General features: G+C 43.4%; 1 long non-coding RNA gene and 10 other non-coding genes across 11 annotated transcripts; 8 read left to right on the top strand and 3 right to left on the bottom strand.

Annotated features, from left to right (window-relative positions):
• Positions 1 to 5048: 5048 nt before the first annotated feature.
• Positions 5049 to 16893, top strand: LOC117753263. The gene is made up of 4 exons (XR_004612221.1): positions 5049 to 5059; positions 6780 to 6790; positions 12938 to 12940; positions 16734 to 16893. It is a non-coding gene; the product is annotated as an uncharacterized LOC117753263 (long non-coding RNA).
• A 7698-nt stretch (positions 16894 to 24591) lies between these two features.
• trnas-cga lies at positions 24592 to 24673 on the bottom strand. The gene has a single exon. It is a non-coding gene; the product is annotated as a tRNA-Ser (tRNA).
• Positions 24674 to 25102: 429 nt separating this feature from the next.
• trnai-uau lies at positions 25103 to 25196 on the top strand. The gene is made up of 2 exons: positions 25103 to 25140; positions 25161 to 25196. It is a non-coding gene; the product is annotated as a tRNA-Ile (tRNA).
• Positions 25197 to 25597: 401 nt separating this feature from the next.
• Positions 25598 to 25679, bottom strand: trnas-cga. Its single transcript has one exon. It is a non-coding gene; the product is annotated as a tRNA-Ser (tRNA).
• A 282-nt stretch (positions 25680 to 25961) lies between these two features.
• Positions 25962 to 26055, top strand: trnai-uau. Its single transcript has 2 exons — positions 25962 to 25999; positions 26020 to 26055. It is a non-coding gene; the product is annotated as a tRNA-Ile (tRNA).
• Positions 26056 to 26469: 414 nt separating this feature from the next.
• On the top strand, positions 26470 to 26563 carry trnal-uaa. The gene is made up of 2 exons: positions 26470 to 26507; positions 26528 to 26563. It is a non-coding gene; the product is annotated as a tRNA-Leu (tRNA).
• A 1068-nt stretch (positions 26564 to 27631) lies between these two features.
• On the bottom strand, positions 27632 to 27713 carry trnas-cga. Its single transcript has one exon. It is a non-coding gene; the product is annotated as a tRNA-Ser (tRNA).
• Positions 27714 to 28142: 429 nt separating this feature from the next.
• trnai-uau lies at positions 28143 to 28236 on the top strand. The gene is made up of 2 exons: positions 28143 to 28180; positions 28201 to 28236. It is a non-coding gene; the product is annotated as a tRNA-Ile (tRNA).
• A 330-nt stretch (positions 28237 to 28566) lies between these two features.
• Positions 28567 to 28660, top strand: trnai-uau. The gene is made up of 2 exons: positions 28567 to 28604; positions 28625 to 28660. It is a non-coding gene; the product is annotated as a tRNA-Ile (tRNA).
• Positions 28661 to 30331: 1671 nt separating this feature from the next.
• trnai-uau lies at positions 30332 to 30425 on the top strand. Its single transcript has 2 exons — positions 30332 to 30369; positions 30390 to 30425. It is a non-coding gene; the product is annotated as a tRNA-Ile (tRNA).
• Positions 30426 to 30774: 349 nt separating this feature from the next.
• Positions 30775 to 30868, top strand: trnai-uau. The gene is made up of 2 exons: positions 30775 to 30812; positions 30833 to 30868. It is a non-coding gene; the product is annotated as a tRNA-Ile (tRNA).
• The last annotated feature ends 26372 nt before the right edge of the window (positions 30869 to 57240 follow it).

Here is a 57240-nt window from a genome sequence, read left to right as displayed (position 1 = left end):
AGTTGATTTAGGTATGCATGCTTTAAGCTTAACTATCCAATAGGATGCAAACACCTACATGTAACATAGAGAGTGACAGCAATTCTAGCCTTTTTTGGACGTGTTGTTGGAATGGTGAGGAAGATAAATTGGGATGCTGTGTGAGACATCTTCAGACTTGGGGGTGACAATTGCTCATGTTACTCTGTTGGTATATTGGTCCACCTTCTGGCGTTCTTGATCAAGTCTACATTAAACTATTCTGCGTAAGGCATCAGCTGCTGCCTGAGTTACCATGTGATGAAAAGGAAAAACATTAAATATGGTTTAAAGCATAAATGTTGTCTTATAATGAATGCGTTGCTACTGCAAAAAATGTTTTTCAGGAAATGAATCATGATATTGTTGAGGATGACATTATCCAAATGACAGTATTTCCAATGTGGGCAGTAAACGCTCAAGTTACAGGAGTTGTAACAGTGGTAAATCAAGCACCACATCCTCGGCACGAATAAAACCTGAGTCAGATAGAGCAGCACTGGAAGCTGAACTAGCTGCATCCACTGCTAGGCTGGAATTATTACAGGCCTCTGATATGAAATGTTCTTCTTAAGCACCCTCAAAGGGCATGAATTCATACTTTGAAAAGGAAAAATGGAAAAAACTTACTGGCATTATATTATACAAACCTGGATCATGGAAACCAACACAACAAATCGACATAACAAAACGCTTGATAAAGCACTATCAAAGGATGTGCGACCAAAGGAAACTGAGCAACAATTAAAAACCGCTTTGAAACATCATTGCTTCTCCAATGAACAACAGCAAGAAAACAACACGCTGAGAAAAGTTCACCAGAGGAAAACCACGAGAGCTGGTGTGTAGCTGCCAGCATATGGCTCGGGAGTATGGCTATGAAGTGGCAAAGGGTCTACTGTAGGAACATTTTGGAAATCAATACAAAATCGCAACTGCTTATATACAGTGCATCCAGAAAGTATTCACGGCGCTTCACTTTTTCCACATTTTGTTATGTTACAGCCTTATTCCAAAATGGATTAAATTCATTTTTTTCCTCAGAATTCTACACACAATACCCCATAATGATAATGTGAAAAAAGTATTTTTGAAATGTTTGCAAATTTATTAAAAATAAAACCCGAAAAAATCACATGTACATAAGTATTCACAGCCTTTGCCATGACACTCAAAATTGAGCTCAGGTGCATCCTGTATCCACTGATCATCCTTGAGATGTTTCTACAACTTGATTGGACTCCACCTGTGGTAAATGCAGTGGATTGGACATGATTTGGAAAGGCACACACTGTCTATATAAGGTCCCACAGTTGACAATGCATGTCAGAGCACAAACCAAGCCATGAAGTCCAAGGAATTGTCTGTAGACCTCCGAGACAGGATTGTATCGAGGCACAGATCTGGGGAAGGGTACAGAAAAATTTCTGCAGCATTGAAGGTCCCAATGAGCACAGTGGCCTCCATCATCCATAAATGGAAGAAGTTTGGAACCACCAGGACTCTTCCTAGAGCTGGCCGCCCAGCCAAACTGAGCGATCGGGGGAGAAGGGCCTTAGTCAGGGAGTTGACCAAGAACCCGATGGTCACTCTGACAGAGCTCCAGCGTTGCACTGTGAAGAGAGGAGAACCTTCCAGAAGGACAACCATCAACAAAATTCTCTGGTCTGATGAAACAAAGATTGAACTCTTTGGCCTGAATGCCAAGCGTCACTTCTGGAGGAAACCAGGCACTGCTCATCACCTGGCCAATACCATCCCTACAGTGAAGCATGGTGGTGGCAGCATCATGCTGTGGGGATGTTTTTCAGCGGCAGGAACTGGGAGACTAGTCAGGATCGAGGGAAAGATGAATGCAGCAATGTACAGAGACATCCTTGATGAAAACCTGCTCCAGAGCGCTCTGGATGTTATGAACATTACTCTTTCTGCTCTAGAAACAGTTAGTTTAGTTATGTTTAAAATATTCTTCAGTTCTCATCCTGTTCTGAATTTATTCTTTTTAAATGAATATGTTTTTTATATAACTATTCCTAGCTTGTTTTCAGGTTTAGGAGATCGTTTCATTAAACTGTAGATAACTAAATATTATCAAAAAAGATGAGGTGTTCTAATCATGATTACTCTTTTTTTAAACAATTCCTTTGTCCATGTTTAGATTGATACCAGCACCATACAGCTGATGACAGATGAAGAATTTAAGACTTATTTGCCATCATATGGTGATCGCCTAGCAGTGTTAGGATTTTGTAAGAGGAAAGAGAACAGCCACAACTACACTCGAAAATCCAAGCTTTTTGAGCGACTGAAACAAAAATTGGCCAAAAGAAAACCTTGTGATGAAGGAGGCAGGAGCACAAACCAAGGGGAGCCCTCACAACCATCTCAGAAAATAAATGCTCTCAAGACAATGAGAAAAATAGAAATAGGATGGATGCATTCTGATAATGAAACAGAAAAAAATGATCAACAGTCCACACAGTCACAGCACAGGTTTGGCTCTATCTTTGGAGAGACAAGAGAGCTCTCAGAATCAGTCCTCCACTTCTTCTCTCAGTGTTTCTACAGCGCCGCCATCTGCTACATTTGAAACACTCAACCCTGAAGTGATATTTCTTGGAAACACTACAAGTGATGACAATATTTACTTTGTATTATATTCCACACAGGATGGGAGTGAGGATGTTTTTGAGAGCAGCAACGTCGTTTTTGTAGGAGACTTTTCTGAAAATGAGCAACAGAATTTGGATGACACACCTGTTTCACCACAAAACACGCCATCCAGTGAAAGAGTGAAGAGAGTATTGGTTGTTCATAGAGGGCAGCTACTGCCAGAGCTCATGGCACATTTCTGTGATGATGGACATCAAGATGTTGACATCAAAATCCAACTTTTCCTGCCAGATGGAACACATGAGATGGGGTATGATGATGGAGGAGTTGTGAGAGATTGTCTCTCAGAATTCTTGAGTGAATTGTATGACCAATGCGCAACAGGAAATGCTCTTAAAGTGCCTTTTCTAAGGCATGGTTTTGGACAGCAGCAGTGGGAGAGTGTAGGTCGAATAATTGCTTTTGGATGGGCGAGGGAGAAATATCTTCGCACCTGTCATATTAGAGCAAGCCGCCTTTGGATATGTGAAGAGCGATGTAGTGGAGAATTTCCTCAAATACATGCGTGAGTCTGAGCATACAGTGTTTGTTTAACAGTGTTGACCAAGAATAATTAACTTAGATCCTAGATAACCACAGCTGCAGAAGGATCCCAACAGCCAGCAATGTCAATGAAATCCTCCAGGAGCTTGCCCAAAAAAGGCTTGTCCAAGGGCCTGCCTACGTCATTGAACTATTGGCAAAAATATTCAGCACTGCCGGGTACAGCCTTCAGGACCTTACAACTGTATCCTGCAACCAACTGTGAGAAAAGTTGTTACGTCTCTCACCTTCCCAGAGACAATGAATGTCCACCAGAAGGACATTCAGAAGTACCTAACCACATATTTAAAGAATGCTGATGTGCAGCATCTGTGTTTGTTCCTGCACAGGGTCAGATCTATTCCTGGGGAAAGAAAATTATTATTGATTTTACTCAGATTCAAGGTTTTCAGAGAAGACCTGTGGCCCATACTTGTGGCTGTGTCCTGGAGCAGTCAGTCCATTATGACAGCTACCCTGACTTTTTGAAGGATATGAACAAGGTGTTGGAGTCTAATGTGTGGGTAATGGACATAATCTAATCTAGTCCAGGGAGATGGTGTGTGTTTATGGTATTCACACAATTTCAATGTAAAATCTTGTTATTTCCTTGTATAATGTCAGTGACCACGCATCCTCATGTAAAACCTAGAATAAGACTGAAATAGTTCAAAAGTTAGCTCTAAACTGTCCTGTTTGTTACCTAGATCATTTGTTAAGGATAACACCATACGACATAACAGCATCATGCCAGTGGAGATCAAGAAGGGCAAAGATTTACATTTAAACAAATTTTGTTGTCACTTTTAGGTATCAAGGTCTATGCTTTTAGCTTTTTTGTTTTTGAGCTAAGAAATTGTTATGTAAAGTTGATACTACAAAAGTAACATTTTGGCTGGCATTAGTTAATGTCTCTTAAGTTTAAGGTTTAATGTCTTAATCCCATTGTGAAGAACAGCAGACTGACAATTGTAACATATTTTTGAACCAATACATGTGTAAGGGTTTTGTATTCTGATTATTAAGAGTGTTTTCTGTTTTATTATTACCTCGTGTTTCTTGACTTCCTTGTGTTTATGTTTGTCTGAGTTGTTTCGGTGTCCCTGTGTTCTGTTTCCTGTTTTTGTAGTCTCTGTTCCTAGTGTGTTTTCTTTCTTCACTTCCTGTCTGTAATTGTCTGCACCAGTCCTCATGTGTTCCACCTGTGTCCAATTGCCCCTGCCTTCCCTGTGTGTGTATATAAGTCTCTGTGCTTCCCCTTGTCCTTGTCGGTTCGTTGTCTAAATACCCGTCGTTATGTCCTGTTTTTTGTATCCCGTGTCTCCTGAGCTCCCTTCCTCTGCATCTCTGCGTGTAAGCCTCCAGTGTTTTCCCCTGTGTGCTTTTAGTTGTTTTTTCTGTTAAAGACTTTTTCGATTAAAAATACACGTTTTGTTAAACTCTGCATCCTGGGTCCATCTGCCTCACCACACTTTCTGACAACATGCCTAAAGTAAGTCGTGTAAACATCTTATATCAAAAGTGGAAGAATTAACAATTCTACAATTGCTCAGTGTTCTCTTGCTCTGGGGAAATGTCCATAATGTGTAATGAAAAGAGCACTATGATACAAATCCCTTGCTTATCTGTTTAACTCTCAGGGTTAGTCACTCAAAACAACCATTTTGTCTAAGAATTCCTTGGCTAAATCTTCAGACATATCCAGTTACACACCTACAGCATGGTCATCATCATTTTCTCATACAGTACGTTATATACAGTACGTATGTTACGTACACAATTTAGATACCGAATAATATTTTTTGTTGACAGATAAAGGGAAGATAGGAATATGTGTAAGAAATTAGTTGGGAGCTGTAAATTCACTGGTACCATGTTGTCATGTTCTTTTATTGTCCAAGTTTTGACAAATGTTGTACTGTACTGTTACTATATGGTGCATACTTTTACAGGTGCATCTATATGTAGCTATATATAGGTGTGTGTGTGTGTGCGTGTGCGTGCATGCTTGGCTCCCTGTCTCTGTCAGTTGGAAAGAATTAGAACACCCGTGCACGAGCACACACCTATGTAGCTGAACACATACAAACCCCAAATGACACACAGGTAGGAGATGCAAACCCAACAGAGCAAAAATAATAAATGGGAATGATTTTATGAAATTCATAAGCTGTCTACCTTAATCTGTTACATTTACATACACGGCATGCAGAAGGCAATCCGTCACCCCGTGCAAGATAACGACATTGCGCAGCTATATGCGCATTTCACAGAGTACAAAAGTAATAAAATGCTTCACATTGTTGTCACCTATTTAAGACCAGGGTGCTACTAACACTAACATGTAGATTTATAATAGCTGCCGACCAACATGGGCAGCGAATAACCAGCCAAAAAATTTACTATAGGTCTATGTTTTCTTTAATAATGAATAATAGGATAACAGGATGTCTATATCAGCTTGCCAAGCGCGCTATCAATCATGAACAGTGCTGTCTACGCAATCGGCAACATGGACAGGTCAGGTAATCCAACTTTGGAAAAGCCTGCGGTGTACATCATTCAGCACCATTGACAGCGGCCTGCGCACGCAGACACCTGAAGTGCGTTTAGAATGGAATTGCTGGTGTGATTTTATTCCTTTTGTTTCATTTAGCAGGAGTGCTGAAACCGCCGATAGGCACATCTAGTCACATTTAGAAATGAAGTACATTTAGTTAATAACAAGATACATCATCCACCTTCGTTGACTTTTCTTAAAAATGTGTTCTTTACATGTCAGGGTTGCAAGAATTTCAAAATCACATTTGAAACAGTAGTTGAAATGTTTTTTTTCCTCCGTGTGTGTCATTCATGTGTTATTGTGTCTCGCTCATCTTCCGACCAACGATTCAGTTTTCCTTCACCACACCAGGTGACGCAAGGATTCACCTATAGGCTACATCTTCACACATAGCATAGTCTATTTTACAAAATGGCTTCATCAGCAGAATAATAATTATAAAAGTAATGACTAGAATGGAACTCAAACAGATGTAACATTTGGGCATGAACATGCTCAAAATGAAAAATATAAAAGTTTTCATAATCTGCACGTGCTCTTTGCCTACTTAAACATTTCCGAAAAAACTATGAATGGAGCCGCGTGCATGTCCGCGGTCCCCGTGCACTACAGTGTCCGTAGTGCTGTCAATGGTGCTGATGCATGCTACAGTATTATGCCTGGGCATCACTGCCTATACCTCTCTACCTGTGCATTGGCTACCTCGCTGAACTGCAGTTGCTCGCATGCGCGTTTGGTGTCCACACACACAGCGCTCCTGCTGCCAGCCCTGTCTTTAAACATGGAGTTGTATTTGATGATGGCCATCAATAAAAGCATTAACAAATGAAGGGATTCCATCCACAGAAACGCTAAAGGGCTTTTAATTTGAAATGGATACAAATGGATGAGTTACAAAAATTATCTAGATATTTTTTTCGTTTCATTTCTGTGATATATTCTACAGATAGACATTGAAACTGTAGCAAAAATAGTGAGTGAAAATGATGGTAGTTAGGTTAAGCTTGTGAAATTGTGTGCTGATGATCAAGCTGCACAGTCACAAAAAAGAGATCTCTATCTCCAGTTTCCCTGCTTAATCCTATTAGACAAAAAATCATAAAATGTTTTCCAGGTTGTGTTATGTATTTATACTAGTCCAGGGAGCTTGAGAAGTAAGAAGCGGTGATAAGGCTATATAGACATGGGGTAGTAAAAACATCAGCCTATTACTTAAATCAATTTTTCATGTGCCTGTATTTCAGATGGCATGTACAATAAACAATTCAGGACATATTGTTGGCGAGCTTGGAGGAGTGCCCCCACTGGAGGACCTGGCTGACTCTGGCACAAAGAGCGTGTTAGGTGGGCCGTTACCTGGGTCAGGGTGTGAGCGCTGGGCCTCCGGTACCAGGGTCTCCACCTCCAATGTGGCGGCTCCAACCACACAGGAGGGAGGAAGGATGGTCTCAGGCTCGACGTTAGGCTTTTCAGGAGCAGTTTGGCAAGAGAGAGCATCCAGCTTAGGGTTGCGGGTTCCAGGACGGTAAGTGAGTGTGTAGTTGAAGTGGCCTAAAAACAGGGCCCAGCGGGCCTGGCGAGAGTTCAGCTGCTTGGTAAAGCGAAGATAGGAGAGGTTTTTGTGGTCCGTTCACACGATGAATGGCTGTTCGGCTCCCTTCAACCAATGTCGCCACTCCTCCAGAGCCAACACTACCGCCAGGAGTTCCCGATTGCGCAAATCATAATTTCTTTCTCCTGGGGAGAGACGACGGGAGAAAAAGACACGGGTGCAGTTTGTGATCCTTGGGGAGCGCTGGGAAAGGACCGCTCCCACCCCAGTATCTCAGGCGTCCATTTCGACAAACTGTAGCTTAGGGTCAGGATGTATTAGCACAGGAGCATTAGTTAAGAGTTGTTTTCACATGTTAAATGCAGTCTCTACCTCAGGAGTCCAAATAAATGGGAAAGCAAGAGAGGTGAGAGGAGTCGACACTCGACTATAGTTCCGGATGAAACGCCTGTAGAAATTAGCGAAACCCAGAAAACGCTGTAACTGCTTGCGGGTAGTGGGGCTGGGCCACTCTGCTACTGCCTGGACCTTGGCTGGGTCTGTCTTCACCTGCCCCTGCTCAATAATAAGAAGCTCACAGATTTAACATGGAAATCACATTTTTCTGCTTTAACATAAAGCTTAGTCTCCCAGAGACGGCGGAGTACTGACCGGACATGCTGAACGTGGTCCTCCTTATTCCGAGAGAATATCAAAATGTCATCCATGTACACAAAGATGAAGCATCACGGAGAACGTGATTGACGAGGGCTTGAAAAACAGCGGGGGCGTTGGTGAGTCCTAGAAAGTACCCTTATTTGTACTACAAATAAGGGTACTTTAAATAAATATTTGTACTACAAATAAGGGTACTTTGTGTCAAAATTTGAAAGCTGAAAGGTGCTTGGACAAAAAGTGTTACAGTTGTCCCCGGTCTCCCTTACATCTGTAATCAATAGGTTTTTAGGATACTGTACCTGTATGATATTTTGTAAGCAAAACTGGATCAGTGATCAAAATGGTCAAAATGGTCCATCCAAAACTGGGCACATTCACTTCTCAAGGTGCACCACCTATGTTCAATACTTTGATTGCCAGTACTTGGACCTAAAGTGACACACTCAGTACCATTCTCATCCTCATTGGTGTGCAGAAACGTTTGCATTATTGCAAGGTGGGTATTCTCTGTACCGTGATCTAACCGGATTTTTACGGACATCCATTGTTTTCGGTCACAGCATCTACGAAGTAACTTGCGATAATACGAGGGTCATTGTTTGTTTTGTATGCTTCTAGCCATATCATTTTTCTTGAGAAGCCATCTATGCAACCACTGATACATATGCCATAAGGCTTTAATATTTCATAGCCGTCTATATGCCATACATAGTTTGGCCTACGGCTGACATACATATGCCATCTCAAACTGTTGCAGGCATGCAGATCTACCCCACTACTGTCCATCAGTCGCATCAATTGACGCACAGTTTCTCTGTCTGTAATTATCCGGACCATCCTACATTTCTGGTGCATCCATATTTAGCCATGCTGTTTGCCAGACGTTTGTAGCTGTTGGTGAATGAAGGATGCTACCTCAGCTTCATCTGACTTATTCCGTTTCCGCCAAAGTTGGTTCTTGGTTGTTGCCTTCTTTCTAGGGTCGGGAGGCTTAGTTTAATATCATGTGGTTCCTCCAAAACCACAAAAATGTCACGATTTGTGAATCCACGTCTAAAGTAGTCTTCAAGATAAAACAGAGGTTCTAATACTTGGCCCTAAACACCTTAGAGATACATTATCTAATGATATAGCTGCGCTAGACGAAATTGCCCTTGCTTCCAATGAAACAGTCAGGAACTTGGGAGTGATGTTCAATCCTGATTTATCCTTTAATTCACACTTAAAACAAATTTCTAGGACCGCCTTTTTCCACTTGCGTAATATCTCCAAAATCAGACATGTCCTTTCTCAAAAGGATGCAGAAAAACTAGTCCATGCCTTTGTTACATCCAGACTTGATTATTGTAATTCCTTATTATCGGGCTCCAGCAGTAAGTCGTTAAAGACTCTGCAGCTTGTCCAAAATGCCGCAGCACGTGTCCTGACAAGAACCAAGAAAAGAGACCACATTTCTCCTGTATTAGCTTCGCTACACTGGCTTCCGGTTAAATCTAGAATAGAATTTAAAATTCTCCTCCTCACCTTCAAGGCCCTTAATAATATGGCACCATTATACCTTAAAGAGCTGTTCGTACCTTATCAACCCACTAGAGCACTGCGCTCCCAGAATTCAGGCTTACTTGTCGTCCCTAAAGTCTCTAAAAGTAGAGTAGGAGCCAGAGCTTTCAGCTATCAAGCTCCTCTCCTGTGGAATCATCTCCCACTTTCAGTTCGGGAGGCAGACACCATCTGTACGTTTAAGAGTAGGCTTAAAACCTTCCTTTTTGATAAAGCTTATAGTTAGAGCCGGTCCAGGCTTGTCCTAGACCTGCTCTTAGTTAGGCTGCTATACAGGACTGTCTCAGAAAATTAGAATATTGTGATGAAGTTCTTTATTTTCTGTAATGTAATTAAAAAAACAAAAATGTCATGCATTCTGGATTCATTACAAATCAACTGAAATATTGCAAGCCTTTTATTCTTTTAATATTGCTGATTATGGCTTACAGCTTAAGAAAACTCAAAAATCCTATCTCAAAAAATTAGAATATTTCCTCAGACCAAGTAAAAAAAAGATTTATAACAGCAAAACAAAATCAAACATTTGAAAATGTCCATTAATGCACTCAGTACTTGGTTGGGAATCCTTTTGCACGGATTACTGCATCAATGCGGCGTGGCATGGAGGCAATCAGCCTGTGGCATTGCTTAGGGTTTATGGATGCCCAGGATGCTTCAATAGCGGCCTTTAGCTCATTTGCATTGTTGGGTCTGGTGTCTTTCAGCTTCTTCTTCATAATACCCCACAAATTCTCTATGGGGTTCAGGTCAGGGGAATTGGCAGGCCAATCGAGGACAGTAATGCCATGGTCAGTACACCAGTTACTGGTGGTTTTGGCACTGTGGGCAGGTGCCAGATCATGCTGGAAAATGAAATCCTCATCTCCATAGAGCTTTTCAGCAGACGGAAGCATGTAGTGCTCTAAAATCTCTTGGTACACAGCTGCATTTACTCTGGACTTGATGAAACACAGTGGACCAACACCAGCAGCTGACATGGCTCCCCAAACCATCACTGACTGTGGGAACTTCACACTGGATTTCAAGCAACTTGGATTTTGCTCCTCTCCAGCCTTTCTCCAGACTCTGGCGCCTTGACTTCCAAATGAAATACAACACTTGCTTTCGTCTGAAAAGAGGACTTTGGACCACTCTGCAACTGTCCAGTGCTTCTTTTCCATAGCCCAAGTCAGACGCTTCTTCCGTTGTCTTGAGTTCAGAAGTGGCTTGACCATGGGAATACGGCTATTGTAGCCCATTTCCCGGACACGTCTGTGAACAGTGGCTTTTGATACCTGGACTCCAGCTTCAGTCCACTGTCTTTGAAGCTCCCCCAAATTCTGGAAGCGACCCTTCTTCACAATGCTGTTAAGGCTGCGGTCATCTCTCTTGGTTGTGCAGCGTTTCCTGCCACATTTCCCCCTTCCAACAGACTTTTTGTGGATGTGCTTTGAAACTGCACTCTGTGAACAGCTTGCTCTTTGAGAAATTTCTTTTTGTGTCTTACCCTCCTGATGGAGGGTGTCAATGATGGTCCTCTGGACAGCAGTCAGATCAGCAGTCTTCCCCATACTTGTGATTTAGTTTACTGAACCAAGCTGAGTGTTTTTCAAGGCTCAGGAAACCCTTGCAGGTGTTTCGAGTTAATTAGACGATTCAAGTGATTAGTTGAATACCCTACTAGTATACTTTTTCATGATATTCTAATATTTAGAGATAGGATATTTGAGTTTTCTTAAGCTGTAAGCCATAATCAGCAATATTAAAAGAATAAAAGGCTTGCAATATTTCAGTTGATTTGTAATGAATCCAGAATGCATGACATTTTTGTTTTTTTAATTGCATTACAGAAAATAAAGAACTTTATCACAATATTCTAATTTTCTGAGACAGTCCTGTATGTGCCCTGAAGGTGAACGTGGTGTTTTCAAAGCTCTATGTATTTTGTGGCCCCTGCTGGAGGCGGGACAGTTGCCATACACAATGCATGGGAATGAAAATCCACATGATAAATGCCTGCAAGTGTCCGGAGCCATATTTCAGCCTAAATAGCAATAAAATGTTGGAAACTTACTCGGTACACTCACACGAGCCCAGGGATACACATTCTAGCACGTCAGACCTGTATCTACTCTGTATGGCTAACTCCTGAAAGGAGCAACGTACGAATCCACAGTGTTCGGCGTGTGTCAAACAAGCACTGGTATCATTTTGGGGCTGAAATTCAAAAAGGAACCTTATAAAAAGGCTTTATTGATGTTTGGCTCATTCTGATTGACCGGGGCACTTCTAGGCACTCTGCATAATGATAAATACCTACCACTGTCCCGTCACACCTCAGTCACATGCTCAGAGCCCTATATAAGCGCAGGGGGGGAGGGAGGTGCTCAGTAGGAGAAAGGAGTTTTACAGAACACATACAGACAAGAGAGAAGGACCTTTTCACTGAAAGTAAGTAATTTCCATTTATTTTGCCTTTTAATGACTTTAAAACTCCACATGTTGAACACAGGTCTTTAAGGACGCAGTTACCTGACACACAGTAATTTGTTTTTTTTGTAAACTTTTTTAAAATTTACTTTTCAACAACAAAACAACATGCATTCTCTGACCCAGTTGCTTTTCTTGTCCGTTTTTGCAAGGTATTTAAATATATAATGATGTATAAACTAAGAAATAAATAATTGTCATAAAAACTAAGAAATACATAAATAATTGTTATAAAAACTAAGAAATAAATAAATAATTGTTATAAAAACTAATAAATAAATAAATAATTGTTATAAAAACTAAGAAAAAAATAAATAATTGTTATAAAAACTAAGAAATAAATATATAATGTTATAAAAACATTTCTTTTCCTTTCTCTCTTTTCAGATCACCATGCCTCTGTGCCCAATCTGCCAGAGCACCTATGAGCAGCTTCGCAAGCACCTTGTGAGTGCGCATGCTGTCAACAATGTGGCCGAAAGCCGAATCCTGCTAAACCTGGCTTCGGGCCGGGTTAATATCAGGCATTGCCCTTGCCCGGTCAGTGGTTGCTCATATGCACAGTCCCGGCTGGACAAACACATACTTGACACCCACACTGAGATGAGCATTAGCGAGAGGGCCAGCAGTGTGCAGGTGGCCAAGCGACGGCAGTGCCTCAAGCTCCTGCGTGGGCTCCAGGACACGAATCCCACACCAGAGGTCAGCAGAGCTGTCGACCTTCTCGCGGTGGTCGGGGAGGAGGACATCACAGTTGCAACAGAGCCCACCCCCAGTCCTCTCACTGATTGCGGCGTCCATGGGTGCCAAATCGAAAAGCGGGCATTCGCCAAGGAGGTGGAAAAACTCCATGCCCAGAGAGACGAGCTGCTGCATGATGTTAAGGTGCTCCGAACCCGAATGCAAATGATTGAGAGGAGTCTGTCACGGAAAACGAGTCTCGACAGACCAGTTGACGTGACACCCAAGTCGCCAGAGGTGAGGCTCCTGGTCCTGAGCACCCTATGATAACCCTCCCGGAAAGCATGGGTAAGGATATACTCTGTGTCTGTGGGCTGGTAAAAATATTATTGTAATGTATTATAACATGACTGATTGATTGTGTCATGTACCGCGCCGGGACCCTCCGGCGCGGTACAGGGACTGGAGTAGCGCCTGCCGGGACCCCCGACGCCGGAACAGTTTGTAACCATTTCTATAATCTATATGTACTGTACATTATCTAGAACTACATCCAGATTAAATTTGATCACTAGCCACCTTGACCATATCTCATCAAATCAATATTCACATTAATTTTGGACCTAAAAGTAATAGCCTGCATCATACCCAGCCCTACTGTCTGTACCCAAGTGTGGGTCATAGCATCTTTCACTCGTCATTGATTTGAGCACTGAATGAAAGATTTCACTAACGCGTAACAACTCTTTTCCTTTCCTTTCCCCCCTCTTTAGTCTTGATGACGTTTTCCAGGCAATGGCTGATGCAGTAACCACAGATGGCAAAACTTTTGACATCACAGTGTCACGCCAAAACATGTTGGAGAGGGGCCTAATGCAATGGCAGTGCCCAAAAAAAACATCCCCAACTAACCAACTGAAAGTTACCTTTTTAAGTGAAGCTGGTATAGATACAGGAGCTCTCCGCAAAGAATTTCTGACAGGTATGTGTAGGATACAAAAAATTAAAATATGCCATCAGAATAATTTGAAAGGTTCTAGAGTCTCACATAAGTTGTACTTTAAATATTGTATTTATGCAAGATATGTAATTGTGCATTTTATCAGGAAATGTAATGTAATGCATAATTCTAATCTTGTTTAAGGAATGGTGGAGGGCATCGAAAAGTGATTCTTTGTGTTGTAGATTTCCACATACAGTGGATACATATCAACATTATCATTCATTTGGAGTCATGTTTCTGTCCACTTGTTGCATCACAATCCAAACTTCCATCTCTTTTAGCTCTGTTTTTGGTCTCCACCTACTCCTGAGGGAAATATCTGTATCTTTTCCTGCTAAATGTTCCACTATGTTCACCAGTTAGTCTACAGCTAACTGGCTGTTTGCTGTTTGGTGCTGAGCAGGTACTGTACAATGGGTTTTTAGAGCTTTTTAGAGCAAAACAGCTGCCTGCTGCAGCCAAACATGACGCTATGAGAGCACTGAGAGTGAATAAAAACAGTAAACCAAAACAATGAGCTCCAATATCTGTAAAGCTCAGGGGAATTAAAGAGTTGGGTGTTATCTTATCTCTGCGTACATCACAGCGAGCAACAACAAAAAATAGTAAATCGTTTTTTTAACAATTCATTGTGATTAACCATTTACATCAATTTTAAATTGGCACCTGTGCCCTTGTCGTTTTTTTAGGACTGTTGGAGAAATAATGGCTTCCAGCTTGGCCCAAGGAGGACCAGCTCCGAATTTCATGATGCTTTGGTGCTACAAGTTCCTGTGCACTGGGTCCATGGACATTGAAAACTTGGACAAAAACCATCTGGGAGATGATCAATATACTGATCTCTTATCAAGAGTAAGAACAAAAGACACGCCTCAAGAGTCATGCCACATTAGTTTTATGGGAGGAGGGGGGGAGGGGGTTGTTGGGTTATGAAAGCTGCCTCCAATACGTCACCTGCCTCCAGATCAGCCAATAGCAACATTCCATTGAAATAGCCGGGTTTCAACCAGTAGAGGGCAGTGGCTATGCATATTTATAAACAAACTATGTAGAATTCAAATACTTTGCACTAAAATGTCAAGATTTGGACCTGAATCTATCAACAACACTACTAAATAACCATATACACTGGTTTTCAGCTGAAAAAGTTGTTTGGGGGTTTAATTACTCTTTAAATATACCAAGCGAAATTACAGTTACAGAGTCTTCGTAACATAAGCCTTTGTTGACATAAACTAAAGACTATTTAGCAGTCTAGATCTGACAAAACATGGAGACAACCAAAATACGATCACACTTTATTGATCACCTGGAAGAAAATTTAGGAATTGAACAGATCAAGGCACCAATTATCTCTGTCACTCATACAATCCTGTTATCAGGAGCAGGCCATACAATAGTCAACATACCTATAGCTCGAATTGTGTCATTCTTGAAAAATCTGCAATATAGCTTGATGTGTATGTTGACAACACAAAAGCTGTCAGCTGTTGGTTTTAATTTCAGGTGGAGGAAGCCACTGAGACAACAATTCAAGGTCTCACAGAGGAGATCTTGAACTGTGGGTACACAGGATCAATCACTTTGGAGAAAAAGGATGAAATAATCCGGTATGTTAGAGGTGCTGGTGCTTAATTGTACTGTTTCAGAATCAAAAATGTGTACCTGTGTGTGTGTGTGTGTGTGTGTGTGTGTATTTGCATGAAAGTTTCTAGATTTCAAAAACCATAAAAGCTATAACACTACACTTTGGCATCATCACCTGACAACATGGTCAAGCTATAACAATCACTTTTTCATTACTTGATTTAACCATCGTCCTATTGAGACAAAGTCATTATGTCACTGTATTACGTATAAACGTATGCCTGACCAGACTTTCTGTCAATTTGTTATTCCCTTTAGCTGCTATTGTGCCACAACTGGGTTCCCATGTTTTGGGAGTAAAATGGCCTTTGTTAATGAAATACGATACCCCAACTGCTGATTAAAAACATTTGGTGGCTATACATGGATGTACACATATGATGATGACTAATGCTGCAAAATTTGGTTTCATTGTATTCCCAAATAACATTACATTCTCCATGAAATCCTTAAGTTTAAGTATTCTGTGATTAACCATGTTTATGTTTGTTTTAAATGTTTGTTCATATGATTTATTACAAAAACAGTGCCGTTTCCAATTCTGCTGCTGATAAGGGATGGCTTGAAGTAGTATGGCTTGTGTGATATCATGGCCAAATACCCAGATATCTGTGAGCCTTTGTTTGTACCAGGTCTAGAAGGATAAGGACAGAGAAGAGAGAAGCTGCTCTAGCAGTGTGAAGTAGCTCAGAGACAGCAAGGAGTGCAGTCTCAGTTGAGTGGCCTGCCTTGAATGGGATGGGGTCAAGGGGGCAGGTGGTTGGGCGGGCGGAGGTTACCAAGGTAAGAACTTGATAGGGAGACAGGGGGGTGAAATAGGAAAGCAAAGGGGATGAAGATGAAGTTGATTGAAATGTAGTTACAGAAGGTGGATTAGAAAATGATGAGCGTATGTCATCTATCTTTTTAGTAAAGTAGTTGACAAAGTGGCTTGGTAGAAGGGTGGAAGGAGGAGGGGGACTGGGGGGGTCAAGGAGGTTGGAAAAGATGGCTCTTCTAGTGGACGGGACAGGAAACAAATCGGAGAGTGCGTGTGTATTACCATCATCCGTACGCTGAGGGGAATTCAACACTTCCAGTGTGGGAGTAACCTTACCTCCGTCTATATCAGGGGTCAGCAACCTAAGGCACGCGTGCCGCGCCATAATCATTGGCACACAGGCGATTTGTTATTAAAGAAATATTCCAAGGTTTTGCCGTCACGCAGCCTGTATTATTTAGCTTGATTGATGTTAACACCTCCCAGCCACTAGCACTGCATGAAAAGAAGAATTTGGGTCAATTAGTGTCGCTGCAAATTTTGGGGGAATTTCAGGTTAACGGCTGCTCACAGGAATCTGCAGGCAGCACAGAAAACTGCCAGGAACTGCCGGGAATTGACGCAGGGTTCCAGTTTCTGGCAGTTTTACAAGCCTGAGAATGTTGGCAGGTGACCCCCCTTCTCCTAAGCCTAGGGGAGGCTTTCACATGTAAATGACAATGCTGTGAGCTTTACAAATGCAAATCAGGATAGTTTCACTCAGTGGTGCAGAGGTAACACCTTTTTCTAAAAGGTACTAACTAAGGTACCAACTAAAATATCTGGCATAAGTACACCAGGCTTAAAATAAATATAAAATCTGAAATTGTAGCTTATATAGATTTCCCTTATGTAAGTAAGTGGGCTATAATGAATTACATTGTATACCATGAAAATTTTTTGAAACAGTGCAATTTATTTCAACATTTGCCTGTCAAGCTCATCCAAGATAATATGTTGTAATGGAGAGAGTGGCACCACTGTACAGTTTTCTAAGAGAAGTCTTTCTGCTGACACCAAAACACTGTGCTTCACATAAAGCATATCAGCTGTGTCATCGCTTGTCAAAGTTCCAACCATTTGGCAAACTCAGCACCATATTCACATGTCCATGGCATGCTAAGCTGTTGACTCTGCTGAAATTGCCTCATAATTTGAACTTCAATTGTCCTATTGTTGTTATTAAACTTTCTCAGTATTCCATTAAAACACTCAACACTTTTATCCAAAGCGACTTACAATAAGTGCATTCAACTATGAGGGTACAAACACAGAACAGCAAGAATCATGTAAGTACATTAACTTAACACCAGAAAAAATAAACTGGTCCTCAGTCACATACTCATCCCATATAAATGTAAAGTACAATTTAAAAAGTGTTATAACCGCTGCTTCAAAAGTGAAAAGGTCATTTGTGAAGTTTTACTCTGAAAACGTCACACTCAGCTTCATGCCACGTCACTCGTTAACGTCAACGCGGTAGAGGGCTGGTCCAATCACCGCCTCGTGAATGAAGCGTCTGTCTCCCGCAGACAAGAAACTACCGGCTCGTGTTTTGCGTGGTCCGACGAGTGACTCTGTTTTCGGTGTAAAAAACTTACTGAAGTCGACACGACACTGTTTCCCTGGAGGAGAGGATGAGTGCGTTGGAAAGTAAAGCACCCAGGATGTGCATGAAAAATCTGGTCGCTCTACCTCAACCAGAAGTAAAAAAACACCTCTAACTTTTGTCTCAGCTGCTGACTGCACAGAGGCCTGTACTGAATGGACACTGAAAAGGGCCACTGTCTGGGCCCCTTAGCAGCGAGAGGTCTGAAATTTTGGATGAGCTCTCCCCTGCTGCCCTTGGTGGCTCAGCCCGGTTTTCAAAGTTCTGCCAGTTACAGGTCCAAAGATGATGCCAGAGGCCAGTTGATCCTGAAATCCACACAGGTGCAGTTCGGGCCCCGAACCATGCAGGGGCCCCAGATTCGCAGCAGAGCTTAAGCCCGGCACCCAGGATGTGCATGAAAAATCTGGTGGCTCTACCTCAACCAGAAGTAAAAAAACACCTCTAACTTTTGTCTCAGCTGCTGACTGCACAGAGGGCCTGTACTGAATGGACACTGAAAAGGGCCACTGTCTGGGCCCCTTAGCAGCGAGAGGTCTGAAATTTTGGATGAGCTCTCCCCTGCGGCCCTTGGTGGCTCAGCCCGGTTTTCAAAGTTCTGCCAGTTACAGGTCCAAAGATGATGCCAGAGGCCAGTTGATCCTGAAATCCACACAGCTGCAGTTCGGGCCCCGAACCATGCAGGGGCCCCAGATTCGCAGCAGAGCTTAAGCCCGGCACCCAGGATGTGCATGAAAAATCTGGTGGCTCTACCTCAACCAGAAGTAAAAAAACACCTCTAACTTTTGTGTCAGCTGCTGACTGCACAGGCAGCCTGTACTGAATGGACACTGAAAAGGGCCACTGTCTGGGCCCCTTAGCAGCGAGAGGTCTGAAATTTTGGATGAGCTCTCCCCTGCTGCCCTTGGTGGCTCAGCCCGGTTTTCAAAGTTCTGCCAGTTACAGTTCCAAAGATGATGCCAGAGTCCAGTTGATCCTGAAATCCACACAGGTGCAGTTTGGGCCCCGAACCACCCAGGGACCCCAGATTCGCAGCAGAGCTTAAGCCCTGCACCCAGGATGTGCATGAAAAATCTGGTGGCTCTACCTCAACCAGAAGTAAAAAAACACCTCTAACTTTTATCTCAGCTGCTGACTGCACAGAGGGCCTGTACTGAATGGACACTGAAAAGGGCCACTGTCTGGGCCCCTTAGCAGCGAGAGGTCTGAAATTTTGGATGAGCTCTCCCCTGCGGCCCTTGGTGGCTCAGCCCGGTTTTCAAAGTTCTGCCAGTTACAGTTCCAAAGATGATGCCAGAGTCCAGTTGATCCTGAAATCCACACAGGTGCAGTTTGGGCCCCGAACCACCCAGGGACCCCAGATTCGCAGCAGAGCTTAAGCCCGGCACCCAGGATGTGCATAAAAAATCTGGTGGCTCTACCTCAACCAGAAGTAAAAAAACACCTCTAACTTTTGTGTCAGCTGCTGACTGCACAGGCAGCCTGTACTGAATGGACACTGAAAAGGGCCACTGTCTGGGCCCCTTAGCAGCGAGAGGTCTGAAATTTTGGATGAGCTCTCCCCTGCGGCCCTTGGTTGCTCAGCCCGGTTTTCAAAGTTCTGCCAGTTACAGGTCCAAAGATGATGCCAGAGGCCAGTTGATCCTGAAATCCACACAGGTGCAGTTCGGGCCCCGAACCATGCAGGGGCCCCAGATTCGCAGCAGAGCTTAAGCCCGGCACCCAGGATGTGCATGAAAAATCTGGTGGCTCTACCTCAACCAGAAGTAAAAAAACACCTCTAACTTTTGTCTCAGCTGCTGACTGCACAGAGCAGCCTGTACTGAATGGACACTGAAAAGGGCCACTGTCTGGGCCCCTTAGCAGCGAGAGGTCTGAAATTTTGGATGAGCTCTCCCCTGCGGCCCTTGGTGGCTCAGCCCGGTTTTCAAAGTTCTGCCAGTTACAGGTCCAAAGATGATGCCAGAGGCCAGTTGATCCTGAAATCCACACAGGTGCAGTTCGGGCCCCGAACCATGCAGGGGCCCCAGATTCGCAGCAGAGCTTAAGCCCGGCACCCAGGATGTGCATGAAAAAATCTGGTGGCTCTACCTCAACCAGAAGTAAAAAAACACCTCTAACTTTTGTCTCAGCTGCTGACTGCACAGAGCAGCCTGTACTGAATGGACACTGAAAAGGGCCACTGTCTGGGCCCCTTAGCAGCGAGAGGTCTGAAATTTTGGATGAGCTCTCCCCTGCGGCCCTTGGTGGCTCAGCCCGGTTTTCAAAGTTCTGCCAGTTACAGGTCCAAAGATGATGCCAGAGGCCAGTTGATCCTGAAATCCACACAGGTGCAGTTCGGGCCCCGAACCACCCAGGGACCCCAGATTCGCAGCAGAGCTTAAGCCCTGCACCCAGGATGTGCATAAAAAATCTGGTGGCTCTACCTCAACCAGAAGTAAAAAAACACCTCTAACTTTTGTCTCAGCTGCTGACTGCACAGAGGGCCTGTACTGAATGGACACTGAAAAGGGCCACTGTCTGGGCCCCTTAGCAGCGAGAGGTCTGAAATTTTGGATGAGCTCTCCCCTGCTGCCCTTGGTGGCTCAGCCCGGTTTTCAAAGTTCTGCCAGTTACAGGTCCAAAGATGATGCCAGAGTCCAGTTGATCCTGAAATCCACACAGGTGCAGTTTGGGCCCCGAACCACCCAGGGACCCCAGATTCGCAGCAGAGCTTAAGCCCTGCACCCAGGATGTGCATGAAAAATCTGGTGGCTCTACCTCAACCAGAAGTAAAAAAACACCTCTAACTTTTATCTCAGCTGCTGACTGCACAGAGGGCCTGTACTGAATGGACACTGAAAAGGGCCACTGTCTGGGCCCCTTAGCAGCGAGAGGTCTGAAATTTTGGATGAGCTCTCCCCTGCGGCCCTTGGTTGCTCAGCCTGGTTTTCAAAGTTCTGCCAGTTACAGTTCCAAAGATGATGCCAGAGTCCAGTTGATCCTGAAATCCACACAGGTGCAGTTCGGGCCCCGAACCATGCAGGGGCCCCAGATTCGCAGCAGAGCTTAAGCCCGGCACCCAGGATGTGCATAAAAATCTGGTGGCTCTACCTCAACCAGAAGTAAAAAAACACCTCTAACTTTTGTGTCAGCTGCTGACTGCACAGGCAGCCTGTACTGAATGGACACTGAAAAGGGCCACTGTCTGGGCCCCTTAGCAGCGAGAGGTCTGAAATTTTGGATGAGCTCTCCCCTGCTGCCCTTGGTGGCTCAGCCCGGTTTTCAAAGTTCTGCCAGTTACAGTTCCAAAGATGATGCCAGAGTCCAGTTGATCCTGAAATCCACACAGGTGCAGTTCGGGCCCCGAACCATGCAGGGGCCCCAGATTCGCAGCAGAGCTTAAGCCCGGCACCCAGGATGTGCATAAAAATCTGGTGGCTCTACCTCAACCAGAAGTAAAAAAACACCTCTAACTTTTGTGTCAGCTGCTGACTGCACAGGCAGCCTGTACTGAATGGACACTGAAAAGGGCCACTGTCTGGGCCCCTTAGCAGCGAGAGGTCTGAAATTTTGGATGAGCTCTCCCCTGCTGCCCTTGGTGGCTCAGCCCGGTTTTCAAAGTTCTGCCAGTTACAGTTCCAAAGATGATGCCAGAGGCCAGTTGATCCTGAAATCCACACAGGTGCAGTTCGGGCCCCGAACCACGCAGGGGCCCCAGATTCGCAGCAGAGCTTAAGCCCGGCACCCAGGATGTGCATGAAAAATCTGGTGGCTCTACCTCAACCAGAAGTAAAAAAACACCTCTAACTTTTGTCTCAGCTGCTGACTGCACAGACGGCCTGTACTGAATGGACACTGAAAAGGGCCACTGTCTGGGCCCCTTAGCAGCGAGAGGTCTGAAATTTTGGATGAGCTCTCCCCTGCGGCCCTTGGTTGCTCAGCCCGGTTTTCAAAGTTCTGCCAGTTACAGTTCCAAAGATGATGCCAGAGTCCAGTTGATCCTGAAATCCACACAGGTGCAGTTTCGGGCCCCGAACCATGCAGGGGCCCCAGATTCGCAGCAGAGCTTAAGCCCGGCACCCAGGATGTGCATGAAAAATCTGGTGGCTCTACCTCAACCAGAAGTAAAAAAACACCTCTAACTTTTGTGTCAGCTGCTGACTGCACAGGCAGCCTGTACTGAATGGACACTGAAAAGGGCCACTGTCTGGGCCCCTTAGCAGCGAGAGGTCTGAAATTTTGGATGAGCTCTCCCCTGCTGCCCTTGGTTGCTCAGCCCGGTTTTCAAAGTTCTGCCAGTTACAGTTCCAAAGATGATGCCAGAGTCCAGTTGATCCTGAAATCCACACAGGTGCAGTTTGGGCCCCGAACCACCCAGGGACCCCAGATTCGCAGCAGAGCTTAAGCCCTGCACCCAGGATGTGCATGAAAAATCTGGTGGCTCTACCTCAACCAGAAGTAAAAAAACACCTCTAACTTTTGTCTCAGCTGCTGACTGCACAGGCAGCCTGTACTGAATGGACACTGAAAAGGGCCACTGTCTGGGCCCCTTAGCAGCGAGAGGTCTGAAATTTTGGATGAGCTCTCCCCTGCGGCCCTTGGTGGCTCAGCCCTGGTTTTCAAAGTTCTGCCAGTTACAGTTCCAAAGATGATGCCAGAGGCCAGTTGATCCTGAAATCCACACAGCTGCAGTTCGGGCCCCGAACCATGCAGGGGCCCCAGATTCGCAGCAGAGCTTAAGCCCTGGCACCCAGGATGTGCATAAAAAATCTGGTGGCTCTACCTCAACCAGAAGTAAAAAAACACCTCTAACTTTTGTGTCAGCTGCTGACTGCACAGGCAGCCTGTACTGAATGGACACTGAAAAGGGCCACTGTCTGGGCCCCTTAGCAGCGAGAGGTCTGAAATTTTGGATGAGCTCTCCCCTGCTGCCCTTGGTGGCTCAGCCCGGTTTTCAAAGTTCTGCCAGTTACAGTTCCAAAGATGATGCCAGAGTCCAGTTGATCCTGAAATCCACACAGGTGCAGTTTGGGCCCCGAACCACCCAGGGACCCCAGATTCGCAGCAGAGCTTAAGCCCTGCACCCAGGATGTGCATGAAAAATCTGGTGGCTCTACCTCAACCAGAAGTAAAAAAACACCTCTAACTTTTATCTCAGCTGCTGACTGCACAGAGGGCCTGTACTGAATGGACACTGAAAAGGGCCACTGTCTGGGCCCCTTAGCAGCGAGAGGTCTGAAATTTTGGATGAGCTCTCCCCTGCGGCCCTTGGTTGCTCAGCCCGGTTTTCAAAGTTCTGCCAGTTACAGTTCCAAAGATGATGCCAGAGTCCAGTTGATCCTGAAATCCACACAGGTGCAGTTCGGGCCCCGAACCACGCAGGGGCCCCAGATTCGCAGCAGAGCTTAAGCCCGGCACTCAGGATGTGCATGAAAAATCTGGTCGCTCTACCTCAACCAGAAGTAAAAAAACACCTTTAACTTTTGTCTCAGCTGCTGACTGCACAGAGGGCCTGTACTGAATGGACACTGAAAAGGGCCACTGTCTGGGCCCCTTAGCACCGAGAGGTCTGAAATTTTGGATGAGCTCTCCCCTGCGGCCCTTGGTGGCTCAGCCCGGTTTTCAAAGTTCTGCCAGTTACAGGTCCAAAGATGATGCCAGAGGCCAGTTGATCCTGAAATCCACAAAAAAAATGAAAAAAAATCATACTTTGGAATGACCTCCAAAATAGGTTAAAAACGTCAAATAGTCGCTAGAAAGCACCTAAAAACTCAGTTTTGTATTTCGTCCAAAATATGAGAAAAAAAAATGAAAAAAAGTCATACTTTGGAATGACGTCCAAAATAGGTTAAAAACGTAAAATAGTCGCTAGAAAGCACCTAAAAACACAGTTTTGTATTTCGTCCAAAATATGAGAAAAAAAAATCAAAAAAAGCCATACTTTGGAATGACATCCAAAATAGGTTAAAAACGTCAAAAAGTCGCTAGAAAGCACCTAAAAACACAGTTTTGTATTTCGTCCAAAATATGAGAAAAAAAAATGAAAAAAAGTCATACTTTGGAATGACGTCCAAAATAGGTTAAAAACGTCAAATAGTCGCTAGAAAGCACATAAAAACACAGTTTTGTATTTCGTCCAAAATATGAGAAAAAAAAATGAAAAAAAGTCATACTTTGGAATGACGTCCAAAATAGGTCAAAAACGTCAAAAAGTCGCTAGAAAGCACCTAAAAACACAGTTTTGAATTTTGTAAAAAAATGAAAAAAGTCATACTTTGGAATGACCTCCAAAATAGGTTAAAAACGTCAAATAGTCGCTAGAAAGCACCTAAAAACACAGTTTTGTATTTCGTCCAAAATATGAGAAAAAAAAATGAAAAAAAGTCATACTTTGGAATGACCTCCAAAATAGGTTAAAAACGTCAAAAAGTCGCTAGAAAGCACCTAAAAACACAGTTTTGTATTTCGTCCAAAATATGAGAAAAAAAAATGAAAAAAAGTCATACTTTGGAATGACGTCCAAAATAGGTTAAAAACGTCAAATAGTCGCTAGAAAGCACCTAAAAACACAGTTTTGTATTTCGTCCAAAATATGAGAAAAAAAAATGAAAAAAAGTCATACTTTGGAATGACCTCCAAAATAGGTTAAAAACGTCAAAAAGTCGCTAGAAAGCACCTAAAAACACAGTTTTGTATTTCGTCCAAAATATGAGAAAAAAAAATGAAAAAAAGTCATAGTGGTGGTAAAGTCTTACTGCTGCAGGAACGAACGACCAGTGATCCCTCTGTGATGGTGTCCTGCAGTGGGGGGGGACTACTTGCCACTAAAGAGTCATTAAGGTCTAAAGAAGAGCGTCACAAACAGGATTCGAACCTGTGCGGGGAAACCCCATTGGATTTCGAGTCCAACGCCTTAACCTCTCGGCCACCGTGACATATCTACATATAATTAATATACAGATTTACTGCAGACAGTTATGATGGGTAGAGAAAGTATATAAACTGACTCTGCAGGTGACTGTATATTATCAGTACAACACACTGCCTGACTGTGTCACTGGAGCCTGTAAACCACTCACTACACCAGAATATTGCAAGAAAGGTACAATTTTCCAGTTGTCTATTTGGTTAATCTCCACCTTGTGGAGTTCTCGAGGGATTATAATTCAGAAAACTATTTTAAATGGGATTACACTGACACAGACACAAGGAGGTCTGAGCATTGACTGTGGATCACTTTTTTCATGGCTATTTAGTATAAAGAATATATATCGTTAAAATCCCAAATAAAGAACCATAACAAAACGAGTTAGTTCATTAGTTTGGTGTCGTTGGTCTTTATTTCATTTTCCCCACTTCAACAGGCTCCAGTGGCGCAATCGGTCAGCGCGCGGTACTTATAAGACAGTAATCTGCAGAGCTATGCCGAGGTTGTGAGTTCGACCCTCACCTGGAGCAGCACTGTCCATGGTTGAATGTTGGTGGATTTGGCTGCAAAGCTGTTTACCCCTGAGACTCCAAAAGTGTTTTGTGGACTCAAACACTTCACCCACCCTCCATCGGCATAGAGGTGAGCAGATAATGAGTGAATTAAAATTTCGCGGTCAGCCCGCAGTACTTATAAGACAGTGACCTGCAGAGCGATGCTGAGGTTGTGAGTTCGACCCTCATCTGGAGCAGAATGGTTTTACATGGAGAAGTGACTGATGACGAGACACAACTTGTGAAGACTTCAGTTTCACTCAGTAACTACCTTGAGTGTGTGTGTGTGTAGTTCCAGATGCCCGGGCTGAGGGACAAGAGGGACACAGAGGACAGATATTCATTGGGACAAAGAGTCATTAAGGTCTAAAGAACTGCGTCACGAACAGGATTCGAACCTGTGCGGGGAAACCCCATTGGATTTCGAGTCCAACGCCTTAACCTCTCGGCCACCGTGACATATCTATGTTTAATTAATATACAGATTTAGTGCAGACAGTTATGATGGGGTAAGAAAGTATATGAACTGATTGCAGTGGTACATTGTATTCACTTGGGATAACCAGTTTTACAGTGACAGGCACAAGGAGGTCTGAACAGTGACTGTGGATCACTTTTTTAATAGCTATTTCGTATAAAGAACATATATTGTTAAAATCCATAATAAAGAACCAAAACAAAACGAGTCAGTTCATTAGTTTGGTGTCGTTGGAATTTATTTCATTTTCCCCACTTGAACAGGCTCCAGTGGCGCAATCGGTCAGCGCGCGGTACTTATAAGACAGTAATCTGCAGAGCTATGCCGAGGTTGTGAGTTCGACCCTCACCTGGAGCAGCACAGTCTGTGGTTGTGGAAGAGTGACTGTTCACAAGAAGCAAATCTGTCAACTATGCCCATAGCAACAAAGACTATGGCACCTGCCTTGGTCAAATGTTGGTGGATTTGGCTGCAATGCTGTTTACCTGAGACTCCAAAAGTGTTTTGTGGACTCACACTTCACCCACCCTCCATCGGCATAGAGGTGAGTAGATAATGAGTGAATTTACATTTTTCTGTGAACTATCCCTTTGACGCTTTGGAGACAAAGTATATCTATGAATGTATTTCTGTGAACAGTTTAGTGTAGAATCTTCACAACAGGCCTCTTGAAGGTTTTACATGTCAATCTCTAGACCAAGATTACATCTTTCATAGCAGACAGGTGTAACTGGATGGAAAAAAATAGAATTCATGTTTTTGACTTTCAAGGCTCCAGTGGCGCAATCGGTCAGCGCGCAGAACTTAAAAGACAGTGACCTGCAGAGCGATGCTGAGGTTGTGAGTTCGACCCTCACCTGGAGCAGAATGGTTTTACCTTGGTGGTTGGTGTTGGGAGAAGTGACTGATCACGAGACACAATTTGTGAAGACGCCAGTAACTACCTTGACCGTGTGTGTGTGTGTGTGTGTGTGTAGGATCCTGCACTGCCTGGTGACCGTGCTATGAACCAGTGCTGAGGGACATAGAGAAAATGGCTGGCTGGCTGAGAATCTCCGTCATCTACATGCTCAGTGGCATCACTGGAAACTTGGCATCAGCTTCCTGCCTTACAGAGCGGAGGTACATGTCACCATCAAAACAAAACTGTACGAGCTACTGCAACTTGTGTAGATTTAAATGGTAAACCACATTAAAATTTGCTGGATCCAGATTTTTATTTGTACCTGCACCAATACATATTAGTCTCCTAAACCTGTCAGATATTTGTCTCTGAGAATTCAACGGAAATGAAAAAACAACTTTCTTGCAATATTAAAGAAAGTGAAAGAAATCCGCACCAAACTTTAATGTCATCTTTCCCGTCCCAAACCGTGGTAACCGTCCCGTAGCTTCGGCGTAATCCTGCTAAACAACAGACAAACACAGATGAAAACATAACCTGCTTGGCAAATGTAATAATAGGCAATAGAATTGAATTTGAATATTAGTTCTTTATTAGTCCTATGATGGGCAAATTTGCAGTATTACAGCAGCAAGAGTCAAAATAGGCATCAGTAAGTAATAAGTAACATGCAATACTTTCGAGTAAAGATAATAATACTTAAGTGTAAGGAATATAAAACATAGAAAAATATGAATGGAATTAAACAAACATATAGAGACAGGAAACATACGTGCAGTGTGAGAATATGTTCAGTGAATGGATTGCATATGAACCATTGATATTGCACAGACCGAATCAATATTGCACAGTGAAGAGTGTCAAACCAGAGTGTAGTCCATGATGGGTGCGTGTGGTTCTACTGGGAGCAGATCTGGTGGTAAAGTCTTACTTGCTGCAGGAACGAACGACCAGTGATCCCTCTGTGATGGTGTCCTGCATGGGGGGGGACTACTTGCCACTAAAGAGTCATTAAGGTCTAAAGAAGTGCGTCACGAACAGGATTCGAACCTGTGCGGGGAAACCCCTTTGGATTTCGAGTCCAACGCCTTAACCTCTCGGCCACCGTGACATATCTACATATAATTAATATACAGATTTACTGCAGACAGTTATGATGGGCAGAGAAAGTATATGAACTGACTCTGCAGGTGACTGTATATTATCAGTACAACACACTGCCTGACTGTGTCACTGGAGCCTGTAAACCACTCACTACACCAGAATATTGCAAGAAAGGTACAATTTTCCAGTTCTCTATTTGGTTAATCTCCACCTTGTGGAGTTCTCGAGGGATTATAATTCCGAAAACTATTTTAAATGGGATTACAGTGACACAGACACAAGGAGGTCTGAGCATTGACTGTGGATCACTTTTTTCATGGCTATTTAGTGAAAAGAATATATATCGTCAAAATCCCAAATAAAGAACCAAAACAAAACGAGTTAGTTCATTAGTTTGGTGTCGTTGGTCTTTATTTAATTTTCCCCAGTTGAACAGGCTCCAGTGGCGCAATCGGTCAGCGCGCGGTACTTATAAGACAGTAATCTGCAGAGCTATGCCGAGGTTGTGAGTTCGACCCTCACCTGGAGCAGCACTGTCCATGGTTGTGGAGAAGTGACTGTTCACAAGATGCAAATCTGTGAACTATGCCCACAACAACAAAGACTATGGCACCTACCTTAGTCAAAAGTTGGTGGATTTGGCTGCAACGCTCTTTACCCCTGAGACTCCAATAGTGTTTTGTGGACTCAAACACTTCACCCACCCTCCATCGGCACAGGGGTGAGTAGAGTTAGTTACATTTTTCTGTGAACTATACCATTAATTAATGTCAATCTCTTGTAGACCAAGATAACATCTTTCATAGCAGACAGGTGTAACTGGATAGAAAAAAATAGAATTCATGTTTTTGACTTGCAAGGCTCCAGTGGCGCAATCGGTCAGCGCGCAGTACTTATAAGACAGTGACCTGCAGAGTGATGCTGAGGTTGTGAGTTCGACCCTCACCTGGAGCAAAATGGTTTTACCTTGGTGGGAGAAGTGGCTGGTCACGAGACACAACTTGTGAAGATTTCAGTTTCACTCAGTAACTATCTTGAATAAAGGTAATGCATATTGTTGGTACATTTATAAAAAACCTTCAAACTATAACAATATTAACTTTGAACTCTCCATTATAACATTTCAGATGCACAATTCACTAACTGTAACAACTACTCACTGTTTGATGCAGTGCTTAGGTGCAAGATAATATTCTTCGAAAGAAGCCACTGGTTGAATTCGTGACTTTTGCTTTCCTCATCAAAAAAGCAAAATGTTTAACTTCTCTTCATTTTCCATGTAAAATATGCATTTGTCAGGCTCCAGTGGCGCAATCGGTCAGCGAGCGGTAATTATAAGACAGTGACCTGCGGAGTAATGCCGAGGTTGTGAGTTCGACCCTCACCTGGAGCAGAGGAGTTTTGTCATAATGGTTGGTGAGAGTAGAAATCACTCACTGTGTCTGATTCAGGACAAGACACGTCCCTTATCTGCTCTGACGAGGAGACCTTAGCTTTCATTCAGCAGCTTCCTCTGTGTTTTCAATGGAAGAGGCCATCTACAGTTCTTTGTACACTTCACACTTAATCCGGCTTTCTTACTCTTTTGGGACTTTTTAAAGTGTCGCCCCGAGTTTCTTGAAGACAAAGTCCTAATAAACTCTCCTGTTTCTTCCTTAACAATTACCTGGATTCTTCTTCTGGTGTTTTCTTTACTTGTGAGAAACTAGAAGATGACTTCTCACTTCCCTAGAGTCCCTGAAAATCCTTCTGCTTCACTGAATGTATCAGTCTGACTCTTCATTGCTTGTTTAAGACTTTTTTTGGTGGGGGGTGGCCACTAGATGGCAGCACAGGACCTATAACTTACAATAGTACAACACGACTGCAGCTCAGGGTATAAAGCTGCAATTACAACAACATGCTGGTGTTGTTCTTGTGTTGTTCTGTGGGATTTGAATGTCATTAATTCAAGCAGGAGGTTTATTCGCGTGCAGAACTCTTATTGGTGCCCCTGATGCTCCCTGTGTGCCGTACCACTGGGTTTGTTCATCCTGCCGCCCCCCCCCCTCCTCTTCTCTTTGAGTGCACACACACACGCACACACATATCACCCAGGAATTCATTAAGTCGTGTCTGTAATTGAGACTAAATAAGTGTGTACTCATGTTAGAGAGGAGCTCCCACAGGCTGAACAGCACTCATCTGCATACAAAATACAGCAGTAAAACTTCTGTTTGCACTTGAGTGCTGCATTAAGTTGAATTTGATTTAGTAATTATATATTATGTATCCCCCAAAGTCCACACTATTAAAATACAATCATCAAAATGAAATGAACATAGCCTATATAGTTTGAAAGGTAATTCCCATATAGGCAGTATTTCTGCACAACTTTTGCACTGAACTTTTTTGTGAAGTCTTGTCCTGAAGAAAATGAGCAATTGAAGAACGACCGAAAATCAGAGAGTGGGACTTATGACCTGTACTGCAGCCTGCCACCAGGTGGCGATTGAGACCATTTGGCTTCACTTCTGAGGAGCAGCTGTGTCATGTATCTTTACATACCATAGATGTTCTTGATCAACTAGTTAACTATTTTATTTTTTAAGCCTTATCTTTTAACCCTTTAAAGCTCTCACCCAGGCTCCAGTGGCGCAATCGGTCAGCGCGCAGTACTTATAAGACAGTGACCTGCAGAGCAATGCTGAGGTTGTGAGTTCGACCCTCACCTGGAGCAGAATGGTTTTACCTTGGTGGTTGGTGGTGGGAGAAGTGACTGATCACGAGACAAAACTTGTGAAGACTTCAGTTCTTCAGTTTCACTCAGCAACTACCTTGAACAAAGGTAATGCATATTATTGGTACGTTTAAAATAAACCTTCAAACTGTAACGATATTAACTTTGAACTCGTCATAATTACAATTCGCTAACTGCACGAACTACTCACTGTTTGATAGAGTGCATCGGTGCAAGATAACATTCGTAGAACGAAGCCACTGGTTGAATTCATGACTTTTGCTTTCCTCATCATGAATCACAACGTTTACTTCTCTGTTTTTTTCCATACAAAATATGCGTTTGTCAGGCTCCAGTGGCGCAATCGGTCAGCGCGCGGTACTTATAAGACAGTAACCTGCAGAGTGATGCCGAGGTTGTGAGTTCGACCCTCACCTGGAGCAGTCAGGTTTTATCATGGTGGGAGGAGACAATAGAAATCACAGAGAACAGGCCTTAGTTGAAGGAAGTCTCTGCATTTCTTAGATCCTGCTACGTTCGCCATCTTTGTCGTTTGGTGCTGGCTAACGAGTCCACAGGTAGAAATGATGACTGTGACAGCTGAGAGAGTCAATTGAAACAGTAAAGCTGCCCCTTTGTCGGAAGATTTAGATCTAGATCTTGTCATAGATTACATATATAAGACTACGAGGGTTGCTGTTCTCTGCCCCTTCTCCCGTTTTTGTCATAAAAGCTGGCGGAGCAGCGAACTCTGACGAAATAATGACCCTGCCAACGCACCGATCCCGGGAAATCATCTCGGGACTCGTCTTGTTCTGTCATCTGGTGGGTGCTTGGCCTAATAGAGGCAGCACCAAGAGCCATTAGACCCCCTCCCCCACTCGCTGCCACCCCCATCCCCGGCAGACTCCTCATAGGAAATTATCTCTCCCCTCTCCTCCCACCTCCCCCCCCTCCGCACACTTGTCTTCTCCCTTCTCCAATCCACCTCCATCCCGTCACATCCTCCTACTCCCTCCTACTCCCTCGCCCCCTTTCCATTTCGTGCTTCCCTATTTCCATCACTCATTCATCATTTGCACTCCCCCCCCCCCCCGCGCCTCTCCATCATGGCTCCTATAGAGATGGAAATGTGTCATGAAGACGATGGTATCTACGAGCCATTGATCAGCATCAAATGGGCCACACTTAGATACCACACAGTCCTCCTCAACTCGTCACGTCTTTTAATGGATGGTTGAAAATAGAAAAAACAGTTCTGCGTAAGCAGCAGAAAAAATAGATAGATAGACAGACAGACAGACAGACAGACAGACAGACAGATAGATAGATAGACAGATAGAAAGATAGACAGATAGAAAGATAGATAGATAGCTGTTGTGTCTGCCTCGAAAGGCAACCCTGAAATGGGACCCTGACAGCTGGCCAACAGGTGGTCACTGACAGACCCTCTCTCTTCATTGTGCTTGGAACAACCAAGACACACACACACTCACCACACACACACATACACACACACTCCTCAGACTCAGCACCCAGGCCATCAGGTGTGTGTGTTGTGTGTGTGTAGGAGTAGTGGGGGGGGGGGCAGGCCTAGTACACACCTGTCTGACGATCCCACCTATGGCAGAGTTGATGGAGAGTAATGTTATAGCTCCCTCCCCACAAAAAAAACACATAGCTCATACGCCACCTGGACTGTGTGTGTGTGCGTGTGTGTTTCATTCAGGTGTTTAAGTCCAATGACATAATTCTGTATCATTTTATCCACTAGCTTCTGTAACTGAGTGCAATCTTGTATTTAATATTTCTTCCATTGGTCTTTCTGTAAAAATTAAGTATGTTTCGGGGATTTACCGTTATTTGAATGTTTAGGGTGCATGGTCAAAAGCACATGGCGTAAGTCCATTCAGAGTAGGTCCGAATTAATTTATGCTCTTTTAACAGCAGGACAAAAAGGTTGTAAGTAGTCTCTTAATTAAACGTGGCTTTGTTTTGTGTGTAACATGCAATAATCCAATCAGCGTGTGAGCTCATTCCTTTTTAAAGCCAGGCTTGCAGAGCACCTTGTATTCCTGGAAATTCACTGGCAGTTCATTTGCATTTGCATCCAATAAGACACCATGAAAGGAAATAACGAGTCTCTCCCTCACAGTGAAAGTGAAAATCTGTACGTCTTCACGGAAGATGCTTTGACTGGATGCGCTGGCTTTGTTTCACATGAAGAAGGTATCATAGAGATTGCCAAATGCAACATCGAGTTGCACGGAACTCTGGAGATTGTTCGTCAACAAGGATGAAGCCAGGGGAAATAACTGGATATAGTACTGTAATGTAGCTCACTTCCTGAGCAACCCCCTCTACACACACATTTCCCTGTCATCTCCAGAGAACAGTCCTCCTCTTCCTTACCATGTGTCCTCCAGCCGTCCTGAAGACCTGCTCTTATTCCACTCCACTCATAGGCTCCCAGTCACCAATTGCACACACACACACACACACACACACACACACACACACACACACACACACACACACACACACACACACACACACACACACACACACACACACACACACACACACACACACACACACTCACCTCATTAGTGATCACTCTTTCCCTCAATGCCCTCTTAGAATCTCTCTGATGGTTAGTAATTCTCTCTCTCTCTCTCTCTCTCTCTCTCTCTCTCTCTCTCTCTCTCTCTCGCCGTGTATGTAAGCGCACGCAACCTCCCCTCAGTGGGTTAATTCTCCCCGGATTCATTTTCATGGCACTGTTATCAGACATTCGCATAGCACACATGGGACACATGCAGGAAGGAGGAGAAGAAGTGAAGAGATTGTCAAAAAACAAACAAATAAAAAGAACAGGACTAAAAAAATCAAGGTGCAGCAAGAAAATATGAAATGATGTCTGATAAAATGAAGTGTACGCCGGGTATCCCTCAGGGATCAGTGTTAAGTCCCCTAGTATTTAGTTTATATAAATGATCTTCCACAACAGGGCCACAGGATGGAATCGCAAATGTATGTGTATGACTAAATCATGTCATAGAGTTGGTGAGACATACAGCCCCCTAATTTTAAAATTCATAAAAGGTGCAAATATTTAGTTACTCAATTAAAAGACCATCATGCAATGATAGAAGCTTTCTCCATAAAGAACGCAGCAGGAGATTCTCCACTCAGACACAGTCACAACAACCCAGAAATCTCCAGAGCATTAAGGTGACGGCTGGTGTACTGTATCAATTCCGCTGTGGAAATCACATGTTTTTGTAAACAGCGCATGGAAACCGGCGTCGGCCCTCATCACCAAAAGCTCTCGGATCTCATTGTGTTTCCAAGTTTGCATCTTCGTCAACTTGCCCGATCGCTCGGGGTGAACCAGCTGGATGATTTCCTGCTGTTTCTCACATGGGCCTATTCAGACATTATCCAGAGTTCTTACGAGGTGGCTGGCAGGAGAAACTCCACAGTAATTGACTTTGGACATTTGGGTTCAGTGCATGTCTGAAAGCAGTTTCTGTCTTTTAAGTTCCTCACAGAACTAAGTTCCTCAAGACAGGTGGAAATAATTTCACTGCAGAGGTTGATTCCTCCACTATAACATTTTTAACTCTATAACCTGAATATTTATATGAAAGACTGAAGTTGTCACTCGAAAAACACACTCAAAACAAGTCCAATTACATCCCAATCAGAATATGAGATTATCCCAATTTAACATTTTGATTTTACATGGTGAAGAGAAAGTGAATGAGCACATCTAATGTCCAGTGTTATACACATATACTTTACAGTCATCAGTAGAAAGTGGCTCTTCCACATTGCGTTTGTATTGTTCGCAGTGAGACGCTCTGGTTCCCACTCCTCAGCAATGGGTCAATAAGGATACCGAGCTGTGCGGAAGGGGCCATTGTGTCCAGTGTAAGACAAGCAGGACTAATCATTGAACAAGGCAAGTCTGGGCCTGTCCAAAGCCAGGAGCGGCCGCCACTCAGTCGAGACTCAGCACAGGTCGATGAGAAGGACACACACACACACGCACACAGTAAATGTGACACCACAATTATTGTGCAGCTTTTTTAATCCAGATTCATGAGTACTTTTTCCTTTGATACTTTAAGTACTTCATGCTCGGGGAGCCGTCTTAAAGCTGGCTGATATTGGCAACTTGAGTAATGATAGAAAGTGCTGGTGGTGAAAGGCAGCATGACGAACAGCTCACTCCAAGCTGACTGTCTGTTTGCGAGAACAAACACACTCACATTCCTTGATGTCTCCTCATGGTAACCACCTGAATTTGTTGCGGGGATCTTCTCTGCATGACCTGAACAAACTCCAGGAGAAGATGTTCAAATAGAACTCGATCGGGCTGAAACTAATACAGCATGACATACCCTGCAACTGTTCAAATCATTAACTGACGCAAATATGCAAACACCAAAAAAATGTTCCTTCCTCCCCAAACTAAATGATATTAACTTAACTCACAGCAGGACATAGTGTTCCACTTCCCTGAGCATGGCGGAGGCACATTTTTGTTGGTCAATCATCAGCGTTTTCTCCGTCAAGACGACCATCAAATAGGATCTCATTGTTATGGTGGTGACCAAATGCAAAGCAACATTTTGGAACAGGGCAACTGACTACAGCAGCTTTCAGACATGCACTGAACTCCAGACATTTTCCTGAAATTATCCAGATGGGCTGTATGTGAGCACGCAAATGTCCAAGTCAGTTGTGTCTCACATTTCCAGAACATTTACTGCCAGCCCCCCCTCTAAAGAAATGCCTGGGAAATGTCCAGGTGAGCCCATATAGGAACGCAGCAGTCAAAGGTACGGAAAATTCCAAGTAAGAGAGTGAGCGTGTGTATAACATGTAATGGATGCAAACTGAAAAAAAAAAAATATATACAAATATCTCGGGATGAAAAAGATCTTTTGATGATAAGTGCCAATGACGATGTGCTGCAAACAAATCGTGATTTTCAAATGGGAATTTATAGGCTATTTCCTGCCTCACCTGAATGTTCCAGACATTTTCCTGCTGTTGTGAACTGACCCGGACAATCTCCTGCTTCATATGTGAAAGGGAAAGGCCAACGCTGGCAGTGCTGGTGTTTCGCTGACCTTTCTCTGAGCCTTCTCCTTTTTGTTCCGTCTGACCAGAGGTTGTATCGTACAACTCCAGGTGACCAAAGGGACAATAAGTTTGTCTTTCATTTCTTGTTATCGCTCATCCAAGACGTCACAGACACAGTGTGACTCAGATTTTTTTGCTCTTGTTTGAACTTGTGAGAACACTTATTCTTTAGTTGGACTCTATTTGAAAAAAGTTTGCTTCACATTTGGTCCGAACACAACACAATTAATTCCAAAAAATCAGACACTACACGTTTGCCTCTATTACATATGTAACACATGTGCCCAAAGCAGCCATCCTGCCTGATCCCGATGCAAATCATCCTCAATCACAGCAATTCCAGTTTTCCAAATGTCTTCACATGTCATCTCTTTTCTCTCCTCAACCTCCTCCATTATTCCTCCGGAGCAGCGAATCAGAGCCTCCCTTGTCCGAGATACAATTTGTCAACCAAATCAGCGTCTAAGGAGGAACCATGTGCCACAAGATGAGCCCGGACTAAACACTGTCATCAACGTCTATATAAAGTGCAATTTTCTCCCTGACTTGATATTTCAGAAACTTGTTTGAAAATGCTCATGTTGATGGGCTACAGTCTTCCATCCTCTGTGAATAAGGCCATTTCACTTGGAGTTCGAAATTCATCTTGAACTTCTGCAATCAGCTGATCACCATCATCTGATAACTGAGAGGAATCAGTGTCGAGTGAGTCGATGGAAGAACTTGGTGTGAGAGGGGAAGTCTTGTGTTTGCTGGGCGCAACCAGTGGAAAATTCCACAAGCGACCCCGCGCCTCGGATAGATCATTACCCCTGCAACAGCTTCTGTCAATACGTATAAAAGGATTAAGGTTAAAACTCTTTCCTCTCGCTGCTTATCAATAGACATTTGTAAACTCCACTTTAGTCTGTTGTGTTGATCCTGAGTGTCATTTGTGTGAGGTGGAGAGAACACACACTCTGCTACATACACAACCTGCACTTGTCAGCGGTTTAATCTCAAACTCTCCAATGTGTTTACTGTGGATCACCTGCGTCAATAGTGGTTGGATGCAGCTCTTTCTCAAGATTAGCACCTCACTCTTTGTTTCCTCATCTGTGTGTGTGTGTGTGTGTGTGTGTGTGTGTGTGTGTGTGTGTGTGTGTGTGTGTGTGTGTGTGTGTGTGTGTGTGTGTGTGTGTGTGTGGTTGTGTGTGTGTGTGTGTGTGCAATGGAGCGATAGAGGCACGAACATTATAACAGAAAGAAATGCTAAGAAGTGTGGCCGTATCATATATCACAGCTTTTGTGTGACGGTTGGGTATGGGTGTATTTGTTCTCATAAGAATTACTACTGAATATCCTCCTCTGCTTTCTTGGCTCCGTGCAGCCATCATCTTTCATTTCTGACAGGCTTTGTGGCATCGCCGGGGCAAGCTTGGACTTGCACAGCCAGCCCTCCCAAGGTCTGAGGCATGCACACACACACACACACAAACACACACATTCACTCACACGAACACACCCTCTCCTCCAATCAAATGGAGACCTGACAAAATTACTGATTTTGGAGAAAATGTGGCTCTTCAGAAGAGGCCAATCATTTGTGGCTTCTGATAAAGAGGCTACACTTGCCTACTGACCCGTCTGACCTCTAGCCACCGCCAAAGTGAGGGGTGCAAGATTTTGTGGCGGCGTTATTATTATCTCCGCCAAGAAAGTCGTGTTTTCGCCACTGTCCATCTTTGTGTCCTGGTTGATTGGCTTGTTTGTCAGCAGGGTTATGCAAAAATTTGCAAGAAACTTGGTGAAAGGATGGGATGTGGGCAAAGAAAGAACCCATTACATTTTGGCGTGGATCAAGGGGCGGATTTATGCATTTTTTAAAATCAGTTTCTATAAGATTGCAAGATAGGGCCTTTTATTGATATGGTCACTGATTTGCCAGGGAATAATTTGTGGATCTTGATGAAGAAATCAAGAAAATTTAGACGACTGATATCTAGGGTGTGGAATTTGGTGCACATGTTGGATTTAACGATACTGTTTGGCCTTGGTAGAGGTATGTGTTCTCCTGAGTATCATTTTATGGTTAAGGTTATGTTTTAGTCTGTGTTTGCTCGATTACACAAAAAGTACTTTGGTTCAGATCCGGATCGGGGGACAGTAATACTAAGTTTTTGCAATTTGGTGAAGATCCAAATTAAAATCTGGAGCCTTGGTGGAGGTATGCACTCTTCTGAGTAGAATCATCTCTAGAGTCTGTGGGCATAGATGATTTTCGTTACTTCTCATTTTACTTGAAAATGTAAGTTGAACAGAAATTTGAGTTGGCGTCACTATTTTAGTAAGGAAAAACAAATGATTTATAATGGTTATGTATTCTATGAGTGGCTGTCTGTTGCTCAAGAGGGGATGAAACAGTTTTAAGCATATTTGTGGAAACAGCGTCTAATTTTCAGGCCTTTGTAGAATCGTTCCAAGGGTGGATGAATCATAAAATACCAGCAGGACATGCTGATTCACTCCGCCTGCTATTACCATGTCTGGTCTTGAAACAGTCTGGTAATAATCACCATTTCCTTTATTCTTCCTCTCAAGTTAAACACCAAACAATTTGTCCTTAACAGTTTTCCTGTCCATTCAAACTGCAACTCTCCAATTGGGTACATAAAACCAAACCCCTCCCCTTTCTCCCCTGATAAAACCAAGTACATAAACCCAACAGCTCCACCATCCAGTCTCCTTTCCCTGGTAGTATACACCCAGCAGACACAACAAGCGTGATGTTGGCTGTTTACAGGGGGGCCTAGCCGGGCCTGCCAGGCTCTTTATGGTCTGGGGTGGGTTGCAGCAGTGAATAGGCCCCTGCCAGTAGCCGGCGGTGGTCAGGGTTGTACATAGGAGAGGGTCTCCGCAGGCAGCCATTGTCATGGTAAACGGGGGTTTGAATGGGAGAGGATGGGCAGGACACACACATAAAACAGAGGAAAACATGAGGAGGGGAGGGAGAGGAGACAAACACTCGACCACCTCAGAGATGGCACACATGCGAGCTAGCATCGAGGCCTTGAGCGTCTTCCTCGACCCTCAGACACAATAAACTATACTACCACATCGACACTGGGCCGTATCGCCAAAAGCTCCTGAATCTCTTTGTCTCTCCAAGTTGACGTCCTCTTGTCAGTCTATGGCACAGCTTTTTCATCCTGAGATATTTGTATTCTTCCCTCTTTTTCTTTTTTTTTTGTCCATTGGGTGGTAGAAACATCATCAACATGGCCACTCATGTTGGCATTTACCTGTTGTATCCTTACATGGGCTCACTTGGACAAATTACTAAGGGGTTGGCAGGATCATTTCAGAAGCATCTGACTGACATTTGAATTTCACATGGTGAATTTTAAGGAAAATATCAGAGTTCAGCGCATGTCTAAATTAAAATATAGTGACTAAAGCTGAATTAAGGTCAGCCTCTGTTGAATTTGTTGATAAGCAGGTTGATAAGCAGGTACTGGACACTCACTTATACATTCATAAGGTGTTTGTCGCTACTAAAGCCGCAGAACTTTAGTCCTCCGTCCACCTAATGCTGCACGATATAGCCTTTTTATCTGTTAGTTATAAAGGTAAATACACTGTTGCATATTGAACCTTTGTGGCTGGAAACACAATGGGAGCATTTGTCAGCTGCCTGCTTGGAGCAGGGAGGGCAGAGAAAGGGTTAAAAGGCTCCGGCTGCCTGATAATCCTCTGCCGTTAAAAGCCCTCCAGAAAGACGTGTGTGAGGTAATCAGTAAAAGATTCAAGTGTGCCAGTGTGTGTGTGTACACAGAGGCACACACATGCACTCGCACAGAAGCACGAACTCCACTGAATGAACAAAAAGGGAGGGAAAAGACCGACTTGAGGAGGGAAGAAAAAGAGAATAAACACTCCTCCTCCCATTTTTTGGGGTTTCTCTTTTTTCGCCCCTTTTCTCCTCTTCTTTCCCTCGCTCCCTGCTGTGTCTTGCACAATGTGACAGAAATGATCACCGCAGTTCCCTTTCAAGAAAGCAAACACACACACAGTCAGATCCAAGGAGGGCTGATGTGACCTTTTTCCATTCTTCTCAGTCTTGTATTTCTCTGTCTTCCTCTTGTTCACTCCTGCTCTTCTTGTCAGTCGTCTTTGTGGGCAGTATAGGACGACCTTGTGAGATACAACAATTTCAGTGTGGCCACGCACAACTTTTTCTGTCCACTCGCTATGTTGGCATTTGATAATGGATGTAATTTTGAAGAACATGTTTCTTAAACTTTGTAGAGTGGACAAAGAAAAACCCTGAAAAAATGCTTTTGTATAAATGACAACTTTTTGAAACATACAACATAGCACGAACTCTCTCGCCGATTTTAGACTCCAACAACAGGTTGTTGTTGTCCGGAGCCTTCAGGTGAGGAGTGGAGTGGGTAGAGCAAGAAGGACATGACGTATAAAATCTGCATACAGCACCGGCATTAGCCCTTCTCGCCCAAAAGCTTGTCTTTTCAAGTTGACATCTTCCCAAGCAGCTTCTACATGTATGATACCTCTTGTTCATCCTGACATATCTGTTTTATTCAGTTTTGTGTCCGTCGTGTGAATTATCATCAACACACCCACTTGCTTGCTGTGAAGTCTCTGTACATTTTCCTGCTGTATTCTCTCATGAACTCCCTCTGACAGTTTTCTGGACACTTTACCAGGGGGACTGGCAGGAAAGATTCTGGAAAAATGTCGGGATCAACTGACTCAGACGTTTGCGTTCTCACATACAGCCCCCAGGAAAATATCTGGAGTTCAGTGCGTGTCTGAAAGCAGCTTAAGTAACCTCCAGCTCTGTCTTTGGTATATCATAACTTAATATTAATTCTTGTATATGACTAAAAGTAGGCCGCACCATGTATGTCACCTGTTTCCTCTTCATCTCTGGATATGCCGCCCAACACAGATTTGACCATTTAACCCCAAATATATTCCTTCATAATTTGTCATAGCCGTAATTCTTCCCCTCCCTGGCTCAGATGGACCAATCAGTCTCTGGCTAATGATCTTCAATTGCCCTCTGTGTCGTAGCATCGAGCATTCAAAATTTGGCATTTAGATGTTTAATTGAGTGTCACCGATAATGGGATTGTGTTCAGTCAACCTGGGTGCCACGAGCGGCGGCACAAAGCCTATGAAACTGACAGAAAGAGGGAGGGAGCGAGCAGCAGAGAGACAACACTGACCACATTTCCTACTACAGTACATATCGCATAATTAGTATTTTAGTTAATTAGTACATTCCTGCTGTCTATCCTGGTGAGATTGTGCGGCAATTAATTTCTAACACAACTCCACAGGCAAAAATGGAAGATAAACCCAGCAGTTCTTATTCTGTGCAAATATACAGTGTGAAATTCAACCAAAGCTAAGGTGACAGCTTTCTGTTTACTGTAACGCTAATTTAAAACTCCATATCTGTTTTGTTTTTTTTAGATGAGTGGTGTCAGTGTATTTAACATCATGTTTCATTTGTTCTCTAAAATGGTTTAATCCATTAACAATGTGACATACTGGCTCAGTTCCAATTTAAGGGCTACATCCTTTGCGGGCTGCATTTGAAGACTGATCACGTCGCAGTGGCTCGACAAGCTGGTGGATCCTTCGTGGGCAAACCTATTCCAGGGTTCCTTGTAAAGCACTGACAAATCCAGCAAGCTAGCTGTGCAGGTCAGAGTAAGGGCAGCGGCTCAAAGTAGCTAATGTTACAAAGCCAATGCAAATTTAAAATCGTCTGTGGATCGGTCTTGTTTCTGTTCGGCCTTCGCCTTCTGAGCCGAAGTAGACCAAGTCCTCCGAAGGATGCGGCCCCTGAATTGGGACACGGTGTCTGTTACAGGCTTGAGGTGTTAGGTTTGGTAGCAGCAAGTTCTAGTCACTTGATTTTCTTTAATGATAACCTTTCATCAAGACTACAGGTCTGTCTTGTGCGTTAAGATCAAAAGAAAAGTGACCTTTAAAAGGGTCAGTGGAACAAGTAGAACAAGCAACCTGTTGTGTTCAGTCTCAGAGCTGCAACACTCTGCGCTAATGGCAACTGTCTGTCTACAGGAGTTAAAATGTTTCAACCTGAGGGGAAATGGCAGAGAGAAGTTAGGTTGCTGGTGAGGTTTTTACATGAATGTGTCTTGGAGCTGTCAGATAAACAAAGTCCTCAGACACATATTATTATTAAATTAACGTCTGTACACTTAGTGACTGTTTGAGGCGAACAAACACAAATGGAAAAAACACTGAGGTTAATTTCCTCATGGAAGGCAACAACTTCAATTGCTTCGTCTGAGTTCATTGTTTCTTTTACCTTATTTGAGCACTTGGCTATAATATTTCTGTTTTGTTTTAAAGTGCACATTTAACATTTTAACTCAGTGTAAAAGTTTCTTTGTTCAGCAAAGGCTACTTCATGCCTTTCTAAACATGCAAAAGGTCAAAGGCTTATGCTGGCTACACATGTATCTTACACACACAATGAACACACACAAATACATGTGCGGTGTGTGCCCAGTGCAGTTTGCGGGTAGTTGGCCTCTTCACTGCAGCCTCCCAGAGGAACAAGGATGTTAACTGGCATTGTTGGGGGGCTGAGCTGAGGGTGGTTTTTAATAGCTCATGATTACTCTGGAGAGGGGAGCCCATAATTACAACCACAAATGATTTCACGCCCCTCACCCCCATGATGTGCTCTGAACCTAATCACAGGGAAGCACAGAAGGGGTGTAGCGGAGGAACTGGAGCCTCGACAAAAGAGGCCTCCCCTTTGTTTGCTGACAGGAAATCGAGAAAATGAAATGTGCCGTGTTCCACGAAGTGAGAGCGCTGCGCCGCTGAATGGAAAGTTTGCAAAGTTCTCCAACCACATCTCTAACATGCTGATCATACAAGTACCCATTGTGGTCTTTAGTGTTGAAAAGGGAATTTGTTAACCTTTGACGAGATGCACTCCTCTTCCCAAAGCCAGAATAAAGAGACCAGAGATATCACTGTGTCCCCTTAACTTGTGATTGTCTCTGCCAGTTTTTGTCGCAGTTTCTCTAACACAGCGAGCTGACAGCCTTTCATCGCTTCCCGAAAATCGTAAAAAAGCGTTATTAGTCATTGCCTTATTTGTTTTTGCATCTTTTATCCAATGAGTGTAGACAAAGGGCTTCCACGCAAACCCCAGAGACGAGCACAGTGCAGTGACTTTGGGCCCTTTCACTGCATTTCAATGTAATTTCTCTCAGAAAATTACTGACGTCTTGACCCCGGTGTCCTCGAACATGGCAACAGCCTTGCAAACACAGACATGCACTCTCACATGCTTAGATACTACTTGACAATGAAACCGAGTTAGCATTCTGCCCACACATCCCTCTTGCCCAGCCCGTGCCAGTCGGCTAGCCAGCCAGACACAACTGCACAATGGCCAGACTACATGTCCTTAATGGAGGTGCGGACAAACAGAGGAATGCTGTGGAGAGGATGGAGCAAACCGTACGTCTGCCCACATCAGCCGGCCCTCAATAGAGATTGGCCAGGAACGCGTAAACTGGCCCTGCAGGAGTAAAATAGTAAAATGGGGTTTCTCTTCTTCTCTTTCATTGTGTGACTCAAGTCTGAAAGAGAAAATGCTGGAACGTGAACAAGTGTCGGACAAATACCCAAAGCTAATAACATTTACTCAGACATTCATTTTATAGGCACTCAGCATGCAACTGTAGGCTCGAGTTACGTTTGTCAGTCAATAGATGAAAGGACTCAAAAGCATGAGCAGGAGAAGTGGTTACCAACCTCTGGTGAACCCCACATCCCCGTCAGATGAACTCGAATACCTCTTAACTTGACTAGTAACTTAACATGACAGCCATAAACTGAAATTAACTAACCCAACTAAATTATAGTGTTTAGTGTGTTTTATATTTTCCCAAGTTCGTTTCACTTAATTTAGCCTTTTTTCCATTTTTTTGGCTGATGATTTTGACCGTTTATCCATTAGCACTAGCTGTTAGCCACCTACTTCCTTTAGCGTTTTTCACAATTTAATCAACACTTTTTGTTTACTATTTCAATTGTTGATCCATTCTGCTTAAAAGTGTATCAACTACTTTTAACTTACTTTTAATGTTTTTAACTAATTTACTTTTGTCTATCTCTTTTGGCAAAAAATGCCAGCCATTTATTCATTAGTATTATCCATAACCATATCAACCATAAGTTAACTTAAACATTTTTACCATTAACCCAATATTATTACAATTTCAAGTGTCAAATCCATTTCAGTTCATCTGTTTTAAAAGCTAACAGTTTTTAAGCTTCTTTTAATTTGTATTACTTTTGGCTGATTATTTCAACTTTTTATACATTTGCATTAGCTGTCATCCACAACTCTTTTCAAGTATTTATCCATTCATTTCACCTACTACTTTTAGCTGTTGCCATTATTATATGATCATCTTAACTATCTGTTTTCACAACTAATCCATTACTTTTAGCTGCCTTACCTCTTGCTCACTAGTTTTCATACACTCAATTACAACATGTAGTGTCTTAAAAATCCCAAACTATTTGAATAAACATTTTTTAATGAGCGACAGAAATAAAAAATAATTAAATGTTGCTGTCTGCAATGTGACATTTGCTAAGGTACATCAGGTTTTTCTCATTTTAGAGCAGTATCCACTGTTTCCACCATAAAAGAAACATTTCATCTCACATTTTCCTCATTCATATTTCTCCTAATGATGTTCTGCGGCCTCAGTTTTGAAGGTGCCCCAGCTGTCTCCTTCAGAAGTAGAGTAAATAAGCTGAGAGCTCTCCGCAGCCGCAGACACTGATCACCGTGGCCTGTTACTCTCCCTGCCGCTAATTGACCATCGGCCAAAGGACAAACCTCAGCCCTTCTGCCGCGTCCCTCCCCCGCTCCCTCTCATCCCTTCTTTGTGCGAGCATGCCTCCCCTCACCGCCGTACCTTCCTCATCACTCACATATTCCTGTCTTTAATCTGCTCTTTGCTAAACGTGTGAGTCGCTCTGTCTCTATCTTCCCTTCCCGTCATTTGCGCTGCTTTCTTTCACTTCATCTTCATTTCTCTCATCTTCTGGCTCACCCCGCTGTCTGCCAGAGCTGTCTGCAGACTTGCATAATTAGCTGGACCAAGCTGCAGTGAATCTGGTCCAGGACTGGCTCTGGATCAACCCGGCTCATTACAGTGAATATGTCTGTCCTGCCTCCTCCTCCTCCTCTGCCTCTCTTCACTGTCAGGATCTGTACAGAGTGAGTTTGCGGATTCAAATGGTGAAAAGACACAATGTGTCTCTGGGATCAACAGAGACACTGGCACTCCCACAGATTTCTCTCATGTGACAATCTTGTCTTTTTGTATTACACAAATGTTCTATTCTGGTTTGAATGGAATGGAATCCATATATTTGGAACCTGTGAGCCTCTATGCATATTATACTCGAACAATGAGGAGAACCCTCGGCAGTCAATTGGATTAGGCAGTGATGCAACTAAGCAGCTCACCACATATAGCATTAGCAGCATCTGAAGGAAATTTTAAATAAAAGTCAACTTTGCTCCCGGGAAAGTCACAGCTCAGTACAGAAAACAATGTTGTGTTTGAAACTAGATTGAAAATAGCAAGAATGTTATAACCAATATTAGAACCACATGAAAGGAAGTGATGTCATCTACAGCAACTAATTTACAATTTGCTAAGCACCTCCCTTTAAAGATGACAGCTAACAATAAGCCTAAAACCCGAAACACAAAAGTGTCAGGAATAGATTAAACTGTGTGTAAACTGAAAGCATTAGCATATATGGCTAATTAGCTTAGTCCCTCCAGTAACTATGCCAATGCAGCGTTAGTTCCAAGGTCCATTTTTAGATGACTAAACTATTTAGTCAGTCAGAAATATTGGTATGCTATAATCTGAATAAATTTGCTCCCAGATGAACATAGTGGCCAAATGTCTAATTAGTTTGTTGCCTGTTCAATGAGTAGGGTACGCCTACCAAATTGGGAGTGTGATTGTTTGTGTGTGGGGGGGGGGGGACCTGGGATGGAGTCAAACCCCCGGCCTGAATTACTGCTTCCGTTCGACCAGCAGGTGAGGAAAGCCCCAGGGACATGTGAGGATGGACCGGGCAGGACAGGTGAATGGTGAATGAGGGGAGGAATATGGTGAAGGAGGATTGACGAGCTGGAAACAGAGGCTCAGATGGTCAACAGTGACACTAATAATGAGCTGTACTTTGTGTCAACACCTAATTAGCGATTGTTAACCAAGCCTCCTTCACATCAACACGTTTGCATAGTTATTGCAGTTATGTGATGTTAGCACTTATCTGAAATCTGCAGAATCCACTCTTAAGCTGATTTCAGAGGGGCAATAAACTCTGGATTTTCTCCTGACATTCTCCAGAGGGGCTCTATGTGAGATTATCTGAGCCATTTGACAAGGACATTCTATGGAGTTTCTCCTACCAGCCCCCTAGTTAAAACTCTGGATTATGTCCGAATGAGCACATATGAGAATACAGCAGGAGATTCTCCAGAGGATTCACTCTGAGTTGATGATGTTCTTACCACGCTGTGGTGCTGTAAAAAGACCCCTTGATTTCCACAGCGGAATTTATGCATTATTGCTTGCCTCCTACCCTACTAATTTGTTTACTTTACTTCAAACACAAAAGGGAAAAGAGATGTTCAACCTTTAATGGTCCATTTCAAATGTTAAATTGATCAAACTATTTTAAATATCCTTGTGGTCCAGCAGGGGGCGTTCTTAAAATTCACCATCAGGTTGACCAGCATGCCCTATTGACCTCACAGGAAGCTAATGCATAATAATGGAGGAGGGCTCTGGCAAACAAAGCCGCGCAGATCAGGTAATTATGACAGTGAAGCATCTGAGAAGCAGTGTTTGGAAATATTGTTTATGTTACCTGGTAGATTTTTAAATCACTGAGACATCTTTATCTTATTACCTCTGTATTCTCACATTCGCTTGTCACTGTGAATGCAAATATGTTTTATTGTTTGTAGGGAAATGAATTTACAAGTCAAACTAACTAACTTTTTACGAGAAATGCAGCAGTTAGCGTGTTCAAGAATAGAAGAACTGACCCAGGGGTGCACCGGGCACAGTTTGCAGGTCACACAGAGGTTACATTTCGTTAGACCACTAATTGGCCATGAAGGGCACAGAGCACCATTAGCAAGTTTACTCGCACCCTTTTTGGGGTCTGAAGTTATTCCTTCATTATTGATAACAACTGTAGACATCTTAAATCTGTAATAAATGTGATCTGCTGTACTCCTTTGTATCCTATTGCTTGTCCTAGCAACGTGTTTTGTCGTTTAACTTAACTTTCTTGACTTAAGAGTATTTCAGCTCACATCATTATGTCAGGGCCTGTTAACTTCTTCTTTCTTCCCAGTGTTCTCTCCCCATATTACACCACCACCTGTAGCCCCTATATCCTTACTTGCACTGGCTCATTTTGCTTCCAGCATCATGCAGTCTCTCTCCAGTATCTCCCCCTGACTCAATTACCTCTCTTCTCTCTCATTTCCCCCCGCTCTTCTTTACTGCAATTCATTTACAACTCGTCGTCGTGTCTTCGCCCCACGTTGCCGCCCGCCTCTGATCTTCTCTTCTCCGGGATGTCCCTGCTGTCCTTTCTTCTTCTCCTGCTCCATCTTCTCCTCCACCTCCTTCTTATTTTCTCTATCTCTCTTTCTCCCTCTTCTTTTAGCTTTTTTCCCCTTCACCTTTTTCCCAGCGGAGCCTTTGGATCGCTTTGTTCTCCAGTGGCTAATTTGCCTGTTCTACTTGCCAACCTAGCAGCGGGAGCTCAGTGTGTGTGTGTGTGTGTGGCACTTTTCCCCTGCCAGCTGCTGTTATACAACACAAGTTCTTGCCTTTACACTCAAACACCTCACTTGCCAGCAAATATGCACACACACATGCATACACATACAAAAACACAGCTTTAATGGGCCATCATCTTTTTTTTAATCACAGTTTAGTTCATCCCTGTGACCCTCAAAGGATATAACAGTATTGCTAATGGATGAATGGATGTTTCATTTTATGCATTTGACTGTTTGCATAGATGTGTGCAGACTTTGTCAGAACTCATGTTAAAATGTAATAACACTTAAATTGGTGATCCTCCATGTTGTGTATATTATGTCAGTGTTCGTATAGATGATCTTTATATGAGGTTTGTATATATGTCTCCTCCTCCGGTGGCTCTCGACATGACAGAGAGGCGGACAGGCGTGAAGTTAAAGCAAAGCAGCGATTGGTTCCAGCGAGCAGAGTCTAATCAGCCATCAAGCGTGAGATCCTTTAAGTGGCGCTGAAAAGAGGTTACGCACAAATGAAATGCATATCTGTCTACCCACACACATCACATGCAAATGCAGTGTTAAATACTGTAGGCCACACAAACGCATATGTATAAACCAAGAGACACTCTGTTCGCTATCATGGTGTTCTAGTGGGACCGCTCTGGACTCAGGGCTGCAGAGCACATGATGTGCGAACAGACTGATGTGCTAAGCACATATCCACACACATGCACAAATACACACAGCTCATGAGAGGCTGATATCTTACCTGTCAGAGGCAGGTGTGGTCCCGGAGGACCCAATCAGTTTTAATTAACCCCTTGTGGTGGAGGGTGGAGGGGGACGTGTGTGGGAGGGAGAGTGAGAGCAGAGGGAGAGAAAACCAAGTGAGGAGAAATTTGTGCTTGTCATGGCAGGAGAGACGGGGATTAGCAGAGAAAAAAGCCCTCCGCATTTCCCCTAGAAAAATGCAATTGATGAGATGCTGGTTCTCCATCTAATTAAAAGAAACTGTCCTATTAATTTCTTAAAAATTAGCTGGTATTTCGTTTTTTAATCACTTGCATATTTCCATTAAATACCCACGCAATATAAAAGTCAAGTTTCAATTTGGTTCATCTAGGTATATAACTCTACATAGTGAATTTACAATGTCAAATAGAAGTCAAACATTATTCTTGGGGTAAATGTTAGGAACGATTAAAAGATACAATACTGGGTTGGATGATTATCTCTGAGCCACATTTAGTGTTTGAGATAAAATCCTTCTGTTTGTACAAATCCAAAACAATCTCAAATCTCCTGTAATCACTGTGTGCATACTTTTGATTCATAAGACTTGCATTAATATTACAGTGTGTATGAATATCAAGCAAGAATAATTTGAGGTGTCACTAAATAGCGTAATTCAAAATAGAGCACATTTGATTGCATATCTCATCCACAGTGGTAAATAACTCATAAGGTTTGGTTATTAATTTATCATGCTTTTAATTTCTCACAATGATGACGTTCATTAAGGGAGTGTTCAGCTCACTCAGGCTCAGGGGACGAGGTGATCACCTGCGGTACCCCGACATAACCACAGAGAGATTCACTCACTGCTGCACGGAAACCACAGGAAAGAAAAGAGTGGAGAGACCTAAAAAAATGCAGATGCTTCCACACAGGACACAGAGGCTACAGCCACACTGCTAAGATTTCATATGAATGGTCACGTGATATACATTTACAGGCGTCTTATCCTGGATGGAGATTAAAACTGATACGGAGCTAGAATCATTGCGTGGACTAAGATAGGTTTAGTTTTAAAATGCCATTTTCAATTTAAAACACAGTATATATGCAGCCAGAGGGTCACTGAGTGGTAAATGGTGCTAAACTTATTCATAAATGTTAGAGCGGTGTGTGAGTGTTCTCCGCCACCATCATCAGGACTGTTCTGTCACGTCTGCATCTTCCCTGATGAATGAAGAGAAGTCTGACACTGACTCGATGACAGCCAGTGTTTGTGCTGTGTCTTTTCACAGACACGCATCATCATTGACCAGCCACATCCATTATTGAAGCGTTGGTGGTTGGTGTGGCTCAGGCCCGGTGGATAGGATGTCGCACTGCAGTCATCCTTATGTAATCAGAGGTGATTTCCTGGGAAGGCTTGGATGAAGTCATGGTCAGTAAGCGTACGTCAGTGAGTCGCTGACAGTGACTGTTAAGTGTCGACTCACATGTTTGAAGATGAACATTTGACTGTTATTGTCATTGTAATTCTAAATCCAGACAGAGGAGCTGTGCTGTATAATTACATGTTTCTGTTATGAAATCTTTTTGTCGCTTCAATGCACATGTAAAGGACGGACGCTGGGACGGGGTAATCTTGAGCAAGCACTGGATTCGAAATGTACTTGTGTGCATGTGTGTATCTTTGTGTGCGTGTGTGTGTGTGTGCGTGTGTGTGTGCGTGTGCGTGTGTGTGTGTGTGTTTTGTCAAAGAACCCCCGCAGAAAGTGTGTGCGCACTGTATACAGCTCCCCCGGTGAGCCAAATGCTCCACTGCTTCACTAAGCCAATCGCAGCTAATCAAATAAGAGCCCTTAGCTGTGCACAGACATAGGGGAGAAGAATGGGAGAATGGTGTGTGTGTGTGTGTGTGTGTGTGTGTGTGTGTGTGTGTGTGTGTGTGTGTGTGTGTGTGTGTGTGTGTGTGGAGGGGGGGATGTTGGAGGCAGTCTAGTGGCTTCAAGAGGTCCTGGATAGTAGGTGGGGGTGGAAGGACACACACCTGCACCACCTTGCACTGCTGTCACACAAACATGGCTGAATGCACAAACTCATCTGTCACACACACTTAAGTAGACACATTGGCTGATACAAAACGAAACACTGATCTGTCTTTTATTTCTTTTTTATTTTCTTTGCTTTTCCCAACATCTCCTTGACTTTTTTCTAAAATATTCTCCCACCTGAGTGACCTTGTGGGGAGAAAAGAAGACTCATCACCAAGTACAAGGTCTAAGTGATGGCATACACATTCATGCTGATATCTACACAGTGTGGTAACATTAATAACCAGTAAATTCACAGCTAGAACTGCACAGAAAACCGCTCCCACCAAATTCAGTTTAAACACCTTCAACTCGCATGTTGTCACTTTAATGAGCTGCTGTCAGCCCCCGAGTAAAAACTCCAGAGAATGTCAGAGTGAGCCCATGTGAGAATACAGGAGGAAAATGCGTGGTGATGATGTTTCCACATGTAAAACTGAAAACAACAAAAAGAATACAAATATCTCGGGATGAAAAAGAGGGAGATGCCAAAGAAGAGATTCGAGAGCTTTTGTGACCAGGGCCGACTCAGGGGTTGATATGCAGTAAACAAAAACACATGCTTTCCACAGTGGGATTTATACATCATGCTCCTCCTGATCCTCACCTGAGCACTGGAGGTCTCCCTGATGTAGTGAAGAAGTCTAACCAGCATATGTGAAAGGCAAAGTTCAGGAAATGTTTGGACAATTGGATCCAGACATTTTCCGGAGAATGAAAAGTGCTTTAGTAAGTGAAAACAGCGGAACTGAAAGAATATTCAGGAGAACCAATCAGTTAGGTTCAGCCTCTGGGGATCATGAGTGAACTCTGAACTGAAATGTCAGGACATCTTCCTGCTTTTTATGTCTGAAACTGTCTATACTGAGCCTGAAAACCCTTTCTAATATAAATGTTTTATTTTTATCTAACATTTAAGGTAACATGGGTGAAAACTAACAGATGAAATAAATAGTGAGCAACACAGTTAATCCATTGAAATAATTGTTGAAATTTTATGTGTGGCTAAAACAATGTGGTTAAATGGGTGAAATTGTTGGGTCAAACTAATGGCTACACAATAAAGCGAATTTAAAAGTACACCGTTGAAATACTTAACTAAAAGTAATAAATTGTTTCTGCCACTCCACTGACTAAATATTGGACAGTTTGATGAAGTTTGAGGATTTCTAAGATGTAATATTCATATACATTCACTCTAAGACGAGTTGAAATGAGCACTTACGGAGCAGTGATGCACTTGACTTTATCTGAAATAGACACACGTTGGACAAATAATTTGATCCAGATGACCGTCTAATTCTGGAGCAACTTGTCCATCTCAAAAAAGACAGCAATAAGTGCCTCAGGACAAATAGTTGCACATGGAGATGGATTCTGGATCTAAGATGTGCTGCGCTCCAACCAGGAGTTTTCTGGCCGAGCATCAGGCAGAGCAGCAGGCCAGATTGAGAGGGTCGGTCCAGACTTGTTTTCTGCTCCGCTCCTTGGCACCGAGGTTGATGCTGTGTGAGTGGCAGAGGTCCAGCGCTGTCCTGGCTCGCTGTCTGCACTCTCGTCCATGCGTACCCTCCTGACACGCTGCCCTCTGGCTAGCCCTCTGTGTGTGGGCATGAGTGTGTGTGTGTGTGTGTCTGTGAGCCTGAGTAATACGTGTCCCTTTGTTGTGTGTTTGTCTCTATGCGTGTGTGTGTGTGTGTGTGTGTGTGTGTGTGTGTGTGTGTGTGTGTGTGTGTGTGCGTGTGTGCGTGTGTGTGTGTGTGTGGCAGCTGTGTGCCCTCCTCCTGTTTGCCTGCAGGACAATCAGCAGCTCGCTGCGACCACAGAGACCAAAGGCACAGGGCAAGAATGTCTTTCAGTGAGCGGGTGGTTGATGCCAAGTTGCACACATACGCACACACATAAGCCAAGACAGCATATATATATATATATATATATATATGATGCCATATTATTCATCCAATACAATTCATACAACTTCATTGTGAATATTTGTGTGCATGTTCTTTATTTGAAAAACTCAATTAACCAGCACATAAAGCACTAAAATGAATGAATGCCAATGCAACCATTATGATCAATGATGTTAATAGATTTCTCTTTGCTACTTGCTGTTCTGACCAGGTCTCTAAAGCCGCCTGAAACAACTTGAAGAATCTGACTCATTAACCATTTACAACCCGTGTGAGCGTCAGCAAAGAAGTTAGTGAGTAAATTAAATGAATTGAATTAAAAGAGATATCTGATGTTTTTTCAGTTTCTCTTTCCTCTAGTGTGTTTTATAGATACAGTACAGAAAGAAGTGCTCCTTTCTGAAACACCTCATCGGTACTCAAGCTCGTACTTCCGCATCATCATGATGTCACGTGACATCATGATACCACACATTTGCATAAAGCATGCCTGGCAGCTAGTTGGACACGCCCCTTAACGAAGCCAGGTAAAGCGAGAGCGATGGCCGACATTTACTAAGTCGACCAGCTGGCCAATCAGAACACACTGGGCTTTATCGGGAAGGGGGGCCTTAAAGTAACAGGAGTTTAAACCAAGTGTTTCAGACAGAGGCTGAAAAGAGGAGCTGCAGCAAAGTAAACCATTTCAAGTAGATTTAAATTACAGTGAATACGAGCATAATATTTCTCCTTTAAACTAAAATCTGTAAAAAATCTAAGTGCTAGCTAAGGTTAAAAAAGAAACTTCCCACCATACTGTAGTATGATCATCCTACCAGAGCAGAGACTGATTGTGATCCAGTACAGTGTGAGACTATACCAGTTTATATCATTATGAATTTGTTAGATTTTATATGACGCATCAATGTGATATATGCTGTTAAACGCCAAACAGCATAGCATACCATAATATCTTCTTTTCCTTACAAAAAATCATCTCTGTTTCTCAAGATGACGTATTTAGATTGCTACAGACCCAGCGCCGCAGCCGCAGGTGTAACATGTTGAGCTCTCATTACGTTTCTATTGTAACGTTTTTCATTTCACAATCAACACACCAGCATGGCTCAGGAGGCGGAGCAGCCATGTAATCTGCCACATAAACTTAGTCCATCTATTAATGCATGTAAATGGACAACATGTAAATTGTTATTCAATTTTATCGTCGTGTGACTATTGTGATCTCACCCTGAGAAAGAGATCACGCCTGTGTTAAAAGTATAGGTTCGTTTAATAAGCTCAAGATGGATAATAAGCTTGAGGTTACGGAGAAGCCCCCGGGTACGTTCAAGTCAGCTGGGTGGGAACATTTTGTTATATATGCAAAGAGCTAATGAGACTCAATAGGACATATGACACCCGTCCTCTTCCCAGTGGAAATTCAGTGCACAACGCAGAGACAAAGCAGCCGTAGCACAGGAGTGGCAACAGTTCCCAGTCAAGTGATTGCTGTGACTGAACGACTGACTGATGCCATCGGAGAAGATGAGCTGTGTATTCTGCAGTGGACAACAGGCTGTACAGTGAACGTCGTCCTCAGTGAGGCAGGCATTGAAGGTCAACTCTGAGACGACAAGAGAAAATGTAAAGGTCAAGGACTTTGCGGCTGAAGCAGGCAGAGCACTCAGGAGCATTACAGATGTATTGGAAATGGTTTACAGTGATGCTGCACCCTGCAGTGAATGTCCGTTCCTGACCACGTGCTCCAGAAACATCACATTACAGAAAAATGGCAGGAACAAGACTAAAGCCCCTTTTCCACTGGTCAAAAAAACCAACTAACACCCACCAACACCTGGCTGCAAAAGGAATGGATATAATCGGAATTCACTCTCGGGTGAAATGACTCTGCAGTAGATGCTAGTTTTTAACGACATGACACCAGGGTGAACATGTTAATTTCTTCTTCTTCTTCTCTGGAGGAAGCTAACCCTGCAATGGTGCACAATGGACTTTCAGGTTTTGGCAGGTGAATAGCCATGGACGTCTGTGTACTTATTGTTGTTTCACATCTTGGCAACGACGTGCAACAGCGATTTTTGAGTGAGCCTCCCAGTTACATAAAAAATTACAAAAAGGCAAATTTGAGATGAGTCTTTTGCTTTTATTTAGTGGGTTTACCCACATTTAAAAAACCTGCGTTGACAGTTATTGGTGTAAAAGAGGTATGAGGGACACAATGGATGTGACATATAAGTCCTGTGTCCTCCTATAAGGCTGAAAAGAGCCCCTCTGGCCTTAAAGAACCTCGATATGACATTGTCATTTCACCATCTATCAGTGTGCAGTTGTGTTTGCACTCATTTGCAGCCTTGCATTTGTCTGCACGGCATGCTTTGAATAAATAAAATTAGCACATCAAAACTGAACTGTGGGCTCATGGTGCACCGGCAAATTATATATCCCGTCTTCATTAGTCATATGGAGGGATAAAGGCTCCTCAGGACAAAAACTCCACAAATAATGCTTTTGATGAGGGATAATGCAGAGAGACGTTCAGTTCTCGCAGTAATGACGCTGATCTTATTGATTGTAAACATTACCATGTGCACACTTTGGCCACTTACGCAAGTAGGTAAATTCTCTGTAAAAGAAAGAAAACCCCCACAGCCCGCTGCACCACAGTGCTTTTATTCTAATTTCCCATCCGCAGTTCCTTTCAAAATGGAACAGGCAATCTAAATGGAAACCTAATTAGCATTTCATGCATAAACAACAGTCTTTTAGAAAGACTAGGTGTGTTTCCTGCCTAAGCCCCTCCTGTCAGACCCTGTCTGGAGGGACATTAATGGATGGTCTCCCCAGTTGAATATCATCCCGGTCTTTTTCCCTTATCAATATGTGATGAGGGCCTGGAAACCAGAGATGGATGACAATTTCCCGCCAGTTCAGGGAGGCGAAGGTGACTCCTGCAGGAGGTCGCTCCCTGATAGATGTGTGTGATCATTTGCTTCCACGCACAAATGAGGAAATTTCATTCATCAGCGTTGATCTAACACTTAACCTGTTCGTGTAATCACGCTCACTCAGGGGCTCCTCTGGGGCTATAAAACAGGCTTAGGGCGTTTACCCGCTGCCACTTTTTTCTTTGTGCCACAATGAGGAATCTAATTAGTGAGGGACCCCTATCATGTGTCCTCTATCTGCTCTGACCCACAAAGAATAGCTTTGTGGCTTTCCCCAATAATCGGGTAGTTCGACTCTATGTCTGTGCCACGCTGGGAGGGGTGCTTCTTTAGCAAAGCTGGCTGACCCTGTCTGTGCCTGACTCTAATCAGGAGCAGTCCAGAGGGTGCCATGATGGCAATAAAAGACAGAATACACCCCTCTTCTCGTCCCTGTTACTGCCTCTGCCCTCCTGTGTGTAACCCTCCCCAGCTAGAAACACAGAGGCTGATGCCGAGGCTCCCAGAGGGGGCACCAGGGAGGAGGTTATAAAGCATTATAAGCCAGGTTAGCCCACAGTGACAGCCCAGCTTGTTCCTCCTTCTTTGAGCAGGTCCGCGTGCTGGGCAGTCTCAGCCTCTCATCCACCGCCGCTGAATAGAACCACAGGGCTCTGGCTCCACAGAGATAGTGTTATCTGGGCCGCCATGGGGCTCCGATCGCAGCCGTGTACACACACGCTCAGCGGGCGGCACACACATCAGCATGAGTGCAGACAAAGGAACCTGTGGACCAACACAAACCTTATGGGTGTACAATGTAACAGCACACATGCAACATGCACACAGTCGCAGACAAACAGAGACAAGTGTGAACGTTCACACACACACACACACACACACACACATATTTAAGTGTAACAGACGCCGCTTTAGTCTTCAACTTGATAGTGACCCCGACGTTTCTTCTCCGGCTCTTACCTCGAGGCCTATATCTGCTATAATATGGCCCATAGCTGTCACAGGATCAGCCCATCTATCAGCTGGAGAGGTCAGTGGTCAGTGGTCAATGGTCGCACACGCCTCAGCCTCAAATCTGGCTGTAGTCCCTGCTGTTTTCAGGAATCTGAGTTATTCCGCCCCTTCCTGGAGATCTCCACACATGACCTGTGGGACGGGGATAAGCCGCATTTCTCCCCTTTTCCCACAACAATTTCAATTAAAAAGAGATTTGAGGCAGAAAAGCACATTTTCATACAGGGCATGCAAAGAGACTCGTGGAAAAGTTTGAGGTGAGATGTGGCAGTTAGGTTTTGAGTGCATTTTCTATCAGCTAAGACCTGTTTCTTAGAGAATGCTACGAGAGATGCAGGGTCGACATGGTGAGTGCCTTAAACTCTTAATACTCAATAAAGAGACAATCTTAACACACTTCATTCATCATCATTTTTATTCTTCTTTTCTGATGAGATTTCTTTTATCACTAAATGCATTTAGCTTTTATATTTTGTCCTTGGTCTAGTCTGAAATATTTGGCTGATGTATTACCATGACATTTTCTACAGATGCTCGTGGTCCCCACAGGATGAACCTGAGGGACTTTGGTTCTCCTAAGTTTCCATCCAGCAACAATTCCAGTCAAGAACCAAGTCGAGTCAAGTTTTCACGCATCGAGTGAAATACCTACATCTATTGTTGCAGATATTCGTGGTCCCCAGGGGATGAACCTGACTGACTTTGGTTCTCCTGGATTTCCACTCAGCAACACTTCCAGTCACGTTAAGTCAAGTTTTCACCCATCAAGTGAAATATTTACAGCTATTCTTATCATATGATTGTTACAGATATTCATGGTTCCCAGAGGATCAATCTGACCGACATTGGATCTTCTGGGTTTCCATTCAGCACCACTTCGAGTCAAGTTAAGTCGAGTCAAGTTTTCACCTGTAAAGTGAAATATCTACATCTATTGTTACCCTGTGATTATTACATTCATGGTAACAAGAGGATGAGTCCTGACTCTGATGGTCCCACTTTATTTTCTGAAGTGCTGCCATGAGACTCCTGATTCGCTAAATCGTTTGTTGGGCATCAAGCTATCAT

This window comes from Hippoglossus hippoglossus, chromosome 19 (genome assembly GCF_009819705.1).
Source record: "Hippoglossus hippoglossus isolate fHipHip1 chromosome 19, fHipHip1.pri, whole genome shotgun sequence".
NCBI classification, from domain to species: domain Eukaryota; kingdom Metazoa; phylum Chordata; class Actinopteri; order Pleuronectiformes; family Pleuronectidae; genus Hippoglossus; species Hippoglossus hippoglossus.
This window is presented reverse-complemented; position numbering and strand designations above follow the sequence as displayed.